Source organism: Empidonax traillii, unplaced genomic scaffold (genome assembly GCF_003031625.1).
Source record: "Empidonax traillii isolate 1590-97213 ecotype Southwest subspecies unplaced genomic scaffold, ASM303162v1 scaffold688:size580741, whole genome shotgun sequence".
NCBI classification, from domain to species: domain Eukaryota; kingdom Metazoa; phylum Chordata; class Aves; order Passeriformes; family Tyrannidae; genus Empidonax; species Empidonax traillii.
In genome coordinates this window covers 500,554-568,087 of record NW_020955881.1, presented here as the reverse complement: position 1 = coordinate 568,087, position 67,534 = coordinate 500,554, and the positions used below count along the sequence as shown (strand labels likewise).

The 67,534-nt window shown below is 43.4% G+C and overlaps 3 protein-coding genes across 3 annotated transcripts in view; 2 read left to right on the top strand and 1 right to left on the bottom strand.

The window, feature by feature from the left end:
* The first annotated feature begins 13,821 nt into the window (after positions 1-13,821).
* Positions 13,822-14,832, top strand: LOC114065683 (olfactory receptor 10AC1). Its single transcript, XM_027899755.1, has one exon. It carries the CDS (start codon positions 13,822-13,824, stop codon positions 14,830-14,832), a length of 1,011 nt encoding a protein of 336 aa, XP_027755556.1.
* A 9,799-nt stretch (positions 14,833-24,631) lies between these two features.
* On the top strand, positions 24,632-58,720 carry EPHA1 (EPH receptor A1). The gene is made up of 18 exons (XM_027899767.1): positions 24,632-24,786; positions 27,825-27,892; positions 39,448-39,723; positions 41,377-41,767; positions 46,607-46,762; positions 47,637-47,969; positions 49,189-49,313; positions 49,416-49,575; positions 52,082-52,178; positions 52,918-52,973; positions 53,250-53,372; positions 53,472-53,657; positions 54,106-54,167; positions 54,563-54,772; positions 55,358-55,507; positions 56,175-56,368; positions 56,668-56,823; positions 57,685-58,720. The coding sequence occupies exons 1-18, from the start codon at positions 24,720-24,722 to the stop codon at positions 57,761-57,763; spliced, it is 2,889 nt and encodes a 962-aa protein (XP_027755568.1). The 5' UTR covers positions 24,632-24,719; the 3' UTR covers positions 57,764-58,720.
* Positions 58,721-62,285: 3,565 nt separating this feature from the next.
* The window catches only part of ZYX (zyxin), a 13,645-nt gene continuing 8,396 nt past the window's right edge, over positions 62,286-67,534 (bottom strand). Inside the window, 8 exon segments of the mRNA XM_027899787.1 lie at positions 62,286-63,494; positions 63,902-64,022; positions 64,246-64,424; positions 64,582-64,751; positions 64,836-64,977; positions 65,295-65,801; positions 66,099-66,191; positions 67,171-67,370. Coding sequence (XP_027755588.1) covers positions 63,384-63,494; positions 63,902-64,022; positions 64,246-64,424; positions 64,582-64,751; positions 64,836-64,977; positions 65,295-65,801; positions 66,099-66,191; positions 67,171-67,370 — 1,523 coding nt within the window. The 3' untranslated portion in view covers positions 62,286-63,383.

Genomic DNA, 67,534 nt, shown 5'->3' with positions numbered 1-67,534 from the left:
GTGCTGCACAGAGTCCTACTGAAAAAGTTTTTCTTCATGCCCGGCCCAACCTTCCAAAACCACAGCTTGTGTCAGGACAAATATGAAGATGGATGAAGACTTGCACAAACACCAGAAGGGTATGATTGTTAAGTGACATACACTGAGACTGTGGTTAGCACAGTTGGTGGAAGCCCCTGCATTAACACTGACTTTGTGTGAGGGTTGTCCACCCCACAGTACTGCATTTCTTTAATTCAGGACTTCCCTACACTACTAAAGGTAGGTAAATGTAGCTTTTTCTCTCCTCCAAGGAAAGGTGCTGAGTATGATATGAGGAGTGTAGAAAAAATATCTCCCTCAGCAGCTCAGGGAGACAGGAGTCCCCTGAGTTTTTTCATGTTCCAACTGATGTAACTATGTTCTAAACATAAGGGGATGGGATCAGGAAAGCCAAGGCACAGATGGAAATGAATTTGGCTAGAATAATAAGAATGGCTTTTATAAGTACATTGACCAGAAAATGAAGATTAATAAAAATGTCATATCCCACCCCCCCTAATCAATAAGACAGGAGAAATGCTGAGAAACTGTTATGGCTGAGGTTCTGTACTGGTTTAAAAGTAAACTGGCAGGAGAAATGAATCCAACTCAAGAGAGATTACAAGTCAGAGCTACAATTTACTAAAAGTATTACGATAAATGCAATGATACAGAGAAAACTAGCTTTCACCCCCAAAAATAGATGTGCAACCCAGCATCCTGGGACAAGAACAGAACAGTGTTCATTAGCCCTTGTGGTGAGCACCACGTGGCACCCCAGGGTGCAAAGTAAAAGGAAAGGAAACCTGTTAGTGCAGATGATGGTCACAGTTCTGTTGAAGTTCTGGTCCTCCTCTGGATCTAAAGAGTGGTGCAGAAGTCCCCAAACCCCAAGATTATATATGCTTAGGTTCAGGTGGGAATGCCCAGTACCTCCCCCAGGGCAGGGAGTTTCAAAATGAGTGATTTAACTCTGTGAGTTATGGGATAATTTTGGAATCTTGGATGGTCTAGGTCACGGCAGCTGCCTATTTTGCCAGTCCATTGTGGCCCATTAGCAGAGATGACCCCTCAGGCTGGGTGTGAAGGTGCTAATGCCTCCCTGGAGGGGAGTTAGCACAGCTGAGTCATTGGTGTGAAGACAAAGAAACACTCCCCTGCCTCTCAGGGTTTTTTTAACACCCAGCTTGTAGCCTGAGGTGTCAGGTGTGCCCTGGGCAGCTGCTGCAAATGATCCATTTATTAACAATCCATCAGGAATGACAAAGAGGGTGTAGAATACACAATTTTTGTTACACCCACATAGTGATAAACTGGTCCCAGCCCCTGTAACTAGAATATTATCGACCCCTTATCCTATACCATCTATGTCATGCCTAAATTAATACATTTTTTAACTATACACATAGTTACAGAAAGAAACATTACAGACAGTTCTCACTCAAAAGTAGTCCTCTTGTGGTGCACAACGTGTTTCCCCATCTTTCTGTATTACCCACTAAGTGAAACCAGGTCCTTGAGCAAAAACAATCCCTCGGATGGGTTTGCCTTTGCTTGAGGTGGGACTAATCCAAACAGTCTTTCCTAACATACCTCTTATACCACCACGGGGACTTCATCTACAGTATGCAAGGGTTCTGACTGGGCTGGACCAGCTCGACTGATGGACCCTCAGGTGTTGACCAACCAGGTGGCCTTTGCTTAATGCAGATAATGTTTGACATTGCCCCCTCCCCAGTACCTTCAAGGTGGTTTTCAGCAGTCACGATATACAAAGGTCCCTACCATCCCAAACCATTCAGTGATTCTATGTTAAGAACTCCCCTGGACAAGCCCTTAAGGAACCCCACCTAACTGAAGTCAGCCCTGTTGTCAGCAGGAGATTGGGCTAAAAGCTTTCAGTGGTCCCTTCCCACCTTATGCTTTTCTGTAAATCTGACTTCTAGTTTATCTTTGTGAAAGGAATTTTTCCAGATCTGTTTTATTGGTTTTGACATGGCAAAAATAGAATAACATCCTACAACAACTGCAAGAAGAATAGAACTGAAATAATATCTACTGTTCTGTAGGATTTCAAATCACAAGATGCCTTTCCAAGGTAGCCCGTGGTAGTTCCTGCAAACAGCTGATCAGCAACAAAGAACCAAAGGGTGAAAATATATCACAGAACAAGGACAAAAAGTAAAAGAAAATAACAACAAAGTTACACAAGCTGCTTTTTTTTTTTTTTTTTTCTGGGGAGAAAAAACAGTTCCAGAGTTTCTTTCTAGTCAAGTCACTTTTCAAGTTCAGTGTGTAAGTATAGCTAAGGGATGACCAGGGTTCAGCCCCAGTAACTCCTCCTGCTCGGCTGTTGGTTGCTGGAGCCCAGCCAGGGCAGGTTTTCATGGCTGCTGCTTCTCCCCAGGTTGCAGGTTCAGCCAGGGCTGAGGTTGGGTGTGTAACCCAGAGGCATGCACGCACATGTCCATGGAAGGGACATGGACATGGCCAACTGCACAGGCTGCCACAGACAAGGTGCTGCCTTCAACAGCTCCACATATAGCACTTCCAGGACTCACATAAAACAAGTATAGGCAGCCAAGTCCTCCATTTAAACGCAATGTAATTACAACACTGCAGAGTTGCGACATCAAGAACAGCCTACATTTTTTTTTGCAGTCGTGGATGAGGCACTTACCAGTTCTATTGTCATTCTGAGTTTGGCTTTAAGTTTTACTGGAGAGAAAAAGCTTGTGTTTACAGTTTTAAATAACATACTGTTTTGAAGCTGCTCCTGAACTGAAGTGAATCTTAAAAAATTCAGCCTAACAGAGGAGATTGTTTCTGGGTAGAGATGTTAATACCTGCCTAATGTTGCCAGCACATCACACATCACAGACACAGTGGACTAAAGGGAAATATTTTTCCTTTTGTCTTATTATCCGAATTTCTAGACTTTTGCTTTTTCTTCCTCAGTGTAGTGGAAAATGGTGTTAGTCCATTTATCTGCCTGGATGTCAGCACACTGTTCTGACTATCGACCTCCCTCTGCAACAGAGTTGTCAAAAGTCATACTTTTCCACAGGTTTTCTCCTCTAAAGGAATATCCCATGAGACAAGTAGCAGTGCCCAGGCTTGGTCTGCTCCCAGTTTTATCACTCTACTTTTGACTAGGACCTATAATTTTGGGACATTAAAAAACCTCTGTTACCAGTGACTTCACTGTTCTCAGTGGGTCCTTGTGCCCTTTTTTACTTTCCATACCATCCACAACTAATTGACCTGCGGAGCTCTATTTTGTATCTTGCATTCTACCCACCATTCAGACGTTTTCATTGCTCCACAGTCCTCAACATCTGTACACGAAATGGGTACTATTAAGTCTAATATGAACTCCTGAAATGAAAAATTCATAGGAAACTTGTTGTCTAGGAAAACAACTGTGCTTTTGGGAATAGTCATGGAGCTTCCAAAATGAGACTTGTGATTTCTCAAATCCACAGTAGTGATTTGAGAAAATATGGGTATTGTTTCTCGACTCTGAGTAGAAGTTAAAGCCTTGGTTTGGAGCATCTTGGAAAAAAAAAATAATTCTTACATACAATTACATGCATTACTTAATTCCAATAAAGTTTATCTTCTGATTTTAGTGTCCAGCAGTAGTGTTGAGAAACACATATCAAGACCCCTATCTCAGTGACCTAATTTATGCAATACTAACACTGTTCCAAATTTTGGGCAACAAAAGGCTGTTCTATTCATCAAAGCCTAAAACAAATATAATCAGTTTCTAAGAACATGTAGATATTGCAGAGTTTCATTAATATTTCCAGCTGACACTTAAAACATTTCTTTGACTTCATATCCTTCAAAGGTACGTGTGGCCTATCCTTACCATAACTATCAAGTGCATAGCTTCTGATATTCTGAAGACCTCTGTGAACTTACAGTAATGAACGAGAGAGATATGATGATTGATGGGGTCATATGGGGTAAAAAAAGCAAGCACAAACGAAAAATCATAAACAAAGCTTTGCTATCAGCGTCTCCCAGCAGTATAAGACATTTGTCATACATAGACTCAGTTGCAGATGGGTCCTCCATCCGTCTGTATGGTAACCAAAATGGAAGTGGGGACATACTGGAGGCTGAACTCTGTTTCACTGCACAGCCACCTACAGTCAGCTCAGCTCAAGCCATTAGCAATGCAGTAGTCATCAGGCTCTGCCTGCCGAGCACTTGCCTCATACCACAGAAGACAGTAGATTTCACACTTTTTATTTCTGTACCAGTTCAAATGCAGTTGCTTAGCACAGAAAGACTGCTGGCTAATGAACACAGCAGTTCAAAGGAAGGTATTCTGTTTACATGGTGCTTATTGCAGAGGTCTTCACTGTCTCTCTGCTCCTTCAACTCTTTCATGACTTCGGGCAAAAGAAGAGTAAAGAAGGCTACTTTGTCTTTATGCTGTTCTAACAGGCTCTTTTCCAACATTGCCTTGATGCACTGATCTCGTTTTTCCTCCTTCCTGTCCTACTCTTCTTTGCCACTCACCTTCCAGTCCCAAACAACAGAAGTTTATTACAGCTCCATTAAATCAACAGTAATGGTCAATAGCCATAAATCATACCTTGGGGGGTTCTACTTGGGCATTAGGACAAACTTTCACCAACAGGCAGCACAGCACTGGAACTGGAATCCAGAATGGTGAAGAAGTCTCCAGCCCTGGAGGTTTTCAAGATGCAGTTAGACAAGACCATCATTATGGGAGGCAGATACTCCAGCTCTGAGCAGGAGGCTGGATCTTCCAAAAAGGTTTCTTATGTTTCTGTGATTCAGTGAAGAGCTTTTGTAGCACTGGAAAAGGTTTTGGTATCACATCCACTTGATGCAGTCATTACATTTCCCATTTATACTCATCTGAAAGAACAGCTGAGTACTTAGCCTGGTTTGTTGCTCAGGCTATCATAAGATCTGCAGTCTATGTTCTGCATTGAGGGAAAATTAGGTTTTGCTAATAAAGGAAAGTTGCTAAAACTGAATATGGAGGAAGCTCTTCTCAGTGTTTGAATATAAAGGAAAGGGCATAAATATGCACATCAGCTAGCATGTGCTCTAACAAGCAATTTATTTCTGAATACAAGCCTTTGTACCACAAAAATACAGCTTGGAAAACATTAGGGGCACCAGAGGTATCAGGCTTTTGATCACTCATCCAGGGCCTGGAGCTGCTGTATCGGTCAACAAACATGTAAATATGAGTGTGGTCTCTGGTTAAATATGCGTGTGCCACAGTTCCCCTGCCCAGGACAGGGTTAAGGACTCTGACAGCTGAAGGGTGTTTGTCAGCACTATAATACAAGGAGCCACACAAGGTAAGGAATAGAATAGAATAGAATAGAATAGAATAGAATAGAATAGAATAGAATAGAATAGAATAGAATAGAATAGAATAGAATGACCTGAGTTGGAAAGGACCCATAAGGATCATTGAGTGTAACTCCTAGGACTTCCAGAGACCTCAGCCAAGCATGAGTTCTCTGTTAATGCCACATCTTCACTGAGACTCCCAGAAGGTGATAAGGGCCTAATGTTTTTGGCCTGTGTTTACAGTGATGGTTCAATGTAACCTCACCTGCTAATTATTTGTTCTAGGGGAGCCCCAATAATAAAATGGGAATGGGCAGTGAAGCAGACTGGTATAGCTTGCCAGCTCACTAGAAGAATAATAGGGCTACTGTCCTCTTCTTGCCCCTGCTCCTCCATGCTGGTCATGATTTTGTCGTGCCTTGCAGTTCAGATAAGGGTTTTGGTCACCCATGGAGTACAATGAAGAAATATATGACATATCTATAGACAGGGATCCCTGCAGGCTGATAGGTCTTTCCCCTATCTCTAACAGGTCCTCGTGCAGAAACGCTATTAAGAGCCGTTTCTCTTACATCCACTCGTCTTGAAACTATTTCCTGTAAATCTGTGTTCATGGATACCCAGACCAGTAAGATTATACTGCATCTCACCCTGTATTCTTCTGTGGCGCTGCAATGCTTGGCTTTGTACGAAGAATAGTTTGCCAAATTTTCACTGAGTTGTTTTAGTTTTTACTCTTACGGTAGGTAGGTATAAAGAGATGATGTGAACACAAGAAACAAAATAACAGAAGTATGCAATGTACATAATTATGTGACACAACAAGTAGGAATGATGTTAGAGAATGCTGAAGGCAACAGCTGGATGGCTTTTCAATCGAGCACCTGCTCCCTTGCTATCCAGACCAACAAGCTGCTATATATGGTTTCTAAAACATAGTGTTTTTCCACCATTAATGACAAACTTCTCTTTTCTTTCACCTCCAATTAACTTGCTTGAAAAAAAGCTTGAAACAACCTCAAGAGTTCAATGCTAGAATGGATTCTGAAGCTCACCTGCTGTCTCTGACCACACATATATTGACTGTCTACCACAGTTCTTCTGTCTAAATGAGCTCCAGTTCATCTGGATTTTGTTCATTCACTCTGTGATGGTGGTTTCCAGAGTTTATTTTCTGCTATAAGTGTCCTTGGAAAAGTGTATTGATCTAATATTTACTTACTATTCTGAAAATAAAATTTGGGCTCCTAATTGACACAGATGCAAAATGTTAATCTAGATGGCCAAATATGAGATGGGATAAGAAGGATGAAATGAGTGGCAGCCTGGATACCTTGGGGATGAAATGTGTGCAGCATCAGCTTGGGATTGTGTCTCCTATGGAGAACTTCATAACAGAATGAGCTTTTCTACCTTTTCTCCCAGGAGCTGCAGTTGCATCAGAACAAATTAAGCAAAAACAAAGGATGTCCCCAGGTGGAGTGTCTCAGTCACCACCACCCTAAGGAAGAGCTCAGGAGGGACATCTACCATTGCACAGGGAACAACAAATACATGATTTTCAGAAGACACCACCATGATTCTCAGCAAGACCCCAGAGTGATCCCTGCCTCGAGAGGGTCTGAACACTGTTGAGTTCCTTCAAGGACTATGAGAGTTGTAGCTACTCTGTTCCTTTCCAGATGAGCCTCTATGGTTGCAGGTAGTTAAAACCCAAACTTTTAATTAGATCCACAGAGACATCCACAAAGTTGCCCAAATAAATCTGACACTAACTTCAGATAAAAGAAGAAAACTTAGATCTGTTCTCAGAATGTCAACCTTTCTTATTACCCTCATCTTCTTGTTGTAACTACTGGGGTTCAAGTTAATATTTTCCAGGGCCTGTGGCCTAATTTTCAGTTTGTCTGTCTTTTTCCTTTTCCCTTGCTGTTCTCAGGTTAAATATTTTCATCCTTTCTTTCATTAATTCCCCCTGTAGATTTGTCCTTTCTCTCTCTAGTTCTAAACCAGTTTTCTTCCAGTAACTTTATTTTTTTCCAGATAGGAAAAGCTTTCATGTTTATGGTACTTTTAAGGGATTTTTTTTTTTTTTTTTAGCAGAAATGCAAGACAATGCCTTTGGCTTGGTTAGACTATGAGTAAGTACAAGGAGGTGAAAGAAAACGCCCCACCTTTAATAAATCATGAGGAGTAGTCAGCTGCCAGGCTGCCTACCTTTTTTTTGCAAAACTCTGTTTTGGTTGGTTTCTGGTTCAGCATCTTTCCCAGACTGGGTTCCCAGACAGTGTTTATCAAGCCAAACAACAGAAACTCAACAAGAGAAGGGTGATGCTTTTTCTCACCAAGGCAAATTGATGCCAGCCATCCTACTGTTACCACCTCAGCCAGTTTCAGTTCCTGGTTTCCAGAAAGCTCTGAACATTTTAGGAATAAGGAAACACTGCTCCTCCTAAAGGCTGTGCACAGTTGTTTCAGTGTCTTGCCTCTGTGGGAGGCAGCATTCTTGCCTTCTGTTGACTACAGAATGGGGATCCCATACCTGTTAAAAAGTCTCTGTCAAGATGCTGTAATTTTCAGCCCTTGGCCCTCCTATATTCTGATCATAATCAACCTTACTGGGGTCACAAATGCACTTTCTCAAGTGATACTAACATTTATTTTTACATTGCCACTCTTACCATTTTCATTAGAGCAAATCTTACATTTCATCAACCACCAAAACCAATTCAAGCAATCTGCCTTAAAACTGCCTTAAGTTCTTTAATCAGATAACTCACCATCATGTTTCTGAATCACGAAGTAGCCTCTGCTACTGAATATACCTGCAGCAGAACATCAGTGCATCTGCTGAAGCCAAAACCTTTGCTTTCTTTTCTTTACCATGCAATGGCATGATGCCCCCAGAGGATCAATATCAGCATGCTTTTGCACGCAAAGAAGATCTGCAATCTTTCTTATCCTCTTTATTCTCTTTTACCACTGGCTAGTTAATTCATGTTGCTTGAACATTATTTTCAGCCTGCTGTAAAGTTTTGTGTCTCTCTGTCATGCCAGAGCTGCAGGGCTGTCTGGGCTGAGCTCGCTGTTTCCCCAGCTATCACTGGGACTGGCCATCCCCCTCTTCCAGGTTTCCTGGTACCTATCTCCGTTGTCTCCATTTTGTCCAGATTGCTCCAAATTACACTGAACTTCCTAGTTTCTGTTGCCCTCTTTGGAGCAGGCTGCAGATTCATGGGTGTGAATAGGCAAGCCCAGCACTGGTCCTTTTTCTGAAGACCAGGGGGAACATCCTCTGAAGTATGTTGCAATTGCTGATAGAAGCTGATATGATGTGATTCATTAACTGTACCCGGATTCCAAGAAACTCTTTATACAAATTCGGGCTAAGGCAGGCCAGTCCCAAAGCCTTGCAGGCACGTACTGAAAAAAAATCACACAGAGTGCGGGGGAGGAGAGCGGGGCTGAACTCTGCAGCAAGGAAGAACGTACATCTCCATAGCATGCTGCAGACTCAAGACATGCAAACACTAATGCCAACGTGCAGCTTTTAATAATCTATTATGAATTTGGCTGTAAGCTGATGCAATGAAAATGCTGGGAACCTGAAAGGTGTGGGCTAGAGGAGGAAGTATGGAGTCGCTTTGACATGCATATTCTCATCCTCTCCTGCTTGTTGTTTGTCTTGTTGCTGTGTGTTCTGGCACTGAGATGCATACCTCGCTCCAGCTAATGCTCCCCTGTTTGGTGAGCCATGTTTTGGAGGTAACGTGTGGGAGTGTGTTGAAATGTTGCAGGGAGGTGTAAGTTGCATGTTAATAAACGACAGCTTATCTACACACTCGCAAACTGAAACAGTAATTTGCCTTACTTATTTCAGTGTAAGGCTGGGCACTATGGTAAAAAAAAAAAAAATTAGTGCATATAACTGCTGACTGTGTGGTATTGGTTCCTAGGTACCTGCTGACTCACCTCAGTTCACCTCCAGTCCAGCAGGAGAAAAGGACGGTCTGAAGATGAGAAAGTTGGAACAGACTTGTCAAAATAGTTCCTTGTAATTATTTTTGCATTGTTACTGAGGCAGCAGATTTTCTGCTGCAGTCTGGGTTAGAGAAATAGGGTTTGGGCTAGTTTAGGTTAGTTTGGGTTAGGATAAATATAAGGTAGGAAATGGACCTAAGCCCCTGAATGTTATTTTACAACACAAACTATGAGTGAGTTAATCAGCTGATGTTCTGAAATTCTCACAGAGTTTACTAGGGGGAGCAATCTTACTCTGCAAAGCATTTGACTAAAACAGATTTCATTGTAAAGATTTGCTTCCATTTATAATCTCCCCAATTTGCTAGGCATAATTAGAAAATAGCCAGCTCCTCAATTTTACTCCTATTACATGTACAGAGACAACATGCCAGAGAGAGGCTTCAGGGTTTTTGTTTTGTTCAGTATTATACAACAGTATCTAGAAATACCAGATAGATTCTGAATTTGGCTTTGTAAATGCTCTAAGGACATTCTGTGCCCTGAATTGTTTTCAGAATCTTAAACAAAAAGAAAAGGGAAAAATTGAAATAAAAAGCATTGAAATGTTAGGAAATTGTTGAGAGACTAAAGAGGACAGACTCCGATGTCATAGCTTTAATTCCAAGAAGTTATGTGACAGGTTTAAAAACAAGTACAAATACCTAAAAACACCTTTGTCATTTATGTTCTATCTAATTTCAGAATTGTGACATTACAGACTCCCAGATAGCAACCTCAGAGATGACCAAACTCCATGAGTATTTCAGTTCATGACAGCAAAGTTCTTTAAAGTTCCTTGGATATACACAGTTCTGCTCCTGTCTATACTGGATGTCTGACCAAGGCTGTACAGAATCATAGACTCAAAGAAATATTTAGACAGGAGGGGAAGAGCTAGCTTCAGAGCTAGCTCAGGATGTTCACAGTCTTGTCCAGACAACTTGTGAACATCTCCAAGGAGGAAGATCTCCCAGCCTCTCAGGACACCTGGTCCAGTGCTGAACCACCACTGTGAGAAGCAGCAGTTTTTTCTTTATGGTTAATCAGAATTTTCTTTGATTCAAACATCGTGACTGTTTTTGCTGTGCCTCTCCAAGAGGACTCTGGCTCTGATATCTCTGTAGCCTCTCAGTATGTAGCTAAAATCATCCCCCTTTGGCCTTGTCTTTGCCAGGCTGAACAAATCTAACTCCCTCAGCCTCCCCTTGGACATCATGTGCTCCTCTTGAGCTTGTTGTCATCTCTCGTATGGGGGACTACAACAGTGGGCACAGTGTTCCAGGTGTGGCTACATGTGTGACAGGTAAGGGGGAATAATCACTTTCCATCCCCTGCTGGACATATTCGTGCTATTGCAGCCCAGCATGTGGCTGGTCTTTGTTGCCTCTTCCTGGCTCCTGTTCATCTTGCTGTCCACTGGAAGATCAGGTTCTTTTCTGCACAGCTGCTCCCAACGCAATTGGTCCCCAAACTGGATTGATGCATGAAGCAGTTTTGTCCCAAAATGTCTATACCGTATAGATAAAGTATTTTAGAAGAATATTTTGAAAGGACTTCTTCTAAACTTGTGAAAAATCTTAAGCTATCATCTTCACATGTTTCTGCCAATCTGGGTTAACAGAAAGCAGATCCATTGTAGCGATCAAAAATCTTGACTTTGCCTCTCTTTTCTACTCACATAAACCTACAGATCTCTTTAATGATTTTAGTATAAGTGGCCAGGAATGAATGTAACACTGGCAATAAAAATAAATTGAGCTTAAATAATCTCAGTTCTACTAACTGCTGATCAGTGATTTCATCTGACTAAATAAGAAACAATGGGTCATCTGAACTGGTGAAAACTCCTCACACAGATGGGTTTAAAGTTTTTATATCTGCTTTGCTTTGCCTTTAAGTGTGAGTTTAGTTTAAACTTACTTAAAGACCCACAGATTTATTTTTATTTAAGAAGAGCAGTAATGCATTCTATTAATTCAAATGTTGCCATTCCAGGTACAAACTAGCCCAGTAAATGATCAGGTACTTTCAATTGTTTCAGTGAAAGGAACAAGAGAGGAGAGTGCTAGTGCTACATGTCTGCCTTCCTCTGAGGGTGCAATTATATCCTATTGTTTGATTTACAGAAAAAACTGTAAACACCCTTTTCTTGGGAGGAGTGGAACTTCCCGTCATTTGTGCAGGGAGAGCAGAGGCATCAGGGAAGAGGACAGGCTTCTGTGTCATATGGTATATAAGGAGCTGGGTCCTGCAGAGAGAATTAATATGAGATGCTGAAAGAAAGAATTGGCCCTAGGGACACTCACAGCCAGAGGGACCCCAGACTGGGCAAGAAACAGAATCTGAGCCCAGACTGAACAGCGCACATCATCAAGGGGAAGAAGTCTCTATTTCCTTACCTTCTAACCCAGAAACGGTATGTTGTCACTGAAACGATCAGCTCCAAACCAAAGGGAGGGAACCCTCTCTTTCTTCCCCACATTTTAGCTTTGTTGTGTTTCGTAGAATCCTCTTAAAGTCTCAGTACTCCGAGCAAGGGGAGCCCCAGTGACTGAATCCACAGTCATGGATCAACCTGTTACTCCTGTTTTCTGTGAAGACCTACTACTTACATAGAGTGTCAAGAAAGCTTTATGGTCAGATTGTTTAGAATAGCTGTTGGGGAGGTCTTGCAGCAGCAAAAGGTGGATGTAGGAGTTAGCTGTGGCTTTACAACAACTGCGAACTATTTCTAGCAGTAATCTTTGTTGAGTTACCTGCTTTTGCAGGATTGCTGTTCCCTCTATGTTCTCTAAAGAGCTCCTTCTTGGTCTTCACTGACTGTCCATTTTTTTTGTCTTGGAATTTATGGTAGTTTCTTCCTAACCTGTCAATTTTTCTGATTTATGCTCTGAAGCAGAGAAATTTAATTCCTAGTTTTGCACCTGAGGTAATATAATTGTGGATGTTTTCATTATTCATCCAAGTCCCTAGATGTTTTGAATCCTGCTGAGATACTGAATCACAAGGAAACCTTAGGGCAAAAGTCAAAACAAAAGTCTGTAGGTTTAGTATATTCACCTCCTCAATTTTATTGATTATTTCTTTCTGGAGTTTTTCTGAGATGGCTTTTTCCAGGAAAACCTCTGTCTCCACTAATAACTTTTCCATCAACATCCCATTCCTTCTGTTTGTCTTTGATGATATTTGATGTAACTTTCCAGTTTCTTTCACACTAAAATATTGCTGTTTTTTAATATAAGCAGAAATCTTCAAGGAATCACTGCTTTTATTCTTGTTTTATAACAAAGTGTAGAAAGAGTGGGAATTATTCCTCATAGTAAATATGGTATTCCATGATGAACACATGAGCAGTGAATACTGTTCAGCTGTGACCAGTATTTGCAATTTATTATTATGTGGATCTCTACATCCTTATCTTTCCTAGGTTTTTCAACTTAAACAGCTTCACATCACTCCATATTCTTATAAAAATTTCTGTTCTTCCTGTGAAAAGCAAAATCTCATTCTCTCTAAGTCCAAGATAGTAGTTTTGCATTTTCTTTAAAAAAACCAGCTATAGCATATGTTGTCATGGAAATCTTTGGTTGTTTACTTTAACTCTGATTCCATAGGGCGGAGCCAGGCACAAAGATGTAAGCAGCCTAAATGTCAGCTCTAATTTTGCAATCCTCATGTCTAATCACTGAAACTTTGCTTCTGTTTGAACTTTATGGCAGATCCACTATAGCGGAGGAAAGAGCCAGTCAGCAAACATCTCAAATTCCCCTTAATGGGACTCAGGTGGTAGCACAGAAGCTCCAGCTCTCTGTCTGGTTGCCCTTGTACATCTCTGGCACAGATGTAGAGGGCTGCATTAGTAGTGTGAACAGAGAACAAAGGGGTCTGCCTGGGAGTGGAAGCACCAGAAGTAACAGAAGCAGAATGTCTCCAAGATGTACTTGTTGATGGTCATCAAGATGCAAACACACCTGTCTGCAGTTTCTTAGGACACTCAGATCAGGAGAGACAGGACAGAGAGACTAATCAGGGTTACCTCCTTAAGGGCTCCTAATGCATGTTCAAAACCTGCATATGGTTACAAACCTAAGAAACAAACAAACCTACAAACCTGAGAACAACTCAGAATAAGTGACAAAGACACAACAGTTGAAATTCTTTGTCACCAAAGTTATGGCAAAGAATCCTAGGGAGATCATTCAGGCACAAGAACCTTGGAGGTTGTGAGAATATGGGTTGAGAGCGTGCTGAATGACATTGAGTGAGATCAATTTGGGTTTTTTTTAAATGAAATCACTTTCCTCCCTACCCAGTCAGCTTTACTACACTGGTTCTTCTAATACTGCAACAGTATTTCCTATATGGAATCAATTGCCAAGCATCAGGTCAAATTCAACTGTCTCCCTTTTGCTTCTCTCCCTGTAGATGCCATGTGAAGGCTGCGTGGAGAGGGACAATATCAGCACTGGTGCAACCATGGAGTTCCTCCTGCTCGGCTTCTCTGAGCTGCTCTGTCTGCGGGTCCTCCTCTTCCTTATTTTTCTCGTTGTTCATTTGGTCACGTTGGCAGGGAATATGATGGTCTTCATGGCAGTGATTATGGAGCCTTCACGTCCCCCCGTGCTTTTCTTCCTCTGCCAGCTCTCTGCCATCGAGCTCTGCTACACCCTAGCCATTGTCCCCAAGGCACTTCTCAGCCTGATAGTGGTGGACGGCAGCACCATTTCTTTCATAGGCTGTGCTGCACAGATGCACCTTTTTGTGGCACTCGGAGGGGCCGAATGCTTCCTCCTGGTAGCCATGTCCTACGACCGCTACGTTGCCATCTGCCGGCCCCTTCACTACACGGCTGTGATGAGCGAAGGGTTCTGCCTCAGGCTGGCTGTGGGGTGCTGCCTGGGAGCCTTTGCTGTTGCCCTGGGGTTGACAGTGGCTGTTTTCCGCTTACCTTTCTGCCAGTCTCGTCATATCAACCACTTCTTCTGTGATGTCCCTGCTGTGCTGCACCTGGCCTGTACACAGAGCTACACCCCCGAGCTGCCCTTGCTGGCTGCCTGCGTGCTCCTCCTGTTGCTCCCCTTCCTCCTAATCCTGACCTCGTATGTCTGCATTGCTGTGGCTTTGTTACATGTCACCTCCTCTGTGGGAAGGGGCAAGGCTTTTTCCACCTGTGTTTCACACTTGGCCATCACCTTACTACACTACGGATGTGCCACTTTCATTTACATTCGTCCTAAGTCCTTTTACTCACCAGCCCGAGACAAGGTGGTGTCTCTGGTCTATACCAACATTACTCCACTATTGTATCTCCTCATTTATAGCCTGAGGAACAAGGAAATCAGAGGTATCCTCAGGAAAATGTTGAGAAGGAAGAAAATAGCTCAGCTAAACTGTGATACTATCAGAGTTGAGATATGTGTGTGTGGTAAATTTTAGTGCTTGTTGAAAAATAGCCCCATAACCATGTTAGGACCAGATCACCATACACTTCACTATGCCAAATATTCTGGCAGAATTCTACATGCATCACTATATTTATGAGAAATAGAAATCTCTGCTAAAAGAAAAAAAAAAAAGAAAGGTCTTCAACATAACACTTGATCTAAAGGAAAATGCTTCAGTGGCTTGTGAGGATGAAGTACTTTGACCAGTTCTTACTTCTGTGATCACATACATACATACTCACACACATATTCACGGTCATCCCAGCACAACCAAAAGATCAACAAAAATATTTAAAGCAAATAAATCAATATTAAAGTATTCATTATTTTTCTATCAAAATGATAGTGGAAACTGGGAAGTCAATAAAAATTTTAGACTGGTAAATTTACCAGAATCAATCTAAAGAGGATTATTGGGAGGTTAGAAGAAGAAAGTCCATGGCTAAAAGGAAGGGGAAAAGAGCAATGGTTTTCTCCAAATTTAGCAGAAGGTTGCACTCTGGCATCCCATCACAAATGGAAAGATTGTTAGTGCAAACTCCTCTAACCTTGAATTATTCTAGATATTGAAAATTCAAGTGCCATCAGTTTGACAAGAGCATGACTTTCCTATGTCCGTTTTGCAGGAAGCAAGCTTTTCTTTTGCAGGGAGATACTTTACATTTGGATTGTTTCTATGGCAACATAAAGACTAAGATATTGGTCTTATCATGTGACTTTTAGCAGGAAAGACTGCATCATGTAAATAAGGATGCCTGGGGAGTGTTGAAATCTATCATTTTAAGAGTAATAATACTGCTGCTACAGTTACTGCAATTTCTTTAGCAACCCAGTGAGAACTACAGGACGTGCTGGACTGCAGCAGGCATGAGTCTGAAAGGTGCAAAGCAGTGTTATTTTATGAATTTCCTACATGTAGGAGAAACAGGATGATTCAGACAAATTAAGGAAGATTAATTCTGGACAGGAACAGAGGGGAAAGAAGCAAGTTCATTCTTTTATTTAATACTTCCCTCCCCCATAGCTCTTTAAAGCTCAAACAGACCCTATGATTCAGAACCCACCTCTTACATGGCAAATTGTTGAGAAAAAAATTAAAATGCTTCCCTCTGTTTCTCTGTCTAATCTGAAGGAATTTCAGCACCCCATCTGCCCTCAGCTGTCTCTCTCAGCAGATAGAGAGAGCAAAGTAGTATTTGCTTTCTCTGGGCTACAGTTGTTAAAAATTATGGTAAGTGGATTTGACTAATGTAAAAAATTGGCTCTGTAACTAAGGAAGCAAACTTGGAGTCATCTGACAAAAGAGAAACATGGAATTTAAACCTGGCATTAAAAGCTGTCTTCAAGTTGACAGCCGAGCCTGCCTAAAACATTAACACAAAATGTTGGCTCTCACGTCAATGAATTCCTAATTACTGCTGTAAGCAAATGTTTAGCTGCATTATTTAAAATGATCAAAGTTGTAGCGAAAATTTTAATCACCTGCCAGGTCTTCCAAGAATGAGAAGGGGAGGGTCTCAATACTGGCACATTACTTACTAATAGAGAAGTACTTCAGAAGGACTTTGAATCAAATACTATTAAATAACTGTAATGAGCACAGGACAAATCTGAAGAAATCAATTCTAAATCCTGTCAAGTCAAATCAAGCTTTGAAGTTAATCCTGCTGCAAGCAGTCAGCTGGATTTGAGACCTCCAGAGGTCCTTCTTGAGATTAGTAGGATTTTACAGCAGAGGTTTCTAACTTGCCTTCTAGGAGGTATTGATATGCTCAAATGTCTGGCAACAAAACTGAGGGACAGAAAGACTGAGGTTTATAATACTATGATCAAAACCTTGGCAGAGGCCCTCATATGCTTCTGGTAGCTGTAGGCATGGGATAGCAGAGAGATAACTGTTATCTGCTGCTAGCTGTGGGAAGATAGCAAGATAGCAGGGCTCTGTCCTGAACTAGGAATCTTCCTCATTAACCACTGCTGATCAGAAGCACCTCAGCAGATCTCTCCTCACTATAAGGATACAGTTGATGCCTTTGGAAGGAATGACATGACTGAAACAGCAGCCAGGCTAGACTTACAGCTCTTTCACTCTGAGATGCATGTGGGAAGCACAACAAGCAGTGGAGGCTTTCTGCAAAGACACCCTTTCCACCCTATGTCCTTGCAGCTGAATGGAGCGAAGAGATATCCCAGAGCCCAAGACTATCCCCACCAGTATTCCCACACCCCTTAGTCCAAGACTATCCCCATCAGTATCCCCACACCCATTCACAGCACCCTTTCCCCCTCCCCTGTGGCCAGCTGTGTTGAGCATTGTACAGGTCTGTAGAGAAGACTCAGGGATAGGAGTGGGAAGAGGGGTAGCTTATGAGCAGCAGCACTGTATAAGAGATGTCAGAACCACTTTCTTTTTAAAATGTTATCTTTCAATTGACAGCAGCTGCCTGAGGTTCCTTTTCCACCCCACCCACATTTACAAGTGGTTGCTTCAGTCCTGTTGACTCAGTATGCTGTGTGCTGAGAGCTGCGGAATGCTCAAGTGAAGTAAGACAGCAGTATCCCTGTTGTAGAGAATGAGCACAGAATAATAAAAGAAAAAAAAAAAAAGAAAGAAAAAGATAATTTCTAAATCCTTTTCAGTGCAGGGAACAGCAGAATCCATTCAGGCAGCACAGAGTTTAACAAGTGCATTCCACCTCCAGCTGAAGATGGATATGGCAAAGATCTTTCCATGGGCATTATAAGACTCCCCAAAGAATGAGGACAGTTGTGTACTTCCATTTCATGAACAGTCTTGTCCTTTCTTGGAAAAGGAATGCTTATATTCCCAAATTTGGAGAGACCTGAGATCTGACAAACACAGGTGTCATGAAGTTTTCCAGTGAAACCAACTAAGACATCCCTAAGAATCACTTTGTGATTTACACAGCCATAAAAACAGAATATTCATCCATGCAATTAATTTTGTAAAGGTGGCCCTGAGCTAGCACTGTATGAGAAGACAGATCTTATCAGTGATTGAGCACCAGAGCTCAACCTTTAAGTCCTCTAAGATCATATCAGTGCTGTCCACATTCTCAAAAATGAAGAGAGTTTGGAGGGTGATTGAACAGACTTTGAACAGCATTCAGGGTACTTAAGGCCCAGCACCTTGAATGGTACACACCATTCAAAGAGACACTTCAAGGTGGGGTATCCTGGATACTACTACCCATACTGGTGATACTGGTAGGATACCAGTGAAATCTCCCTTTCAGTGTAGAGAGAAACCAGCGAAAAATTCTTGGTTTTTTTTCTGCACACTGTCATATTGTGCTGGCAATCCAGGTAAGACATTGCCTAGATATGCTCCTATAAGTAATCAATCTCCTAAAAGAATTAAATGCACTTGCATTAAAAATATTTCCTTATTTTCCTAGGAATCTAAACACAAAAAAAGGAATTTGTTTCTATGATGGGTAAGGGAAGTTCAAAAATTGCTGAAAATCCAATCTTAAGTGTTTGTAAGAAGTTTCAGTGTATTCACCTCCCCTTGACAGTTATAACAATCTATCCATTTTGGCTTACATGGAAAGTGAGTCTACCAGCCTCCCTTCTGTAGATAATTCTATATTTACCCAAATAGCTTTTTTTGTATTTTGATCTGAAGCACAAGGAAAGCGTCAAGGTGAAATTAATACAGCTATTTTCAGTGGATAGGGAAAATGGAATGAATGTGGGGATAGTAGTAACCCTGGAAAGTGCATGTTAATATCATGAGGGTGAAAAGCAGTTACAGATGTTGATTTGCTTTATTGACAAAATAAAATGAATCAGCATGTTTTCCATGTCTGTCACTGAACATGCCAAAGGCAATAGCAATATTTACTGTGTTTTACTATCTACATACTTTAGTATGATAAAAACTAGTATGCTACAGGAGTTTCTTTTGCAGATATTTAGAGACAGAAGACTTAAAAAAGAAGAGATGAGTCCTTACTGCAATTGCTTTGTATTATTATATGAAACTACATGCCTAGCACATAACACCTGATGGGTTCCTATAGGATATAAAAGAATACAGTCCACACCCCATAAACAGTCTAATGGGAAAGAAATACGCTTAAATCACCTTCCATTTCTCTCCAGAATAAAAAAATTCTAGACTTTACAAGCTTTTTGTTTACCAACTGGGTTGTTGTACAGGCTCTAAGTTTCCTTTAACTTCCTTTCAGGAAGTAACCCGGAATGTAAGACAAGAAATAATCAGGAGACCAAAGTGGAGCTGAAGAACGAGGTGAAGCTCCATGCCAGCTGGTTGGTTTCAGAGTCAGTTTCACTTTGCCCTGCAAGCACCTCCACATCAAAAAGCTGACTGAAGGTGTTATTAATAATTTCAGCATTGTATCCCTAACCTAAAGCTCTTGACTCTAAAAATTCTGCTGTGCTCAGTTGTCTTCCAGGCAAGCCCAGGAAAAAGTGAGAATGGGAAGGTCAGTATCCACCCAGTGTGTACCCTTGGCTTCACCTGCTTAAGCGCAAGGATATGAGACAGTCTGGTTTTACAAATTGGTATGTAAAGATATAAGACCGTCTGGTTCTACAAATTGGAATGTAAAGTTGAGGGAAGACCAGATGGCTCAGCAGTATATGGCCTCTAGCCTAGTCACTGCTGAAAATCAGGTCTCCTAGAGTCTGTGTCGTGTTTCATTGTGGTTTTGGTATACAGTTGCTCTCAGCATTCATTTAAGTTTTCATGTTTTGATTTAATTAAGAGTTCAGGTTTCAAAAATCAAGTGGGAGGCTGAACTAAGAGTAGAGTTGGCAGTGAGTTGGGAAGATGTTAACATGTTCAGTGCCCTCTTCCCACCTACAATGCAACAAGTCTCTATTTCAAATATTTTCTCTTGATACCCACTTTGAAACCCCTCAGGAAGAACACAGTTGCTAAGACAGTAACCAGTGGTAACTGCTTAATTTCTACACAGGATAGCAACACTACACCACCAAGATTAAGCTACAATATCAAGGAATAAAGATAGGTTTATTGTGTTGAGATTGTGGAGGCAACTGTAATTTGTCAAGAAGAAGAGCATAAAAATAATTGCAGACTTGAAACAGACATAAAAGCTTTAAAATATCTATTATAAACACCCAGAAAATAAAAGATTGATTAATTCACACATACAGCTGCAAGTGTGGAACAAAGAAATTTCAAATCACACTATCAAAGTGACTAGTGATATGGCTGATTACTGCATGTTATTAATGCTGATAATTTTTTTCCAGAGTTGGAGAGGTATTTTCACACTTTACATAATTAATCCAAGAATGAGGAAGAACAGCTAGAAAATATGAACAAATTACAAATTACAGAGAAGTATTTGCCATGAAGAGATTGCTATTGCTATATTTTGAGCTGTGATTCAACTACTAAAAGAATTATAATCCTATTTTTCTACAACCTAGTTGAAGAAGTCATGAGCATCTTTAATGGAAATTGAATTTATCTGGGTCAAATTTTATGTTTATCATATATGTACCATTGTGTTAGTAATGCTCAAGAAGAAATTGAATCATCTTGTGAAAACTTGATGTCACCAAGATAAATTAATATTTTCAAATGTGTTCAGGAAGAATGTGCTCTTGAAGAGGAGTTTTAAGTGTAGAACTGCACTTTTTTGGTTTATAAGTATATAATGTGTTATAATAGTATATAATAGTATAATAGAAAGTAACTAATTCCTGCACGTAGTCCTGATGAGTGAGATAGGTTGCACTCTCCTGGAGGCAGCTGGGACCTCTGAGGCTCCCCAGCCACGGGACCACGAGGGGGAGCAGAGCTGGGATATGAAGGCGAGAGAATTATCTCAGGCAATTTCTGCAGAAAAGAGAGTTCCTCCCCTTCATTTGCAGGATGGTGTAATAATTTCATTTACTCCTGTTTTGCAAGCCAAATAAGAGCAAGGCAGACCATGTGCAGGATAAGCTTATCCAGAGACAAAAGCCAGAAAGCCTGCAGTTCAGTCAGCAGTGGAAATACATTTCTCTGTTTAATTAGGTGTCCAGTAAGGGCATCAGTAGGTAGAGAAACACATATAAATATGTTGCTGGTGAACAAGTAAGTGCAGTTCTATGCAGGGAAACTGGACTTCTAGTCCATACATCAGTATGACCTCTCTGTTAGGTGGAGAATACATATGGGAAGCTGCCATTGTTTTTTGACTGGAGCCCAAGTAAGGAACTATCTACATTCCTGGTGAAAGAAGATGTGACTGCTCATCTACCACTGATAAACTGAATCAGAAAAAGATTAAGGTGGGAAGGGATAACTGGAGGTCTTTAGCCCATATATCTACTCACAGCAGAGTTAACACCAAAACTGTGTCAGGTTGCTCAGGGTCTTTCAGGCAAAGCTTGTACATCTCCAAGGGTGTTTAAAACTTAAACATTGTGTGGTCCTGATGAGTGAGATGGGCTGTGCTCTCCTGAAGGCAGCTGGGACCTCTGCATATGTGAGGATGAATGAGGGAGTGTCCCCTGCTTCTTCTGGGTATGAAACCCCAAATCTGTGCCTTGTCTCTATCAGCTTCATTCATTCTCTTCCCTTGTTATTCCTCTTAAGGGAGAAAGATAACCAGCTTGACTACTTGTGCAGTCAAGTCTTCAGGTATCTAAGCTAGGGGTGGCTGCTTTGTGATCAAGAGGAGTCAGCTGTTCTCCTTCAAAGGAGTTTAAAATATCTATTTAAAATAAAATCTGAGTTTCCGAATGAAAAAAGTCCACGTACAAAACTAATTTAACAGCTTAAACCACTAGAAGATAGGAGTCTATTTTCTGCAGAAAAAGTCTGAAGTCAGCTGTTTGAAGTATTCTATGATAATTGCTGGTGGAATAAAGCCAGAAAACTTTTCAAGATATAACTGAAAACACTAGAATATTAAACTATGGTCATGGAGGTGAGAATAAGAGAGAGAGAATGAATTCTCTACAGGGAATAAAACATTGAAACAGAGCATACTTTATGTTCTACAGAACTGTCATAGATTTGTCTTAGAATTGCAGACATAGTGGATAAAAGGAGAGAACCAGAGACCACTTAACAAGTTCCTCCTTTAGACTGAAGTGGGGCTTGTTGCAAAACGTGTTTGAAGCACCTAACATCTGTGTTACTAAGACCCCTTACTGAAAGCCGTTCAGGATGCACAGATTCAAGTTATCAGTACCAAAAGGATGCTTTAATAGTTTGGAAAGTAATATCAAGTGAGGAACTCCAGAGATTTCTAGGTTCACTTTCATTCATCATCTATAAGGACATTTAACAGCACAAAGGTCAAACTCATAGCTCTTTCTAAAATGTAAGGGGCAGTAAACACAGTAATCAATTTGTAAGAAACATACGAAAGAGCTCTGTCTGAACTGCAGTTTAAAAGAAGCACGTCCCAACTCAGCCTTGGGAGTGCCCTTTGACTTTCCCAACAATACATCAAAACAAGAGCTGGTGCATAGCCTTCCTCCTCACTTCCCTCACCACAAGCCCACATATCTGTAGGAGGAAAGCCCAGGTGTGTTGTATTGTGATGTTTTCCAGCTAGATATCGAATCTCAGTGGTACTTGAAACAGGATACTGAGAAATGGAAGAAAAAATATGCACTACAATTCAGAAATTCTCAGAGGTACAAGAAACAAAAGATGAGATTCAATCCAAAGACATGCTGAGAGTAAGTTTAAAAGATGCAGTTATCTTCTTACCACCAAAAGACATGCCAGGGATAGGAAGCTCACTGGGAAGCCATGACAGTGAGAGTTTCTGAAGATGTAAATCAGAGTCATAGAATATGACATAGAAATTGTAAACATCTAATTAAGTTCTTTCAGTTTTGTTTGTCTGTTTGTTGTTAGGTTGGTTTTTGTTTGTTCTTGTTTGTTTGTGTTGTGTTTTGTTTGTTTGTGTTCTTTACAAGACACTCAGGGAATTAGCTTTGCCCAACAGTTTGCAAAGAAAAAATCCAGCTTTGTAAGGCAGAAGCAGAAGAACACTCTCTACAAAATACTCATCAGAGTTGTATGAAAATTCACACGTAGTCCTTCACTCTAATGGGTACAGCCTCTGTGTATACTCCCTCTTTTTCCCTTTGGATCTGCATTTTGGTGCAGAGGACACATGGCAAAGCAATCTAGCTGAGCTTTTACAGATATCAGCAAAGTTCTAAGCCTTTGCTGTTTCTACTTCTTTATGCTCCCCTTTTTTTATACATTTTCTTCAGATTTTGATCGTATTGTAACATTAGACTATATTCTGTTTCAGTATCCTTGTACACATTCTGACTGTGACAAGGAGGGGGGAAGGAAAATAAATGGTTTCTTTATGACATCTTCTCCAACAAGCCCTAGTTCCTGCCTATTCCTTAGATCAAATACCCTGAGTATCTGCACACCAATGAAATGAAATAGAACATCCCCAGGTTCATCTTTTACTTCATGTGCTATGTAAAATTTAAAGGTTAGCATTTAACCATTTGTTCTCAAATTTTTCTTGCCTTTGTTCAAACTTCTTGGGATAGATTTGGTTTCCTAAGATGTATGGTTAGAGAATCACAGAACTCACAGAAAGATTTAGATGCAAGGGACCTCAGAAAGTCCACAGTCTCAAACCCTGCTCACAGCAGGGCTGACTCCAGAGGTGGATATGTTACTCATGGCTGTGTCTGGGCGAATATGGAACATCTCCAAGGGTGGAGATCCCCCGGCTTCTCTAAGCAACCTGACAAGGTCCTTTCTTTAGCCTTCCTTGAGGAGGAGGAGGAAGAGAGTAGGAGGAATGCAGTCTTACAGCAAGCGTAAGTGTAATAATACCATCTGTATCTTACGGGGAGGGGTGTAATAGATGTGCATGGGTGGGAATAACATCCTTGATGAATGGCAGAACAGACAGAACAAAGGCAAGTTTCATGTTTATGTCCCTCAGGAAGAAAACTTAAAGTCCCATGAAGTCTTCCTTCAGAGAGAGATAAGCCTTCTAGCTTGATTCCTCTCCCCCTTTTTTTTTTTTTTTTTTTTTTTTTACTGAAAAGCAGGTACCTTCTGTCAGTGCTGAGGAGCTTAGTAAAAGAAAAACAGTAATTCTGCCAGAAAAAGTGGTATGATTGTCTCTCTGTAACATGCTTGGGGAACGAGATGGGCTGTTGCCCCAGTGTACAGATGGATTTCCTGAACCTATTCAGTGAGGATTGCTCAGTGATTTTAGCCCCATTATCATAGATCGTAGAATCAGAGAATGGTTTGGATTGGAAGGGACCTTAAAGATCATCTCTTTCCAACTCCCCTACCGTGAGGGTTGGAATTAGACCTTCCACTAGGCCAGATTGCTCGGGGCCCCATCCAACCTGGCCTTGAACATTTCCAGGGATGGGGTAGTCACAACCTTTCTGGACAACCTGTTCCAGTGCCTCACCGCCCTCACAGTAAAGAATTTCTTCCTAAAATTTCAGTTCAAAGCCACTGCCGGGGCCGGAGGGAGCGGGAAGGATGGCGAGGGCTGCCCAGGAGGTGGCAATCTGGAGCCTCTTACGGGAGTGGAGCAAAGGTGGAGGGAGGCTCCCAGGAAAAGAGGTGGCTGCCTTTAAGGTGGGTTTATTTGCCTGCCAGATGGGAAGTCTGTGACCGGCCCCTTTAGAACAGGTAAAGGCAGTAAGGCTTCTCCACCCACTCGCCTTGATCTTTCATCACCACCGTGGGCCAGGCGGGCGGTTGTGCAACGTGCGCGCTGCGCTCGGGAGGCTGCGGGAGAGGCCCATGCGCTGCCCGCAGCAGCCCGGGCGCGGAGGGCTGAGCCGGCGGGGGCTGCGAGCCGGGCCCCCTCTCCGGCCGGCGTGGAGCTGAGCGCCTGGAGCGCCGGGATGGAGCCGTCCCTCTGGCTCCTTCTCTTCTGGGCTCTCCTTCCTCCCGAGGTGCCTGGGAAAGAAGGTAAGCGTGGGACCCGGCGCCGGTCCCTCCGCCTGGAGGGCTGGGCTGGGGCGGGCAGGCGGAGGGGGACCTCGCTGAAGGGTAGAGAATGGGACCTGGCCCAAACGCCTGGGGCTCCAGGGACACCACAGAGGGACTGGGATATCAGGGAAGGGCAGATTGGTGGTGGTGGGGACCAAGGCCTGGAGCAAACCCCAACCAAATCTCGGTAGCTCAGTGAACGAGCCCAGGTATGCTCTCCCCCTCCTTCTCCACCTCTTCCCAGTTGAAGCACAAATGCCTCGGCATATCCAGTGAACCAAGAGAATTCTGCCCTTGTTTCCCTCAAACACGGGCCTTACAGATAACAAGTTTAAACACAAACTCACGAAGTTTCTTCTCCCCCTCTGCCAACACCCCCGCATACTCCTTAGGAAGCCCTCTTGGGAGTTAACCCTTGTGAGCAAGCGGACAGTCATTTTATTGGAGAACCTTTTACCTACCCCAGTGTTGGAAGCTGGAGCTGGAGTTTACAGTTTCGTCTTCCACCTCTTAAGAATTCCTTGCTTCCCTTCTCTGTTCCACTTGCTCCCTTTTATTAGATGTAGTGATCTTTTTTCCTTCTGTCTTGATAGTAGTTACGCTACTGGGTTATGAAACCTGGGAGAATGGTAACTCTTAGCAGAGAGGTGAGGATAAGTACATCTCTGGTCTGTTCCCTACCTCCTCCTGCAGTTAATTCCTGCTGGGGACTTCTGTGTTGCACAGTGAGAGGTGCTGGGGCTTTTCCATCCCAAGGACAGTCCTTTGCTTCTCCAAGCTCTCGATCGAGAGGACTTAGTCACAGCTGGCAGTTCAGCCATGGGCTCATCTCAGACTCTGCGAGTGCTGAGTGCTCTTCTAAAGCATTCATGACAAGCACGTTTCTATTAAGGATCCAGCTATATGGATGCAGCTAGCAGGCACTGTGGGGAGGCCAGCCTAGGTGAGAAGTAATACCGGGTAGCACCACACAGGCTTTGGTTTCCAGAAGTTTGTGACCAGCAGTTGGCAGTAACACTCATGGACCTGTCTGCCAGCTTCTCCCCTATCTCAGCCATCTCATTTGGGCTGTGTCTGTGATCTCCTCTTTCTTAACTTGTCGATCTGGGAAACAGCTCATTTTCCCAGCATCCTCTCTTATCTGAAGTCTTTCTTCTTTTGGGGGACACCTCCACCCATGTGGCTGGACAGTCATATGAGATTCATAGCAGCGAGGCTGTGGACCAAAGTGCTAGTAATCTCTGCGTAGTCGTATTCCCTGTGCTTTTTTGGTCTTGCTGACTCAATCTTCCTTTCCTTGGAGAATCCCTGGGATTCACTTTGAGAGGTACTTCTTGGTAATGGACTTTGTCCTTCCAGTGGGCACTCAGGAACTGAAGGAGCTGCCCTTGCTGACAGTGCCAAGCATGGCATAAGGGCTCTGCAATGTTCTTGTCCTGGCTACTTCCAAGTTCCTTTCCCCTCACTCTGATGGAACTTGCCATGCAGCCCCTCTCACTTCCACACTGATGCTTCAGTCCTGTAAAGCATGGGATAGATATTATCTTGGTGACTGTTCTGGCAGGACTGGCTACCTCACCCTTGGAGGTTTTGGAGCTAACCACAGAAGAATACTATCTCAAATAGAGAGATTGAGAGTAGAAGGGAAGTGAATGAGGAGCCTTGTCTGGACAGGGAGTCTGTGGCTTAGGAAGGTTTTGCCATATGACCACACTGTGAACATTGTGAACTTGCAAAACCTGGATTCCTGCTTTTCCCTTCTCCCAATCCTGAAAGGGTGTTTCAGAGGTGAGAACAGCAGCACAATCCCTCTTATCTCTGATTCTGGGCCCACAGCCTGCTTCCTCATTCCACAGGACTCTTGCTGATCTGCACTTTACACTCTCTTACTTATAGTTGGCAGGCAGTATTTGTAAAGCAGTCAGATGAGGGGGAGGAAACCTGGCTATTTAAATGCCATTTAAAGATTTCCCCCCTCCTACCTTTCACCCCCAAATTCTTTTCTGAGATGTTCAGAAATGACCCCTCTGAATACACCCACAGGAATCTAAAAGGGAATCCAAGGAATTTTTCCTGCTTCCTGTGTTCTTAAGCTGAGACTGCAATAGGTGTACGGAAACCAGTATTCTGTTCTGGCAGCACCGGCAGACCCAAAGGCAGGCACAAAGCTGCACATCCCACAGTATGACTTATTCCATCTCTCTTCTCCCTGTTTGCCTACAATGTGATACGTTTCTAACATCTCTTCAGATCAAGACTTGAGGGCAAACTCTGATCACATTTTCAAATTTCTTTGAGGGCTAAAAATGAACATAGCAATGATTTGCCACACGATTCCAGTAGCCAAAGCTTAACACAGCTGGGCAGGGCAATTCTGCAAGAAGTGGCCATAGTATGGCCAGATCTGTTACTCTCCTGATGTCCCTGCTAAAAGGCAAGGTGGTAAAGACTTAAACGGTTTGTAGGCCACCGTCAGATGGTGGACAGCCCGAGTCAGAAGTAGAGGGCTCATCAGTTTGCACAACTGATGCATCCTCATGGCTTTTGGATACTGTGACAATGGCCCTTCTACAACTTCGCACTCCCTCAGTACTTTCCCACTGTGTTTCAAGCACTGATTAGTAACTCTAGGTAACACTGATTGATCTTTTGTGTTGGTAATTTGTTTGATTGCCTTCCTCTTCATCCATTTAATCTGCTGCCTTCATATTCCAAGGAAAAGGTGTTCAGCTGCTAATGCTGTGTTCCCATTTGAATAGGCTTCAGCCTTCTCCTTCCCTTTTGGGGCAGCTTTAGGAAGTAATAAAATTTGTCAGGGTTGCATTTTTTGGATATGTGTGGGAGGGGGTCTTGTATATAGGTAAAAACTTTTAACTCATGACTAGCTGCATCGTCTCATATCCTTCCATCATTCCTCTAGCAATACTTTTCCTCTGTGACAAAACAAGGATGAAACCATTCCATAGGCCACTTAAGTTGGGTCACTGATTCTTTTTTCCTCTTCTTCTGGTTTTCAGTGGATCTACTTGACACAAGCACCGCACAGGGTGAACTGGGCTGGCTTCCAGACCCTCCAGAAGTAGGGGTGAGTACACACATTTGAGGAAGGGGAGCCACTGGGAGTACTAAATGATGCAAAAGTATAATCCATGTTGAACTTTCACCCTTTTTCTTGAAATCGAGCTTCTGCAGCTCCACTCTCTCCTGAAAATTTTATGCTTTGTAAATCTCTCTTCCTTGCTGCCACTTCACCTCTGAAATCTCAGCCACTAGCTGGCTTTTAAGGACTGATGTCTCATTGAGTTTCAGTAGCTTTTCTGATGCTTATTGACTTTCATTAGCTCTCAGTGATTAAACATATCCCTGAAATATATTGTTTCCATGAAGAAATAAAGCAATGGAGAGAAAAAAAGAAAAAAAAAACCCAACCATCACCCAGTATTTCATTCTGTCGTATTGCAAATAAATCTTATGTCTCTTTTTCTAAGCAAATAGGCATAGCAGAAGTGTTACTGTCCTAAAGTCCTTCAAGAAATTAGAAACACATTACACATCTTTTAATTCAGGAGTTGACTGAAGAAATAACTATGTTAAGTCACGGGCCAACAATCTGCTCTTATGGATGGGCTGCAAGAGTCTAGGACCTTACATCCAGCCCTAATGCTGTGTTTGGTCCATGCAGCTGATAATGAGAAAAGCATTTCCTTTTGTTTCATGACTGCAAAACTGAGTTGATGGAAGTGCTTAAAAATCTACTCCTGAAATCACAGCAAAATTGAACCCCAAAAGACAGCTGAACTCTCAGCTATTTTTGTACAAGTACAGCTATTTTGTATGCAGTACAGTTGAGCAGTCCCTTTAGTGTCACAACCAACTGTTGTCAAAGATGGTTACCTTTGCAGTAGCAGGACTGTGGTAGTGGTGGAAGGAAGGCACAAAGAAAATGTAATTTAGGGAGTAGTTAGAAGGACATGTTAATTCATAGTTCTAGTTCCTCATCCATGCTCTTGTCTTTCTAGCAAGTCCCAAGCTCTCCTGTGGAGAGAGAGTCTTCACCCTTGGTGCGTATAAAGTAGACCTGGATTCAGCCTGTTCCTAACTAATTTTCATAACTTCCCTGTGTAATGTGCTGTGGCTGCTTTAAATTCACCCCAGCCTCCTCCTCCTCCCAGTAGTCTTGCTGGGTGAAGTAGAGCCAGACAGTGAGGTTCTCCTGTACTGGCATAACTGCATTTGTTTCATTAGTAAAACTGTTTTGGTTATTATTATTATTATACTGCACTCAAAACAGGTGCCCTAGTGAGACATACATGTAGATCATGTTTTGCCCATTGTTCCCTTTGTTGTCCCATCAATTGCCTGTGTGGTAATTTTACCCCAATTCTAGGCTCCAAGCATGTTCACAATGAAGTCTGACTCTTGAAGAGACTAGAAAAAGTCACTGAAAAGTGTGTCCTAAAAAAATAAAAAAATCTGATAGGAAGAAAATAAAACCTTTGTTACAGAACATCTGATTTTTGCGTAGTAGGTTCACAGCAGTGCAAGGAGTTGGCATACCCATCTACTTGTGCTACATCTGCTTTTTAAAATATGTATATTCAAAATGTAATTGTAACTGAGAAAACATGGCCTGTGAGCGATCAAAACTAATAGATCAGGCTACTGGTGACTATAAAATAAGAGAATGAAGAATAGATTCATTGACTCCCAATGAGCAAGTCTTTTGCAGAGATTTGTCTAATTACATCATTTCCCATTAACTGTTAAAAGGAAGACTGACAAATTGCCACAAGCAAAAAGGGAAAAACGGATTTCTCTCTTGTAATCAGAACTTTGAACAACTGTTTCTGAAACAATTCTTCCAAAATGAAAAAGTAAATATGTTTCAAAAAGAACAGAAAATAATTCAGAATATTTTTTGACAAAAACGAGCTAAGAGTAATACTGAACAGTCTGACTAGCTTGATTAGTAACAGGTTGGAAACACCTGAGCTGCACTGCATACAAAGTTGAAGGGTGTATTTCATGTAACACTGGTACTTGTACCTCACCTCAGATGCCAGAGATCTCCCATCTGTGAGCTGGATTTGTGTCAATATACTTATCGCACAGAGGAGGAATTTGCTGTGAGGAATTTTCATGCTTTATATGGGCAAGGCCTCCGAGGCATAGCCCAGAGAGTTTGGATAAGTCTGCAGAGGCAGAATTGCACTATTGTTTTCTCCTCACTTTTAGGCAGTGACAGTGGGTGAAGTGGCTTGCCATGGGTGGTTGTTTCAGGGTCAGTCTTGGTCAGTGTCCAGCACAGACAATGCTTCTGTTAACACGTGAGCAGCCTAAGGACACCGAGCTGTACACCAGTCAGTTTAGACAGTACATCCAGTAGTTCAGAACTTGTGGATTACATTACCTGGCATCTTGCTGGTTAAGCTTAAAGGTAGTCTTTATGTGAAAGTCTCTGAACTTTAAGTGTTTGTAGAGTTGTGTTTGATAAAAGGTTTGTGCTAGCTTGTTTTATAGTAGCTGTTAGAAAGGGTTTCATTCATTTTAGGCTAGTACTGGAAACTTGGCTTTTAAAAAGGCAGACTACAATTCCTATAATTCCTTTTTTATCTACCTTACCACCCCCTCCACCATCATCTAACAAATTTCTTGTAATTATTTTTTGTCTTTGAAATTTTGCAAAAGCAATAGCAGTTGGGCACAGGGAAGTGTATTACAGCACTAGTGGTAGATTTCCACCTTCTAACATACCTTAGAGAGCTAATGATGACCCATTTGAAGGTGTCAGGAGTATGGAATTTACTTGCCCTGACATTTCTTTGAGACTCATCATGCTGCACAAACAGCCTAGCTACTTGAGCTGGTTTCAAAAATCACTGAAACTGTTCGAAAAGACTTCCCAAATCCTATCATGAACAAATTCAGTTATTAGGCATAGCAGCATTGCTTTGTGGCAGCTTGTAAAGTAACAGTATAAAAAGTTGTTTATTTCTAATTTTCTTTCAAGTATAATTGCATCAGCTTTGAACAGATTGTGATGAGGAATCATGTCATCCTCTTGCATTTTACCTTTAACAGGCAAGGCCCTGAGCCATGCAGCCTGGCTTTGAAGTTGGCTTTGTTCTGAGCAGGGGAATTGGAGGAGTGTCCCAATGGTCCTTTCCCACCTAAATCTTTGTGTTTGTGTGGTATTTTGAATTGTTTGCTCATTAGAATTCTGAGCTTGAATTTTTAGCCCAAGGTCACAAGGTCCTTCCAGTTTTACATGAACTCTGTAATAACTATTTCTATGGATTTTCTGTATCAGTTTATGTAGGTCTATGATACAATGTATTGAGCAATGCAATGTTTGTCTTTAATGCTATGATTATCTCACCCCCAACTTGTGTGCCTGTCTTGAAATTTTCCATTTATCCACAATTTCCACGTGAACAGTATTTGCATAATCCAGTCATACTTTCACGAGTTTATGTGACTACTAAAGTTCCAGGCCATTTGTACTGGAGGATGCTGCACACTGGGCTTCTCAATATGACTTTCTCTCTCTATGCTGTTGAATGGATTGTAAATTAAACACACTTTATTCCTTTTTAGCTGCTAGTTTTAGTTTTCTTGTAAGGTGTGCTTTCACCAGTTCTACAACTGTCTTTGCTTGTAAAAGGGTCCTGTTTCAAGAGACTTTGTTTTTAATTGTATGTACGTTATTTTAGGAATCGCATGAACTCTGCTGCAGCCAAATCCTGTCATATTTATTAAGTATTAAAGGTTTGGCAAGGCTCAGTTCTCCACTGGTAGCTGGTTTATGGAGCTTATTTTTCCCAATTTATATTCCTGCATGGATCATAGTATTGTCAAAACTTCCAGATTATTTTCTTAGTCTTCTTTCTAGGATGCTATTGTTCTCAATCTCCTATTCATGGTGAGGTGGAGGCCATAGTTTATTTCCTGCCTATTCCATTCTCTTGATTGCTTCCCAAAGTACTTCAAAGCTATCAGATTTTCTACCAGGTTTCCCAGCGTGCCTGGCACTTGATCTCCTTAACTTTTCCAAAGTCTACTTTCAAACAGGACAAACGATGTGCATTTAATCTCAGTGGCCTATCATATCCCAGAGGCTATTAATAAATAGCCTACAACCAGCTATGACTACTGTAGCTCCAAAAACACTTGAAAACTTTGGAAATAACTTCTTCAGTTCTGCACCCTGTGTTTCACATGATCATAGCAGCTGCCAAAGCTATGTGAACACAATTTGAGTAAGCCAAAACCCAGGTTTTTTTTCTTTTTTTGGGGGGAGATGCTGTTGTTGTTCTATTAAATCCCAGGCATGGTTCAAATTCTACAGTCCTAAATAGTTTTCTTTAGGTAATAGACTACATAAAGTACCTGTGACCTGTCAGCAACTTCTGTATCACTGACCACACAATAACATTTACATGCCTTCAGGTTCTAGCAGACTAAGAGGTCCCAGATGTTGATTATCAGCTGATGGCTGGTTTCTGTTTCCACCACTTCTGGTCAGACAGATAGGCCTGTCATGAAGGAAATAGTGCTGTGGGCCACACAGCCTTCAACCTGCAAGCAATTCCAGCATAGCACTCCTATCTTGTTAACCCTGGGCAGTTCACTTAGTCAGACTCCTTGATATCTTACTCAGATAGTCTTACCTGGAACAAGTCTCAGCCAGTCAGCTCTTTCTAGCATGGGAAGGTGGTGTGAAAAATAGCCATCAGAAACTGTGTTCTGTGCACCTCCTCCCACAACTGTTGGTGATGCATGTCCTTTAAGAGCTAACCCAGAGGGGTGTCATCACCTCTGAAACTGGAGTAGAGTAGCAGCATACACCTCAGGCTGCTCTCAGCTTAAGTATCAGGCACTGGGGATTAGCTCCTCCAAGTGAACAGGATCTGTATAGAAATAAGGGACAAATGCTTAAAGTCAACAACCACCTGGAAATGGGAACAGCTCTGGCTTCAGGGTTGTATCCTGAAATGACCTGCTCCTGTTGATGCATGTACTCAGTGGAGATACTTGTTGATGGTATTCTGTTAATCTAAAATTAGTCATTTTGTGTGGATTTGGAAGAGAAGGGATAAAAATATTATGCATATCCAGATATACTTTACTCAGAAGGGTGAGAAGGGGGAGTAAAAAACAGTGAGATGAGAACAAATAAAGTCTAAATTAATAGGTGTATGGTACCAACCAGGCAGCCTAGGATGGAGCCACTGCCACAGACCCAAGTAACAATCTCAGCCAGTGCATTCAGTGCTGTGATCCAAAGGGTAGAAAAGAGCACATTCTCAGCCAAAGTGAAGATGCTGTACAACCATGACATTCATCACCACAGCTGCTTGGGCACTATGGTGGTGACAGCACTGTTGCCTAGCAGCTTCAGAAGGTTGATTCACCCTTTTATAGCTGTTGAATGAGTGGACAAGGTTCAATGAACTTCCTCACGTCAACACAAAAGCAGCACAAGTCAGCTGGAACTTTGAGATTAATCTGCCCATAGCATGGTCCTTCAAGAAGACTAACAGGCTATTTAAAATAATAAGAATAAAAAACCAAGTAACTAACCAAAAAACCAAAACCAAAATAACTTTTATTATAATACCAACCAGAATACTGGTGAGTTTGCAGGCAGGCAGGTTAAAAAGAAAAGGCTTCATGCTTTTTATTGCCTTCTGAGTGCTTGCTGGATGAACCTATGCTTTGAAGTGTGATTCTTACTATCTCAGAGGCAAATCTGCAGAAAAATATGTGCATGATTTCTTGGAAGGTTATTTCCATTGTTTTTAAGGCCTAGTTCCTGGCTTCTCTACGCTGAGCTGACCTGAAGCTTGCCAGCTCCTCATGTGACTTCCACGCTGCCAATTCCTGCAGCTTCTTTTCTCCAGGCAGGTTTGATCATCTCAAGGAAAAGGCACAATTACCCAAATCTTGATCCATCTTTAAAAGGAACTTACACAAACAGAGCAAGTATTGGCCATTGCCATCAGACACATTTCCAGGTTCTCTGTAAATCTAGAAGTGTACTTGACACACTATAGAAAACCACAACTTACAATAAAAAGCCCTTCACCTTGAAAAAAATTTAAAAATCACTTCCATTTACAATGTATCCTATGCAATGTACAATGTAGTGCAAAAATAACATGAGAGATAACATTTTCTGTAGTGGTAATACAACTTTAGCCATAAATTCTGAACTCTTAAGATGCACCATCGGATTTTACAATCCTGTCCTTTCTGTAGTTACTGATAGTGAGTGCTAGGAAAATAGGTATATACAAAACAAATGTTCCAAAATACCTAGGTGAAATGCTGGGCTAGAGTATCATTATCCCTCATCTAGTAGCATCTCTTGTGACCAGAATTGTTTTCATGCAAGACCTTAATGTGGCCAGACAGTTAAGAGAATGAGCAGACAGCAGAACCTGGGTTTGATAAACAGGTTCTGTAATCAATGTGCTGGAGCTGTGCAGCTCACATTAGCACCTTATCTTCCCATAAGAACATGAGTACAAGTTAAATTAAAAGGACATGGGTGGGATGGAGACCTATGTGCTAGTGCCCTAAAGAAAGAGTAATTACATAAAGCAGTTGCTCCTCCCTGAAAATAATCAATGGATCATTGTGGGGAAAAAAATATATCATCCCACCCATAAAGATACTGTAGATAAGTAAACATCACTTCTATGTTCATTTGTGTCAAAGGCTCCATGATGATGTGATGAAATCAAAATTGCCTGACCATAGCCAAATGATCAAAGAAATAAAAGCAGCCTTGGCTGTTCTCAGATTTAAAGTTATAGACACTCATGAAGTGTCTAGATGTCACCACACTTCTTTCATCATCGTCATCTAAATTGTCTTCCACACCAGCAAATGAACTTCAAAGTATATTGAGAAACTTTCAGTGAAGGGTCACAGAAGTTTCATTCTGGAATACACCACTGTGGTGCTGCTATTCTTGGCTGGCTGGCCTAGCTTTACCTACTTACAGATTTTTGTCAGATGTATTTTGGCTATAGAGAAGCTCCTCATCATACCACGGCAGGTGCCAGCAAAGTGCCTCTACTGTCACAGGCTTCCCTCTGAGGCAGGACACTAAGGTTGTAGTACAGCTCCAATTGCCTTCAACTCTGAATCTGTTTCAGGAAGGTTTTTTGGTCACGGTAGCATGCAAATACTTCTATACAAAAGTCAAAGACACTCCACAGGCAAAAGTGCAGCCAGGGAAAGGGGCTGCACAGAACAGAAACTGTTCAGCAGCACATGTTCTGCTAGGAGGTTTCTGGCTTGGCACACCAGTGATGTATTGCTGCTGAAAAAGTTTGCTGTTTTGGGGCCATGCAATTATTCTTCAGGAGGAGATTTAATGGCCTCTAAATTCTCTGAACATTAGATGGTAAAGAGATACACTTGCTAAGCACAGGAACACTCTAGCTGGCTGTACTGACTTAGCCAGTCTTTTCATCTTAGTAGAACTTTATAACCCAAAGTTAAAGAAGTTATTGTATTTCAGCATATGAACACTCAACTTTTCCAGTAGGAACTCTGAACTTTTCCAGTGGAGACATACATCTTAGTTTAGTTACTTCAAACCTATTGGCAACGTGCTTGCCCTGTTGTTGCTTCTGTACGTCTCTTAAAAGCATTGCTGTGCCTTTCTCCAGGGGTCTGCAGGCCACAGATTGGAAGCCACTGTGCAAAGGTAATTTGAAAACAGATGAGATATAGGTCACAGCATGCAGGCTCTTATCTGAAAGGAGACCGGCAAGCTGGAGATGGAGACAGCATTCCTATTGCAAGTCACATGCTCTTTTGACTCCAGTCTGAGCCTAACAATTTGCAAAACTGTCACAGTCTGATGCTTCTGTCACTGGTAGCCTACCTCTTCATTAGCAGGGATGAATTTTGTATTCACCAACACAAAAAGCTTGTTGGCTTCCCCCCACACCCCTAAAAAAGACTAAAACCAAAAGAGACCACTTCACTGATAGTCGCTCTAAGAAGACAGATTGTCCTAGATAGGATTCTTGACACAGACCTAACTTAGAGAAGGCTCATTATATATAAGAAGCAGAGTAAGACTTCCGTAGGCTTCAGACCTTCAAACTGTATAATCAATTCAGAGGCTAAGGAGGCAGACATTAAAAGCCATATACCTTATCTTTGGATTTTTACTCACATGGCAGACCAAACCAATATTGTTTACTACATATATATGTTGGTGCCCTTCCAGATTATCATTCAAGTCATTCTGAACTGGATTCGTAAAGCCAGCTTGGCTCCACCACTACTTTCTTCATATGGTATCCAACCAATGGAAGGAAAGTTGCCTTCCTTTTTTCTAAACTTGCAGTGTTCTGAGGTTATTTAGATACTTCTTTGTTTTGAGGTTGACATTCAAATAACACTAATTGCTGTGCTGGAATTATATTTTGCTCTGTGTTATAACACCACACCAAGACTTTCAAGAACAAACTTTTGAAACTAAGTGCCTGTATGAGTATAAAGGTTCCTGAGAAGCAGAGAATGCTCTTTTTCTTCTCAAATCCGATGGCTACATCCTTAGACTTCTAATGAAGTCAAAGTACTAAGTTATGGCCCTCTCCTGAATGCATTGGCACTTGTTTTCTTAGCAACTTTTAAAGAATTCTATTTGATTTGAAAAGTTTGAAGACTAGTTTAAAGACAGTTTAGACTTTTTTTAAAAAAAAAAAAGCATTGAAAGGGATTTTTAAAGAATAAAATTTAAAGAATTTAAGAACTCCTTTACTTGCTTGGGGCAAGGAACTGGGGAATTGGACTTGATGCTCTCCAAGGATCCTTTCCAACCTAAGTCTTTCCATGATTCTGCATGTCATGAGAAGGTTTTCTCTAGCATCATAAAACCACAAGTTCACTCACTGCTAGAATGAAGAAGTCTGGCTGACAATGTTCCCAGCTCATACTAGGAGAATGTCACCCATCCTATGGCCAAACTGATGACTGGAATAAGGACACAGTGCCTGGAATGAAATGAGTACAAAGTTATATTATCAAAGGTGTTTGATTCAATGTCACTGGCAGAGAAACTGGAGAGCCAAGTAATTAATATTGATTGAGCCAGACTTTACCACATATGTTTATTAAGAACATTACATTAAAAATCAGAGGCATACATTTTGATTTTGCAGCAGATTCTTTGAATATGTGAGACAGTTGCCTAGCAACTTCTGGTCTCATCACCCTTTCATTAAGTGTTGTATGTAACAGTTTTCCTCAACTACTTTGAATTTAAAAGCTTCACTGAATAATAAAAAGAAGTCAGAAGCATATTTAACAATAGTTCTGTATTGTTAGCATAAATAATATCCTCATTTTACTTCCTTTACCCATCAGCAGTAGAGTCTAGAAAAACCATGTCTGACTCCCTTGTTATTTCTTTGCACCACACTGCATATGAAACCGTGCAATAGCCAGTGCCAAGCATCTCTGCCCTGAAGAGCTCAGTCTGGAAGGAGCTGGGCTAAGATGAGCTAAGAAATACAGGGGTTAGCAGTATGAGTTTTTCCAGAAGTAGAGTTTAAAGGACCTTTTTTTTTTTTTTTTTTTTTGCTAGAGTTGTCACTACTGAGAATGAAACTTTGGTCCTGTATTACTTAAGTTTTGAAAATGGTATATTAAGGACATGCATCGCAACAGCTCTTGGCTTTTGGTGAGACATGAGAAAAACACTTTCTGGTGACACTTGTCTGTGGTACTGCCTTAGGATAAACTGCTAATGGAAACTTGTCTAACTCTTGGCCTCCAAATGCAATTATGCTTTTCCCATCAGCTTGGTGGAGGCAGACACCCATTTAAAAATGCTTCTAAGAGTCAGTCCTAACACTGGCAGTTCCTTATGAAAACTACTTTTCTCTTATTCTCCTTTCTAACTTCATTTCTTCAGTATACTTCGGGATGTGTTGTAAATTCAGTTCCGTAGCATTTTCCAGAAGGTTTTCAATTAAATAGTGCAAGAGATGATTAGGTGATTGTCCCTTCCAGTTCATCAATTGTGATTGACCTATCAGCCTGTTTCTCTCTTTTGCCATCCTAAGTCCTTTGACCTCCAGTTAAGTGAAATGAGTGTAAATCCTGTGTGGTGCAGGCATATGCCAGCTGGATCAGATTAAGAGGGTGGGGTAACACTGGAGACTAATTATGTGGAGAAAAAAAGGAACAAGAAGGGACACATAGATACCATCCACAGAACTTCCTGGGAGGAGACTGTTAGAATGCACTTAGGTAAAATGCTGAAATCATCCAGATATGAGCTTGTGCTATCAGCAGGGCTTGCTGGCTGGGGGAAGGCATTCCCATACTTTGCAGAGTGGGGCTGTGTAGGAGGTATGCTCTAAGTCATGGCATCAAAACAGAGCCTCCTTTAGCACTCTGTGGGTCCATTTCTTGTGTTCCACTAGCAGAGTGACCTGGTCTGTGGCATCAGAAGCTAGGAGAGCAGCTGTTGTGCTGTGAGCACAGGAGGGGGTGGTGCTGGAGAAATGTGTGAATCTCATGCTCAGCCCATGAGACTTGACAAGCCTAGAGCAATACTGAGACTCAGGCCTTGTTTAAATTGCATCTTAACCTGGGGTGTGATTTAAAACCAAGATGCTTAAACTTGTGCCAGTACCTATGTGGGCACTTCTTTCAATTTAATTTGATTAAACATTTAAAGCATAATGAGAAAAGGTAGTCTTAGCAAGTGGGGGGAAAAGGATCTAAGTTATTTTCCCTGTGGACAAAACCTTGCTTTCCAAATTTTCATTTCTCATGTGTGACCTACTCAAAGAGACTGTTGTTTGTACTTTGTATCTGACCTGTGGTAAGGTAGCAAAACTAGAACCACATAAAATTTTTGCAAAAGTGTATGTTAAAATCAGAATCAAAGCTTATTGAATTCATGCAAATAGTATTAGTGAGGTCATATAACCAGCTGGGCTCATGTTCTCCTCTCAGCTATTTTTTGCTGGGGAAGATGCAGAACCTAAACGCAGCATGAAGTCAGGAGAATCAACTGAGTTTTAACAGTTAAATCAGGGTTTGCAAGATATCCCATTTAAAGAAGTGTGAACTCCAAATTAATGAGTGCTTGCTCTAGCACAGTCCTTCTGCAATTTGTTTTCCCATAATGTCAGGCCATCTTTTCTCTTACTCCCAAATGCTGTGTGTTATTTCTAGGGACATATAATAGTCCTGGTCTGGTAGGTCCTACTGTACACTTTGAATGTAAACTGTGGCAGAGAGAAGTGGCAAATATATGGGAGTAGTGCGTCTTTTTCTCAATCTCTAAGGTAAGGCAGTATATGAAAGAAATAAATTGGAACCAAGGTAGGATGAAGGGGATGTACAAGGGTCCGTGTAAATCAGATCCTAATTACAGTATCCTCTTCGCTCTCCATGTACAGAGTTTCGGCAGCCATGAGGCTGCAGACCAGATACAGCTTTTGCTGAGTGTAGGAAAACTTCTAGCTGAACAGGCTTTGAGCCCTGAACCCTATATGAGAATCGATTTTTTAGGCAAGATTTTGTCATATTTGAAGTGAAACTTGTTTCTCAGATATGTCTAACAATGTGTGTTTTCTTCTGCCCTGGGAGCAGTGGAGTGAAGTGCAGCAGATGATAAATGGTACCCCGATCTACATGTATCAAGACTGCAGCGTACTTTCCGAGGGTGACACTGATCACTGGCTTCGCACCAACTGGATTTATCGGGGTGAGGCAGCCTCCCGCATTTATGTGGAGCTAAAGTTTACTGTGAGGGACTGCAAGAGCTTCAAAGGTGAAGTGGTGACCTGCAAAGAGACCTTCAACCTCTATTACATGGAGTCTGAGCAAGATGTTGGGATCCAGTTCCGCCGCCCTCTGTTCACCAAGGTCTGTATCACTGGGGGTGAAGACTGAGTCATACCTTTTGGCTTAAGCTAGTTGTATCTTTTAGCTTAAACTAGGTGTGTCCTGCTGGCTGGGAGAGGCCAGGATAACCAGGATCTGGGGAAGGGCATGGATAGTAAGCACTGTCCTTAGAATAAACTTTGCCCCCAGTACTCTCTGTGATGCTTTGCCACAGGAGGCACCGGAGTTCTCAAATGAGATTGGACTTCCGTTCTGCATAACCACTTATTTAACCAGACACCACGTAGGTAAGGATTCTAAAGGGTTGTGATTGAGCTGGACGGTTACGTCAATCTTTAGAAATAGCAAAGCAGAGACCAATGGAATTTGACTTGCCTTAGGTAATAAACCAACATTAGACTAAGTGAAGAACAAGTCCAGTTCAGGTCTCTCTGGTCCTGATCATTTACTCTGATTGCTATGAGATATAGGTCTTCTTTTATAAACCTGAAAGTGATGGCTTGCTATAGTGAAATTCTCCCTGGCGTGAAAGTATTTAGGACTGCCATATTTTACCTGCTATTTTCCTTAACACAGGAACATTCTTGCCATGGAAATATTTGAATTGCAGAATAGGGAACCTCTGCTTCTTTTTGCAGAGGAAATTCTACAATCTAGTTTTGTCCTAAAAGAAGCCACAGACCTAAATTACTTGACTGCCCTTTTCTTTGCAGTTTAAATGGGATATGATAAAAACAAAGTGCAGTAAAGGCCACCACAGGCAGAGCAGGACTCTGGTAACTGATTCCCCTCCCTCCCCGGTGCTCCTACACCTCCCCTGCAGCCTACCATGTGAATTTGTGAGATACCTCCACAACTCCTAAACATGATCTTATGATCCCACTGCCAGATGCAGCTGCTCTACAGATCCTTTCATCTTCCATCCAACTTTAGGGAGTGGGTGGTGTCATGCAATGGGGATGGGCCTGCGGAGGAGAGGATCAGTTACCAGGCTCTCCCTCTGAGAAGAAAGGCCACCCCACCTGCAGTCCAGCTGTTCCATATCACAGGATGTCATGGAGACCTTTCCCATTTGCTCAAGCATGGAAAGCATCTCTCACTCACACTTATCCTTTGTTTGCTGAGGCAGTGGGAATGCAAAAATGTGGGAGCATTTTTCACCCAGGTATCTACAGTGCTGAAATATGTTGACTGCTGTCTGAGAAGCACCTTGCAGTAGATGATCTGAATGGCAACAAGAACAGCCTAAAAACAGGTGGCTGTAATTCACTGGTCAGTTTAAAAGCACAACTCTAAGTGGTGTTCTGATTTTACTGCATCCAATTTGCAAACAAAATTATCACAGAAGAGAGAGATTTGTTCCTTCAGGGGCAGTTCCTAAAGACCTCTGGAATCAGAGACTCGGAACGTAGGGTGCTCTAGAAGACCAGTGAATGACTACAAAACAGTTGAAGGAGATGATGGAAACTATGGAGACACGGAGACAGGAAAAGATGCTTTTTGTTAACACCTCTTCCAACTACGAGGAAAGCATGCAGTGCTCTGGCATTAGAAGCAGATGACCCTACAGCCCCTAAAAGGCCTTAGTGTAAAAGAAACTTGAGAGACATGGGTATCTCAGCTGCTGTGGCCTGCTCAGGTGTTAAAGCTGTTGTTTTTCTCTTTTTCTCTTAGCTCAACACTGTGGCAGCAGATCGAAGTTTCACAAGCAGAGACATTGAATCGGGGGCCATGCAGCTGAACACAGAAGTGTGCCCCATTGGGAAGCTCTCTCGCCGGGGCTTCTACTTGGCTTTCCAGAACTCTGGAGCTTGCGTAGCAATGGTGTCTGTCCGAGTGTATTACAAGACTTGCCCGGAGGCAGTGCGGGGCCTGGCTCGCTTTCCAGAAACACTAGCAGGATCAGAGGGGCTGACAGAAGTGCCTGGGGTCTGCGTGGAGTATGCAGCTGAAGAAGTGGGCTCTCCCCCCAGGATGCACTGCAGCACCGATGGGGAGTGGCTGGTACCAGTGGGCAGATGCCTTTGTGCTGTGGGGTTTGAGGAAGTCGATGGGAGCTGCGTAGGTGAGTATGCAGACACTAGCTGCAGGCCATGGGACAGATTCCAGAGAGCTAGAGATCAGAGTATCTGTAAGCACAGAGTGGGATCAGGGCAGTTAGTGTGGTCTGTTTCTCTCTTGCCCGCCCTCTGTGCCTGCCAGGAGTATCTAATACCTTTCCTCCCTCCTTAGTGTCTCTTTTTCAATTGTGATTTTTCTCCTTATGTGTCAGGTGTAAGACGTGCACACACCTCTCCACTCCCTCTTGGGCTTCATCCAGGAGCTTTCAGCTCTGCAGCTAGTTTCTGAGAGCTGTAACTATGTGATTGACACTGACTCACTCAACAACTGGTTCTCAGCCCTTAAACAGAAGCCTTGTTCTCCCAGGGCAGGTGGGTCAGACACCCAGAACAGGGTATTTGTCCCGTGACTAGGAAGCAGAGAGACAGAGGGGACAGGTTTCTCTCCTCTGTGTCTCCTTCTTCTTGGACTGGGATGACTTTTCTGGCATGGGAAACCATGTAAAGCATATTGCACAATATGTGGTGCCTGCTCTGCTGAGGAAGAGCAATTATAGAAAGCAGAAGAGTCACCAGGGTGCTGGAGTCCCACTAGCAAGGTTGTTGAAGCAGGCAGCACAGGGCTCTCCCTTGGCCACGGAGGGGACAAGATTCAGCTTCTTAAGGCAACTTTGTTTGTCATGGGAGAGGATATGTGTGTGTTTTGGGGGTATGTATTACTGCAGAAAGGGAGGTAAAAGCACAAGTCTGCTCTTGTTGTCAGAGCTCTATGGCACAAGGTTAAGGCATATAGAAAAAAAGGAATCCATGCACTGGACTCAGGTTCAGCAGGTGCTCCATGTCTCTGCTTTGCTCTGCTACAAGTAGCTGGTGCCTCTATGAATCCCCACTTCTTACTGCTCATTTCGTTTGGGGAGGTGGTGAAGGTTGAAGCAGAAATCCTTGCCATCCTCCAGCAATCCCCTCTCTGCACAGCCCAGCCAGTTTTTCCACTTAGGTGCTATAGAGCTCTCCCCGCCCTCATGAGAGCACTCCTCTGGGAAGGGGCAGGGAAGCTGTCATGTCTGGACAAGCCTTGACTGCTATCACAGCGCAGGTTCATTCTACATCTGTGCTTTCATCCCACTCCGCCCAAGTACAGCTGCAGCCAGAAGTATCTTTTGTAGGATTAGCAGACACTGGGGGGGTCTTCCAAGAGAGGAAGGGAAGAGAGGAGAACCTAGCAGGAACAGGGAGAGGTACTTCATGACCAGAGCAGTGTTGTCTCGGAGGATCAGAGGAGAAGGTGAATGTGGGTTGTCTGCTGAGGCATATCTTGGGGTTCTCTCCCTCAGCAGAAAAGACCAGGCATTATGCAATGGACTGGGAGCAATCCAGGTCAGGATAAAGACTGAGATCACAGCTTTTACTTTGTACTTAGAACGTGGAAGGACTTCAGACATGTAAAGTGCGACAGGATGGAAGACCTTCTGGCAGTGTCATCTGAGTTTTGCCTTAAGTAGGAACCAAAAACAAAAAACAAGGCTGAACCGTGTCCTCTAAACAGGGAAAAGAACCTGACCTCTGCTACAGGACAAAAGACAACAGAAAGCCAGAGGCTGAGGTTCTTAAGTAGATCACCCAAGCTCTTGGTAAATTCCCAGCCATACAAAACTCCTGGGTACAGAATGGCTCAGCCATCCCATGGTCCCAGAAAAACTATGCCTGCCCAGAGCATTATATCGCAGTCTCTCACAGTGTTTCAGACTTTGCTGTTGATAAACCCAGAGCTCGTGATTAACTTCCTCAAGTATGTAATTTACGGTGAATACGGAGGCTGGCTGTGCCCCGGCTTGTGTTCTGGCTCCTCGATGGGCTCTGCAGGGTGGCAGGTGAGCCGAGCTCCCTGTCAGCTCAGGGCTGGTGTCTGCAGGCTGCCCGGTGCTGGCTGGCACTCAGACTCCCGGGGAATAAGGAATGAAGAGAGCGCCCCAGCCATCCTTTCTGCCCTCTGGTGCCTGGTGAGCAGGCCCTTTTCCCAGGCTTGTTTTTCCCATCACGTCGCCCGGAGCGGGTGCCGAGGGACCGGGGAAACCGGGGGCCAGAGGGGCTGGGCGGTAGCCGAGACTGCCGGCTTCGCGCCTCTCTCCCCCGCCGGGCGCCCTCCCGGGACAGCCGGGGGCAGCCGCCCACCTAATTCTGCCCGGGGCCCTCAGGGAAGGGCGGTGGGAGCCGGCAGCCCGGGCAGGCCCGTCCCGCGGGCTGCGCCGCCCTCATGGCCGGCCTGCCGGGCGGTCCTAGGCAGGCTCCGCTCCGCCCCCGGGGCGGGGCCGGGCCGGGCTCCGCGGGGCGCTGGGCCGGGCCGCTGCCGCCCTCTGCCGGACACTGCCCGCACCGCCAGCGGGGCCCGGGTACGTGGGCCCGGTGCGACCCCCCGGTGTCACCTGCCAGTGTCACAGCACTGCCCGCCCCGCTTCGCTGGTCTGGGCACAGCCGCGGGTGACGTGACGCGGTCCGGCCGGGGTTTTCCCCTACGCCGGGAGTCCCCCGCGCAGCTCCTTCTCCCTGGCAGGGTGTTGTCTCCCTGCAAGGCAGCTCTCCCTGCTTGAAGGGGCTCGGCACCACCGCGGGGTACAGCAGGTGTGGGTTGGAGTGACACCGGAGCTCAGGGCTGGAGGAACAGGGGTTCTCCTGGGGTCGAAGTTAACTGTTCTGGAGCACAAGTCTTATGAGGAGCGGCTGAGGGAGCTGGGGTTGTTTAGCCTGGAGAAGAGGAGGCTGAGGGGTGACCTTGCCGCTCACTACAACTATCTGAAAGGAGGTTGTAGCCACGTGGGGGTCGGCCTCTTCTCGCAGACAACAAGTGACAGGACATTGTCTTAAGCTGCACCAAGGGAAGTTTAGGTTGGACGTTAGGCGTAAGTTGAACACAGGAAGAATTTCTTCACAGAAAGGATGATTAAACATTAGAACTGACTGCCCAGGGAAGTGGTGGAGTAACCATCCCAGAAGGTGTTTAAGGAAAGACTGGACGTAGCACTTAGTGCCATGGTCTATTTGACGTGGTGGTGTTCGGTCATAGATTGGACTCAATGATCTCAGAGTCCAACCTAATTTATTCTGTGATTCCTTGATTCTTGCAAAGGTCCTCCAAATTTCCATCATTTACTTGCAGATAATCTCAACCTGATAATAAGAGGGTGTGTATATTGTCTCATATTTATGGCAGGTAGTATTATACAGGCAACATCAGAACCTCTATGTTATGCAAGTCTGTGGCATTGTGTTTCCTTTGTTTTTCTCATTGCTGTCAAAGCTCTCCTGGCCCAAACTGATCCAATGTCAGGAATTTTGAAATCTTATGCTGAAGCAAAGGGGCAAGGGCTTCAAAGCTTTCATCTTCACTCCAGCATATAGAACTTTTCTCAGTTGTGAGCAGCCTGGAGATGAAGCTAACTTTTATTGCCTGTTTCTCAAGGAGTTGATTTGGTCTGGAATATAAATGGAATCTCTCTGGGCTGATGACCATCGATGCTTGAGCCTTTTAATTTTTTTCAATGGCTTCTGCTATCATTTGCTTTATAGTTGCATGATTGTGTCTCAGAATGGTAGGCTCTCCTGATTGGTTCTGTTATTTCCCAAAATGAGAAGGTGGTGGTTGCTCCTACTTCTTGTGATTATTTCTCCTTTCAGTGCTCTTTAGGCGTCACTGCTGCAGACTAATGATGAGTAGGCTTGTTTGGCCTAGGGTCCCTCAGATGTTCCTCTGTGTCACACAGTAGCAATAGCTAGATTGTTTTCTTGTCTTCTACATAAAAGATCATTTCCTATGCTATGCTCCACAACAGTAGGCCATTTGTGTCAGGCTCCTGAACAGATGGTTTTCTCTGTTGGGATCTCCTGAGGGATTATTCAGGACATTGTTGCTTTTATGGTACAATAGGAAAAGGGTCATTCTGTTAATGTTCAAGTTAAATGCAAGGCAGTAGATGTGACAGAAAATTAGTGTATGCATTCCTCAACCATCTGATTAGCAATGAGTCGGTAGTTTTCTTCAGTTTAAGAACATTTGATAGATTCATTTAGCACAGGCTGGTAAACCATTCAACCTCCCTCACTCATTTTCTTCTTGCTACACAGCTATAGAGGTGAAGCATTGACCTTGAGATAACTGGTAAACTGACCAGTGCTTCTGTAGATCAAGCTAACAGCAAAGACAGATTGTCAGGTGTTATACTTAAAGAACGTGGCTGATTATTTTTGTAGGACTGGAAACAGAAATCGCGTGACACCTATTCTCTTGCAGACTCTGTTGGCCCCACAGCCAGTTACACTCAATGCTGTTGGTTGAACTGATAGTTACCTTGCTATTCCCCAGGGCCCTGCTGAGTGCTGCTCTGGTAAAACATTTGAAATCAGGAAAGGTGCTTCCTCTAAAAATCCCAGTGGCTATCCCATATGAAGCCAGCAAGCAGAGAACTCTGAGGAGTACAAGAATTTGGAGCTACTATTCACAGCTCTTATTTATAGTGTGGAAATCTTGAAGTGCAGGATGCAAACCAGTCTGGGTTTATGTTTCAAAAAGATTGACCAGATTCCCTATTCATACAGCATCTGTGAGGGATGAGATCTCCTTTCTTCAATCTACAAGTCCTGTCATAACCTTGAGTTTGCATCTCTTCTCTATCTACTCTGAGATGATTGGTCTAGGTGATTGCCAACATAAATATTTCTGTAAATTAAGAACATGGAAGAAAAGCAAGCAGATAAAGGAGTGTTCAAGAAACTGAAAAAAAATGCCAGGTGTTTTCTTATTGATCAGGGTTTATTGATTATCTTACATTGACTTGTTTGTCCTTTCACAGCCTGCCAGCGAGGATTCTACCGTCATTCCCTGGAGACTAAACACTGCCTGAAGTGTCCCCCCAACAGCATGTCCAATGATTCGGGGGCTATATCTTGTTCCTGCAATGCAGGCTTCTACCGAGCACCTTCGGAGGGCCAGAACGTTGCTTGCACGCGTGAGTTGCAGATAGAAAGAAGGAAGAATATCTATACAGACTGGGGGATGAACCTATTGAGAGCAACACTACTGAGAGGAAATTAGGGGTACTGGTGGGTGAAAAACTGGACGTGACTTGCAGTCCAGAAAGCCAACTATATCCTGGGCTACATGAAAAGCAGTGTTGAGAGAGCTAATTCTCTCCCTCCACTCTGCTCTTGAGAGACCTCAGCTGGAGGGCTACGTACAGCTCTGGGGCCCCCAGTACAAGAGGGATAGGGGCTTGTTAGATCAGGTCCAGGGGAGGGCCATGAAAATAACTGGGAATGAAACACTTCTTTTATGAGGAAAGGCTAAGAGAGCTGGGTTTGTTCAGTCTGAGAAGAGAAGGCTACAGGGAGATCTTGTTGTGGCCTTTCAGCTCTTAAGTGGGGCATATGAGAAAGATGAAGAAAGACTTTTTAGCAAAGCCTGTAGTGACAGGACAAGATACAATGGTTTTAAACCGAAAAAGGGTACAACTGGATGGGACATATGGAAGAAATTTTTTACAGTGACAGTGGTGAGGCACTGGAGCAGGTTGCCCAGAGAAGTGGATGCCCCATTCCTGGAAGCATTCAAAGCCAGGCTTTATGGGCCTTTGAGCAACCTGGTCAAGTGGAAGGTGCCCCTACCTATGTCAGGGGATTGGAACTAGATGATCTTTAAGGTTCATTCCAACCCAAAGCATTCTATGATTCTGTGAACAGGGATACTGGAGGAAACAAAAGGTCAGGAAATGGGGCTGAAAGATCAGAGAGGGAGAGGCAGGGGGGAGGTAGAGGGCTCCATTTGATCTGCCACAGTACTTGGTGTGTAAACAGCTGGATCTAACACTTTCATGATTCTTGTAGGCCCCCCCTCAGCTCCCCGCAATGTCAGCTTCTCCCTTATTGGCACACAGCTGAGTCTGCGGTGGCAGCCACCCAGCGACCACGGTGGGCGGAAGGACCTGACCTACACAGTCTTCTGTCAGCGCTGCCATTTCCTGTCGTGTGAGCCTTGTGAGGCTGGTGTGGTGTTCTCCCCCAGTGCTTCTGGTCTCACAAAACCTGCTGTGGACGTGGACGGCCTAGAAGCTTACACCAACTACACATTTGCTGTGGAAGCCCATAATGGTGTCTCAGGAATGGGACCCGCTCCACAGAGAACTGCTCCAGCTGTCTGGGTCTCAGTTGGACATGCAGGTTAGCAGAAGCAGAGAGAAACTCTTCCTACTCATCACGAATAGGAAGAGGAATCTGTGAATATTTAAGCTTTTTCCATGTTCTCCTTCTGTCTACCACATGTGTTGGTTTGGTATGATAAGGATTCTAAAGTACCTCTGCCTCTGGCATGTGAATTCCATCAGTCATATTTCATGCAGGTCAAAGTAACAGTAATCGTTACCCACCAAGAGTTCTGAATCCACCAATTACTCAACAGAGTAGTCAAACAAGTGGTATAGTCCAGCCTGAGTACCTGTGTGACAGAAAGACCAAAGGCTGTGTTGTGAAATACTTCCCATGACTTGGATATTGCAAAAAAACTGAACACAACAAAACCCTTGCTTGTAACTGAAAAAAAAAATTTTGAAAGCATGGAGAGATGAAGATGCTAAAATCATTTCAGTTCTTGACACATTTCTGTAGTTTATCTTCAAGCTGGCTAGTTTGGCTATCCTGTGAACACTTTCCAGACTGCTGTGAAACGTGATTATAGAAAAGTGACATCACAGTGCTCAGCAGTACTTGGTGCATTCCCCAGGTTCTAAATTTAGTGGCAAAATATGACTTCTCTTCCTGACGCTGTGCGGGGGCAGCACAGCTCTGAGCTGGAAAAGTGGAGCTACTTTTGGCTTGCCTCATCACTTTCTGGTGATGATGAAGGGCAAGGAGAGAAGCAGGCTTAACTTTCCAGTCTTTCTAGACTCTTAAGAATTATCTTTTTATTCTTGAACAGCATGCATTTGAAGTCAGCTGAGAGATTTTGAACACTGAGTTTCACTGTACCCTTATGCAATGGAGCTGCATTCATAAATCATCACATAGGATAGTTGTCCTTCTGCTGCTGTAAGGGCACAAAATCCTAACATTTTTATTTCAAATTGAATGCTTTCAATGCAGTCCCGGATTAAATGTAATTTCTTGGAACCCTGAGTTTGTTTTGAGGGCTAAACAAAGTAAAGTTATGCTTCCACTCTTGGGGCAGAAGCATACTATTCACGGAAAGCAATTAATTACAACTGGAGACCTCATTTCCCTTTCACCACAGAAGAGAAGGATGAGGGAGTGGCAGTGGCAATGAGAGTCAGTTCCAGTTGCATGGTATGATCAGAGAAGGAAAGGGAGAGCTTCTGGTGGAGAGAGGACCTACTTTGCATTATATTTGTATTTCTTCCTTATGTTCTGTGTTCTCTCCCTGCAGCTCCGGTGACAGTATCCCAGTTTATCCTGACTCAAAGAGATGACAGTAGTCTTTCTGTTTCTTGGCTTGCCCCACGGCAACGCAGCCGGACCTCAGTGGAGTATGAGGTCATGTTCTTTGAGAAGGTAAGGCCTCCCTTATTTGTCCTTCCCCTTTTCACCCAAAAGGGTGGAAGTGTTCTCTTGTTCAGTGTGTATTCATTACTTGACCCCATTTGAATTCTGCAGGGAGAGGAGGCACGTTACACAGTGAAGCACCTTCTTGAGCCAAATGTCACTCTGAGAGACCTGCAGCCAGACACAGCCTACCTTCTTCGTGTGAGATCCATTACACCCCTCGGGCCTGGGCCCTATTCCCCAGAGCAGGAATTCCGCACTCTTCCGCCAGGTAGAGAACAAGCACTGGTATCTCGTTTGGGAGAATTCACTTCTCCATCGGATTGTATATTCACATAGTACACAAATCTCTTCTTGTGTTCTGCTGGCTGTAAGGCACAGACACCACAGTCCTGAATTCCTTGTAACTAAGGCCAAGCCTGTTGCTTTGTAAACAGGCTTTTGTAAACAAAGGGCATTTTTACTGTTTCCTTGCTGTCATATACAATTCCCTTGTACTTTCCCATTCAGACCTGATCAGTCTCAGGTTAGCATGTTGTACTGGCACAGTAGTTAACCATCTTCTTATCTAGTTCTCCTGAAAGACATTTTGATTCTGGCTGAGGTTTGTAAGTTTGAATGTTAGTCAAATGATTACCATATGCCTCCTTTTGTGTGCCTGTTACTAGTGAAAAGGAGAACTCAGAGGACCTCAACACTGTTTTTTTCCAGCTTCACTATATGTAGTCCAGTTCCTGAATGTAGCTCAGGCCCAAGAGTTGGTTTGTGCCACTGAAAAACAGTTCTCAGCCAAAGTACCATGTGTAGAATGACAAGCTACTGAGGCCACAAGAAGAACTTTCTCCTATATCAAAGAACACCTTATAGGCCTTACATCCAACCTCCTCTTTCCTGGTGTCACCCAGAGGCTTCCCCTTTGTCAAAAGTTTTCTATAATGGAGTTTGCTCTCTTAATTTCCCAGACTCACAGATCCTTCTGTTGACCCTATGGATGATTTTAGAAATACATGCATTGAAGGGATGCATTTGAAAGGCTAGCTTTGTTGTAATGAAATCAGGACATGGAAAAAAGAAAAGGCATACATTAATGTAAATAAATAGTTAAATTAACAATGTAAAAGCTAATAAGGAGCTGTGATACCATGACTGGAATATAAAGATTGGGCACTTTTTGGCACCAGGAGCTTTTGGTAAAATTTTCATCAAGTCACAGTGCTAAATGATGATAACATAAATTATCTTTAATCAGTATCATAATATCCTACAAAGGCTTTGTGGAAAATATGCAAATTAGCATGTATAACTGTTTGATTATAAAAGATTATTCTTTATATGATATAAAAGTGGATCTCTTCATCATGTCAAGACATAGGTATTTTGAATATGAAAGGGTTTAAAAAGAAGTGGCTGCAAGGTTTCATTTGGTGAGAGTACTTCTTTGGTAATACTAGAAGCATTGTTTAGCTGTAATGGTCTAGGGATATTAGTGGGATAGGATTTGCAAGGAGAGGCAATTTTTTAATTTAAGTCTGCATTTGAGAATTTAGATCCCTGAATTTCCTGCAGAAGTGCTATGTATCGAAAAGCTTGTCCATTTTAGTAATAAAAGACACTATTTCATCTTCCAAATCTGGAGGTTTTGTTTTTAACAAACCAAGAACATTAGCTCTGCCTCTTGATTTCTGCTTAACTAAGCTGGTTATTTTTAATAATTTTAGTGGGAAGAGTCAGCATCAAATTGATCAAAAATAAGACATGTCAATTAAGCAACAGATGCTGACCATTGGACAGATGTTAGGAAGCACTTCCACACACAGTTCTCTACATCATCTGTTCCTTGCTTTAAAATCTGCTCATTTATTGACAGAAATTATTTAGGGATTTTCTTTCTTCTGGATGTTTTCCTAAATCTCTTTAGAGAAAATATAAAAAAATGTAGATTCTCATTAGACATGGACATGAATACTTTTCAGTAATGTATATTTAAGTTTTTAAAATAGTTTTTTAAGTTATAGGAAATAAGGTTTAAAAACACCAACAGAGGTCATTTAGGATTTTCTCTGATTAATTAAAATATACTCTATGGAAATGGCTGGCTTTAGCTTGAGAACCTAAATGGAAGGAGACAACCTGTGTTAAGTGAGTGCTATCTGAATGCAATCCAATCACAAAATGAAACCGCCTGATGCTCATTTTTGAGAAAGCAGGAATATGATGTCACACTACAAGTTAGTGAGTCCATACTTGCTTGTTTCAGAAGTCGTAAGCAGACAGGGGCTTCTGTCAGAGTAATTAGGCAAAGGACCAGCCCCAGATATTGATGGGAGGGGAGGGTGTAATTAATTTCATAAATAAGAAGAAAGTCAAGTTAGACTGTTGGAAAAATCATGTCTTTGCTCTGCCATGGCCTAAATCGGCTATTGAGCGGGAAGAAGGGTCTGATCTGAAAGGATTCTTGGAAAGGAGTGGGAGCGAAAGAACTGCAGTTCTCCATTTTTGAAAGTATCGTGGAATTTATGTAGGAAATCAGACAAAGGGATGAATTACTCAACTAGAAGACCAAGATTGTAGCTAAGAGTCAAGCAAATCACCACCAGAAGGTGCTCCGTGCACATAAGTAACAGTATGGTAGGACTCAAATGTGGTAGCTCTGCTGCCTGGAACATTAATGGCTGCAACTTACTTAATGCCATTAACTGGTAGGAGCTGGTTGCTACATTCGAGACAAATAGAACTTGGTCTTTTAAATTATATAGCCTTTGTCTTTGTTCCTGCAGACACGGGAGCTCTGTCTGGTGGAGTCATAGTCTCTATTATCTTTGGAGTTCTGCTATTTTTTGGGCTGCTTCTGGGATTTTTCATCTTTCGGCGAAAGTAAGTATTGATTTTTGGTATTGAAAAAGTTATAGATGTAGAAACAGCTGAGCCATGGGAGCTTGAGAAAGGGAAGCCCTTATTTCTCATGGGATTTTGAGGTTAGAAAAAAAAAAGATCAGTGTGCTGCATCAAGATGGAAAGGGTCTCAGTAAGTAATTTTGAACAGCAGGATTGGAGGGATTGATGTCTGTAAGATATGGTTTACTGCTGGGAACAGAAGAAAATGTGGTGATTTCTCAGGTTATTTGCAATCCGGCACTATCATAGTGTTACCATGACAGATAAATAAAAACATTGTTGTGGTACAATCATTTCTATAGCTGCTGACCCATAAAGTTGTAATACATGTATCCAGCCTTTTCAAACCATTTTCTATATACCATTATTGTAGTGGTCCTCTATCCAGATACAAAATTCTACTTCCTTTCTCAGCGTCTATAAGGCTCCTATTGCTTGGTTTTAAGAAGATCAGGTATTGCACTGAAAGTGTACGGAAAACATAAAATTCATCTGTATCTCAGCGTAAAACTACCTGTATGGAAACACAGCTCGCTTTGTGAATGTAAATGAAGCATCACATTTTATTGGCAGCTGTACTTTTCCAAGTAGGGGCAGTGTCTGGTTCCACTTTGCTCTGTGCTACCCTGAACTCTGTTCAAGACACTGTAGAAGTTTTGCTTTTCTTTGTGCTATCTGCTGACCATTTTATTTTCATGACTGCTTCTTTCATGAACAGGAGGACTCGTCAGAGACGTGCACGGCCTGATTACAATACTTCAGGCTTTGATCGAGGTGAGCTTCAAAGGGTTAGTAAAACCAAGGGGAAGCCTGGAATGGTTTGGAAGGAATGACAAGAAACATTAGTTTCAAACCAGACACGAGCATGGCTTTTCTCTTGTGATTTCCCTCTTCCCACAACAGTTCTACTCTTTGCTGTGTCCTTGATAGATTTGTTTGTTGCCATTGTCAGAATCCCCTGAGTTCGCTTCTGCTTTTGTAGTTCTGCCTTACAAATGTTGTCCAAAGAGCTGACAGGTTCATTTGCTCTTTTGTTTTCCTTTACCATAGAGAAGGTCTGGTTGAAACCCTATGTAGATCTGCAACCATATGATGACCCCAGCAGAGGGGTGCTGGAGTTCACTAAGGAACTGGACATCTCTTGTGTCACTATGGAGAATGTGATTGGAGAGGGTGAGTTACTTTTTGCTCTCCCATCTTTCAGTTTCCCCACACTGTTTTGCTGCCTCTTCCTGAGTTCATCTGTGATCTTTCATCTCTGGTTGTCCTCAGGGGAGTTTGGGGAGGTCTATCGTGGGTCCCTACGGCTCCCGGGGAAAGAACGTGTTGTGGTTGCCATCAAAACTCTGAAGTCAACATATTCAGACTCCCAGTGGTGGAACTTTCTGCGTGAAGCAACAATTATGGGGCAATTCAATCACCCAAACATTGTGCGTCTGGAAGGAGTTGTCACCAAAAGTAAGTAAGAGTGTGTGGGAGAGGGTCCTGGAATAAGAGCAGAACCTGGCACATTTCTCATGCCTTTCTTAGATAGTTTGCTGTCAGAGAGGCTGTGCTGGGAGAAGACAGGCGTTGTCATGTTATCATATGGCAGAAAATGAGGAAGGGAGAAGTGGTATGGATTTCCAGCAGAGTCCTGAGGCAGCATTAGGAGAGATCTTCTTGGGTTGGTGAGTAGATGAGAAGTTGGGATAGTGTAAGGGATGCTGCAAGGTTATATGTGACACAAGGAATAGTACAAGATCACTGGGAGATGTCTAAGGAGAAGGGGCAGCCAACTATGCCAGTGGAGTGGGGGTGTTAGCTGGAGTTGGACATGGTTCTCTGTGTTGGGGCAATATAGAGAGCATTGAAAGGCAAGAGTAGGAGAATTTCAAAAAGGCTGACACTTCTTGTCTTCCTCAAGGGAGGCCAATGATGATCATCACTGAGTATATGGAGAATGGAGCGCTGGATACCTTCCTCCGGGTGAGAAACTCCAATCTGTAATAGGCTTGTGTACTGCCAGAATTTGCACTTGACCTGGATTTAGGGCTCTAAAATAAGACTAGAAATAAGATCCAGACATCCACCTCCTTTTGCTTACAGACACTTCCAGTCTTAGAAGCTGAAGCTTGATTCCATCCAGTTTGCTCAGTGACCAGAGTGCTATCTTTGGTAGTTGAAGTGCAGGTGCCTAATAATGACTCTGGAGACCACCACCAGTCCCTTAGGGAGAATCTGTTGAGGCCTTTGGGCTGCAGCATTGCCTTTTTGCTTGCTCACCAATGTCCACTTTTGTAAGTTGATAAGGTCAGTGACTAGAAGCCAAGCGAATTGATGTTATTTGACTGGGACCTTCTCTCACTTCTTCTTCCATGCAGGAGAATGAGGAAAAATTTAGCCCTGTGCAGCTTGTGAGTATGCTGCAGGGAATAGCCTCTGGCATGACCTACCTCTCAGAACACAATTATGTGCACCGGGATCTGGCTGCTCGCAACATTCTGGTAACACGAAGTCTTCAGTGCAAGGTGTCTGACTTTGGTCTCTCCCGAGTACTGGAGAATGATGCAGAGGGAACCTATGAAACCAAGGTAATGCAAAACCAAACTTTCAGTCTTGTATTGTAAATTAACTGTGGTGTCTGAGGAAAACCCATAGTAAAACTACAAGTCACAGTGTGGATGATTCAGAAGGTGGTATTTTTCTTTCTGGAGTCCGTGGTGACTTTGTCTGCTAAGCAATTCAGAGAGACTGTGGTTTTAAAATGAGAAGCAAAGTAAGAGGTCTGATCTCTTGAACTCAATTACTAAATCTAGCTTTGAGGAAAGCCTTGCTGTGATCAGGATTTTGGACTGGAAACATCTCTGTGTCTTTCAATGAAAGATCCAGTGATTCTAATGCATGATGTGCTTCAAAGTAGGGCTGTGCCTGGTGTCAGGCTCTTACTCCAACAGCAGTGATTTTATGTAGTGTTCAACTGAACAGAGGGCTTAAACTTGTTTACTTTCCAAGAATATTTCTGTCCTTTTGAGAAATTTCCCCAGGGTGGTTACATGTCACTTCAAGTGAAGTAGGCCTAGACTCTGAACTGCTTTGTAAGGTCTTTGCATGAAAGCACTGGAGAAATACAACTTAATGATACATGCTTGATATGCTCTGTCTCTGTTCTTTCACAGGGTGGTAAGATTCCCATCCGATGGACAGCTCCAGAGGCCATTGCTCATCGGATTTTCACCCCAGCCAGTGATGTCTGGAGCTTTGGAATTGTCATGTGGGAGGTGCTGTCATTTGGTGACAAGCCATATGGGCACATGACCAATCAAGAGGTAACAAGACACTGAGCTCAAGGGCTGATTTAAAAGAATAAACAAGGCATGTAGGCACAACATTTGTAGATCCCCCTCTGCCTGCAGTCTTGATATTCTTTAGGACACGTAACTATGTCTCCCTCCCTGCTGAAAGTCAATACAACCAATTCAAAGGTAAAAAATATTCAACAGCAATGAGCCAAATTTAAGAGTGGATAAATCAGCTATGGCTTTGTATCCAGAGACTTCTCTGTTTGTTTCATCATCTTCTTCCTCTGGCTCTCGAGTATTGTGTCTGGTCTCATGCTAGGCTCAGCACATCTGGGAGGTCAGCACATGCTGTTAAAATTATTCTTCAGAGTCTGTTTCCCTGTTTCTCACCATGCCTGTGCCAGGATCCTTTGGTCCTTAACTTCTCACGAACAAATGTCCGGAGTGGCAAAGGGGAGCTAAGCTAGTGAAGGATTGAAAGTATGTGCACATGCCACTTCACTTTTTAACATCCCTCAGGTGTCCTGATCTTGTGCTGTGCTGCCCAAACCCTGTGTCATACACATGTGATCTGTTTCAACCCATCCCTGACTGTGCAAAACCGTGATCGGCCTGCTCTCAGCCCCACGGAGATCTGTGGCTCCTCTTCTGCACTCTCTGCTCTTGGCCAGATTTCTCTCTGTCCTCTGTGCAGGTGATGAAAAGCTTAGAGGATGGGTACCGGCTCCCCCCACCTGTGGACTGCCCGTCTATCCTCTATGAACTCATGAAGAGCTGCTGGTCACATGATCGGATGAGGAGGCCTCATTTTCAGGAAATCCGGGCACAGCTGCAACATTTCATCTCAAGTCCCCAGCTCCTCCGGCCTGTTGCAGACTTTGATCCCAGGTAAGCAGGCTGTCACTGGAGGAAGAGAGGTTAATTGGGAGATTTTCACCTCCCTGTCCCCAGCAGGAGGAGAGGAAGTGCTAGCAATGTGGACTGGCAATAGGCACCTTGAGTGCTCTGTATGCAGAAGATAGTAAATAGTCATCTCTTTTTGCTGGTGACAGAGGGATAGCGTACAGAGAGTGGATTAGTTGGCCTAGCCCTGTCAGAAGGGTGCTTGCTTGCCCTTTGGCTGCTGTCTCATAGTGCTGGCCACTTAAGGTAGTTTCCTGGCTAATGAAGGTTTTATCTGTCTCTAGGGTAACACTCCGTCTCCCCAGCTGCAGTGGATCTGATGGAATCCCCTACCGCTCCATCCCTGAATGGCTGGAATCCATTCGTATGAAGCGCTACATCTCCAACTTTCGCACTGCTGGCCTGGACACCATGGAGTCCATTCTGGAGCTCACTGCTGAGTAAGCACAGGCCACCCACGAGGCACCTCAGGCTGTTCTACAAATAGCTGTGCCTGCCTCTGTGCTATCTAAACAGGCACTGAGATTTACTTGGAGGGCATCTCTCCATCCTTCTCTATGTAGTTAAATGGAAGTGGACTGGCTTCTTGCCCTAAATGGGAAGAATCAGCCCAGAATTGGGATCAAACTGTGAGACTAATTCCCTAATTGTCCTTGTCCATACTTGAGGCTCTTCAGGGGCCTGAGCTGCTCTGAACTAACATCAGACGCAAACAGCAAGGGGAAACAATAGATGGAAAACAGTTTTCTTACCTGACCATCTCCCCTCCCTTGCAGGACGTAATAAGATAATTTTCTTGCCGTGAGCCCCATATGGGCCAGTGATATCCCCCTGCCTACATCAGCTAGGCACTGTTCTGTCATGGAGCAAATCTTTCTGGCTCCTGAGAAGGACTCAGGTCAGATGCCTTACCAACACAGCTGTGTTCTGTCGTAGGGTCGGGGATGTACAGCCAGCTCCAGCCAGGGCAGTTATAGGAAACAAATGAGCAGGCACAGACATGCTAAAGGGTTGAGATGTAGCATATATCACAAGCTGATTTAATCACAAGTCCTAATTTACTGGGAGCACAGGCCTAGTCATGAGGTGGAAGAGGTCAGTTGACTGGGTAGGCAGAGGTACCAAGAAAGGGCAGGAACATCTAGAGGTTTCTTCCCTCTAGAGTAAAGACAGGTGTAGTAGGAGGCACTGAGGGAAAGGAAGGTCTCTGAACTAATGCTTGGTAACTGTTACCCACACCCTCCTCCCCAAGGAATAAGAACAGCAGTTCATTTTTTTCTTTTTTTTCCCATTTCCTCCAGGGATTTGAAACAGATGGGAGTGTCACTACCAGGCCACCAGAAGAGGATCCTGTGTAGCATCCAAGGATTTAAGGAGTGATCAGTTGTTGTGCTCTTAAGCTTGAAAAACGCCCATTCTTACCAGATATCACTTGGAATCATTCCTATGGCAATTGCTTCCAAATGAGTGACTGGGACAAGCAAAGCAAAACAACCAGAACTGAAAAGGCTCATGAGGCAACACCACCTGCTCTCATTTCTGTTCCCCCTTGCTTTAGTTCTACAGCAGCCATCAGTATGTTTCAGAGCACTGGTCTTAGAAACTGTTCTCAGCCCTGTCTTCTACAGTCTACTTTGTGCAGCACTGAGTAGTCCCTGTAGTTCGCATACTGGAGTTTCAGACCCTCAGTGTATCACATGGAATACGAAATGGGCTGGGAGTAGTGGATTATGTTTGAGGATTGGAAATGAGGGTTCAGACTTATAGCCTGGGACATTCAGGGAACAGGCACAAGGATACAGACAGCTAGAGACTGGGCTCATTCACTCCCTGGCATACATTCTTTCTCACTTCAGCAGCCTTCTGTCTTTCTTATTTTACAACAAGAAACAAACTATTCAGCCTTCCAAAAGGCTGCTGGTAAGGGATATATTTTTTAATTCAGCTGTTCTTGCCTTGAACACCAACCTGTGGTGTATTTCTTTCTTCAGAAGACCAACTGGGAGTAGCAGCACACCCTGCTGTAACTTGTGCCATCACATCACCTCAGCATGTTGCTGTTTTGCACGTGCACACTTCAGAGGGGAGATTTACATGTCTCCAAACAGCTTAATACTTTTTTGTATGCCATGATCAGAAACTCCCCCTTTAGGTATCCATTTTTCTCTGCCCCTTTTTAAAAGAGAGAATAGTCTTGTTTGGCTGGATAGTGTAACAGAAAAATGTGTAGGGGGTCTGTCTTATTCCTTCTCTGTGGAGGAAATGTTATTATTTATCAGATCTCGAGACACTTATAGTCTGTAAATAATATTTTGTAAATAAATCTGTGGCAGAGCAGGCTGTATTAAAATTCTTTGGCTTATTTCAAATATTTTTGGAACTTTAAGCATATATATTATTAGTTCCAGCAGGGTCCTTACATCCATGTTTAGCTGTTTCAGCTGATGGTCCTTATCCATTTAACTGCAGATTTGATGTGGAAGTACAGTTGCATTAGTATTAAAGGATACCTATGCACCTGGTCACTTCGGATTTTTTCTTTCAACCCAGATACAGACATACACATCTAATTTCCATGTTTTTACAGCTGTTATTATAACTAAATCATAAGATTAGCACCTACTGCTGTAGTTTGATGAAATACATGAGTAATGCTTCTTTCTCCTGCAGAATAGACTGTCCAGGGATAAAAGAAAGAAAAATTCTCACAGTTATTCCTGAGACTTTCTTCCACTTGGGAAGAGTAGGTACCTCAGGATTTATTTCTCATGTCCATAACTGTATCATGCTCCAAGTTCTTATCGCCATAAGTTAACACTCTTGCTCCTGGGAAAGGCTTGCTTAACCATAAATGGACAGAAAGGTTAAGAAGCAGAGAGCTAAAGAACTGCAACCTAAAGCAAGAAGGCTGGTTTCTGTTCAACATGAGAAGCAGCAGAATATACACAACGTACCACAGAATACACATACCACAGCTATTCAAGTCACTGCAACTAGAGCTGAGAAACTAAGCTCTTACTGTGAGTCATTAGTGTATCAGTAAGTTCAGCCTTAGTAATCGATGTCTTTCACACAGAATACAGATAATAAATAAAGTTGCTACCTGGCAGATACCCAGGTTAACAGATAAGCCCTGATAAGGCTGACACAAGATTACAAGCTTGTATCATGCACATGTAAATTTTGGCCTGCCATTGCAGGTGATAGAAAAGTGGGAGGTTGATATATCAGCTGTGCTATCTGGGACCTTATTCGAGGGACCTTAATAGAGGGGGGAAATGGTTAGAGAGGAGATTCAGGAAGCTGAACAAAGGGAAATACAGAGCCTTGCAACGGGGGAAGAACAGCCCCATGCACCAGTACAAGCAGGGGACTGACAGGCTTTGCAGGAAAGGACTTGCAGGTCACAGTAAACAGCAAGTTGTGCCTGAGCCCTTGTAACAAAGGAAGACAATGCAGTATCTGGACTGCATTAGCAAATGCATCACCAGTAACTGGAAGGAGGCAATTCTTCCTCTTCATTCAAGCATCAGTCAGAAACCTGGTGTGTTATATCCAATTCTGGGCTCCCCGTACAAAGAAGGACAAGGACTTACTGGAGCAAGTGCAGTGCAAGGTCACTATGATTTTGAAGAGATTAGATAATCTGACAGGCAAGGAGAGGCTGAGAGAGCTGGTACTCTTCAGAGTCATCATTGTGTTTAAATACCCGATGGGAGGGAGTGAAAAAGGAGCCAGACACACCTCAGTGGTATTCAGTGAAAGGAGCAGCAAAATGTAATAAATTCTATTTGAAGGTAAGAAAAAACTTAATGAGAGTAGTTAGCACTAGGACAGGTTACCCAGGGAGGTTGTGGAGTTCTCATCCAGAGAAGTATTAAAAAATAGAGGGCAACCAGCTCTAGTTGACCCTGCTCTAAGCCGGGAGGTCCCTTCCAACTTCAGCTCTTAGAACCTGCTGAATCAGCTGGCCTGACAGAGAAGAGGCTGTTCGGTTCCATGTCCTCAGGTTACAGCCAGTAGCAAGCCTGAGCATGTATTCCCAACAGGCACTCATGCACACAAAATACTCAAGTATATAATATGTACAGGTATATAAAAGCACACACACAGTGTACACGACTGGCCTGAGGCAGAGAGCACAGCAGTCATGCAAGCACAGCACAAACAGCCTGATCCTATTCCCTTCTCTGGCTGATCAGGATGAACCTGTTAGAGGGAAGTACATGCATATGTACTAGGAATCCCTCTAGTGTCCAAGACCAGCTATTCAGTAGCTGGCTCCATGACCTGGAGCTTGAGCTAGTCTCCTCTGTTGCTGACACCAGGACATGCAAATTCTCAAGGTCTGCAGCCCTGCTGCAGTGGTGGGCACTCAGACATGCCCGCACACACACCTACACACACACCCTGGAGCCCTCCAGTGGTTAGCCTCAAACATTGTCTCTACCCAGCAGGATTCCCTGGTCTCCCAGTCACCTCACACACAGATGCAAACTGTTCTCTTGTAGCTGGTCCAGTAGGTGACTTTCAGACCCAAGAGTAGCTGGCCTGGATCTCCTGGAAGCTCTAGCAGTTGACTCTCAGACACATCTTTACAGCCTGTAGCTACACTCACAGCCATGCCATGTCATGGCTCTCCAGTCTCTTACCCTACTCACCAGCTACTCTGACTTAATTTTGCTAGCTGTAGCACAAGGGCATGCACACCCACTCAGTATGCATGGACTATGGTATTTCCAGCTGCTGGTGCTTAGATCAACATTCATGGAATAGAGTCCATTCACAGGGAAAAAAAAAAAAAGTTATTGCAAAGGCAGGACAAACTGCACTGATGACACATAGGGCATGGCCAGACAAGCATACTCTGTACATGCAGCTACTTCCTTCTTTGCCCTTTTCCCCTCAGTTTTCCCATGGTGCTTCCTGTCCTTGATCACTCCCTTTTCCTGCCTTTGATCCCACCACCCCTACACATCCCGTAACAGTGTTGTACAGTCATAAAATGCTCTTTCCCTGCAGCCCATGCCCCTCAGAAGGACTAATCTCCCCTTAATCCCCAAGGTGATCCAGAGCATCCTTCCCATTGACTCCACTGGACAGGTTTCCTACCAAGCCACAAGGGCTATGGTCCTCAGATAGCTCTAGGTTAGAGCGATTCTGAATCTCATCACAGTTTCTCTCCTTCACACTCCTTGGTGGTTGTAAGCATGAGCTTTTATAAATAAATTTTACATATAATTTATATGTAATTTTATATAGTCTAGAAACAACCTCTCAAAACAATGTCTACAAACCACCAAGAACTCAGGTAAGGAAAAGGAAAAAAAAAATCAAAGGTACAATTTGTTTATTCTTTGTTCATCCTATAGAAAACCTCAAAGCATTTACTGGATCAAATTGCAAGAAGTCATCAAAGATTTCCCAAAAACTGGCAAGAGATCAAGAGTAGGTTTCATGTCTTTGAAGTGTAGAAACATTGGTGCTTACCACAAAGGAGTTTCTACCTGCAGTGACCATTACACTGCCATGCTTAAAACCATAAACATCAAGCACAAACACTTTCAGAATAGCAACAGTTAGGGCAAAGCAAGCAAATTGACCACTTCTACTACAGTCCACTTGCAACAGACTGGAATACTCATCTCCCAGTGACACATCAAGCAGACTACAACCTTGCTGTACTGAAATGCAGTCTTCCACTGCTTTAAATGAGAGCTACTCTTCAGGTACAGAAAAATTGGAAACTAAACACTCTGGAAAGGAGACCAAGACGAAGAGAGAAGAATACCACATTCAAAGCTCCTCATCTCTGGAGGCGAGGTGGAAGAGCAGCTATACATTCTCCACTGCCAAAGACAGCAATTTTCATGGGCAGTTGAACAAACACAGCAGACACAGCTTAATGGAAAAAACCACACATTTTATTGAATGCAAACAGTGGTTGGACAGTGTTGTTATTCAAAAGGTTTGTTCAGTTTGAGAGTTTCTAGTCCAGAAATGGGGCTCGGTGCAGTAACACTTAGAGCCAGACAGTATACTGCAATTACACCGCAGCTTTCACTGACAGCAGTGAAAAGAATCCCTACTGGAATGGGGAAACGTTCCTCAGTCTGCTGAATCCTCATCCATGCACTGAGACGTCTCCTCTCTGTGTGCTGCCCATCCTTATGACAGTCTTTACTTGTAAACATGCATTCTTTGGACTGCTTTGCTACTCTGGTGCCCAGCCTGGCTGTCCAGAAACCACACTGGGAAATGATTCATTTTGGGAAGGGAAAAGGATTTTTTTTAAAACAAAACAAAAAAATGTTTCCAAACTCAGGAACAGAGTAGTAATTCAAATATTGCCAGTTTAATCTGGCTAAGGAAAACAAAAAGGCAACAAGACAGTTAATCAGTAAAATCCATTAAAGACAGGAAAGTTATAGCAGGTTAGCTTTTTCCAGCAACAGTAACAGATCCTCAATATGTTCTGCCTCCACACACTAACCTAGGAGTGAGGGAGGGAGCAGGGGAAGACATCCTGATAACGTGCCACAAGACAGAAAATAAAACTGAAGACAGAAGTGGTGCTGAGATGTAGACTTCCACCTTCTAAACTTCCATCATCATTCTTGGCTCCATGGAACTGAAGAACGCTCAGCCCTTCCCAGCACCTGCCACCAGGTCATTCTTGCTACTTCCACCAGGCGGTGGTGGAGGTCTGGTCTTTCTCCTCCAGAGTCTTGAGGGAACAGCGACTGTACACTCACCCTGATAATAGACCCTGGCCTGGAATATACTGTGGCCAGGAAGCAGTGGCAGAAGTGGTCCTTTCTTGGTGGGTGTGCAGAGTGAAGTCTAGGAGCGGTGAATCCTACATGAGTAAAGAACTGTGCTGGCATAGTCTCCATTGCTGGCAATATTTGCCTTCTCAGGCGGAAGGGTAGGACAATGGCAGGGAGGGGAAGAGTAATGAGTGAGGAGGGGTCTCAAGGATATGCCCACTCCAAGCTCCTCAGCGCGCCATTTTTGCACGAACGGTGTGACACTTGATACACAGCACATGCCCATCCAGTGGAAAGCACCCATTCTCATCTGCTTCAATGGACAAGGGCTTCCCACAGTCCTGAACAGGGAAAGAAGAAGGAGAGAACTCAACAACAGCCCATGGCAAGGTAATTGCCTTCAAGGATGTAAGAAATGCCCCACTGTATCAGGAAAATGGCTCACAGCCCACTGCTCTTTCTCTGATGGTGCAAATGGCAGATGCTATTTTGAGGGGAAAGTGAACCACTACTGTGATGCCAGCATGTTCCCCTGGTATACACAACTGCTGTATTAGGGGTGTTGGAGAATACAGCCTTGTTCACGGACCCATGGTCTGAGAATGTCTAATTTCCTCCTGAACCTGCTTCAAAAATGCTCCAGATTAATTTAAAACAACTTTAGTATTTTGTCAGGATAGACAACAAAGGAACCCAGTTGCTGGTGACAGGCATAGGACGGATGGGAGGAGTGGGCCACCAGGCTTACCTCACACTTGTAACATTTCATGTGGAAATTCTTCTCCAAGGCCACCACACGCACAGTCTCATCCTTCCCAGGCTCTGGCATGATAGGCTCACTACAGACTGAGCAGCGTGGAGCATACTTCCTGCAACACACAAAAACATGGAGGAGACCATGACCACTGTGGTGACATTCAAGGCAAGTTTCTCACTGCTGTTCAAAAGCTGCAACGGAATAATAAATCATAAAGAAGTTTAGGTGGGAAGAGACCTTAACTGCTACAGGGTGCACTGCTGACTCATTTTCAACTTCATGTCCAACAGATGATATGGGCAACCCAACCCCACATGCATGTGCTCTCTCCATACCTGTGGTAGTCATCCACACAGTGAGGCTGGTTGGACTGATCCACAATAAAAGAGGTCCCCTCAAGAGGGGTATGGCACATCACGCAGGTAAAGCACTGGGGATGATATGAGTTACCAGTGGCCTTCAGCATCCGATCTGTGATGGTCTGTTTGCAGACACTGCACTTTTCCAAGGTCCCCTGAGCCCAAAGGAAACAAGTAAGACACATTAATCCAATCTCCCACCTGTGCAAGGCTACATCACAGACAGCCAAGACAGAAGACGGAAGGGAAAGCAACAGAAAGCAACCACAGCAAGCTCAACACCCTCCAGTGGCTTTTATTTCAGTGACTCACAGCATAGCAGTCCTCACAGAATGGCTTCTCATCCACATTGTAGAACTGCTGCCCCTGCAGCTGCTTCTCACATTTGAAGCAGGTGAAACATTCCACATGGAAGAGGTTGTCCAGTGCCCTCACAGCTGGCTGGGTTCGTGATAGGGGCTTCCGGCAGAAGCCGCAGAGCTCTGCCAATGGAAGAAGAAAGTGATTAGGAGACATAAAAACTCACCACAGGCTAAGTCCTACTGCTATCCACCAAAGGAACACACCAGAAGTAGCAGCCTCTGATGGGGGTGGATGCTCCATATCCTTCATTAGTTTCTGGGTCAACTTCTCTAGCTCTTCTACCTCCTTCATGGTCAGACAGGAATTCCCTCTAGGTGGATCTGCACTGGAACCTGTGGGTCTATGCTGTAGGAAGAAGAAACATTCAATTCCAAAGGACACACATGGAGTCCTTCCCACCCTGTCCCTAATAGATCTAACTTTTCTCATTTTTACTGGTCCTCTCTATCCCTCTTTAGGGAACAATCTCATATCCATTGTGCTTGCTCCTTTCCACCTTCACATGAAGTCCTATCCCCTCTTCACCACTATCTCTATAGTTACATCTCTCTTTCAGATGGGTAACAGCCTAGTTACAACTTAGTCTGTGGCAGAACATCTCCCATCCTCTGATTTCACTCCCAGTGTGCCTGTCCAAAGACATCCGTGGCTCTTTCCCTTACCATGTCCTTTGCAGCAGCAGGTTGCTCTGTTGGACGTGGCTTCAGCTGCACTTGGGGTCTTTCCCTCTGCTGGGCATAGGTGAAATTGGGAGGTTGTGGTCGAGAGGAGGGACCTGAGGGCGAAGGGGCTGTGAACTGAGTCTGAAGGGAGGTAGGATATCTTGTAGAGTTTGAGGGAGCCATGGGAACACTGGCATCTGATTTGGACACAGACTTAGGAGAGCCAGCAACAGAAGGTGGGGTGAATTTAGGGGTGGGCTGAGAAGGAGGTAGAGAGGGAGGTGGAGGGACTGGTGCTTGGGGTTCCTTGCGTTGCTGTGGGGCTGCCCATGGGGTTGGAGTGGGGTTCAAATCCACTCCAGGGGCCTTGAAAGATGAGCTTCCACTTGGCTTTGGTGTGAACTTGGAAGGAAAGGAATGAGGAGTATCTCTGGGTACAGATGGCATTTCCTCATGGGCTTTTGGGGCCAATGGTTTATCCAGAGAACCTATGGATCCTGGAGATATCTGTAACGGGAAGCAGCGGAAAGAGAACAGGCAGTTATCAGCAAGGTGGAAGAGAAAATATGCTGTCCATAGCAGTAAGTCCGCAGCTATCCCAGACCCAGAATGCTAGGAGTACCAACACTGTTACATATTTAGCAGTCCTAAAAAGTTGCAAAATCTGTGCTTTCTTGTCCTTCATGAATGCTTCCATGCTACGGTTTATCCAAACATTTTAATCTTCAGTAGCACCCTTCTCACTACCTCTGTTCAGCAAACCAGTCATCTCTTCTTCCACCTGCAACATTCTGGAGAGCTCACCCGGGATTTGAAGGGGTCATTCTTCTCCATGTCATCCAACATTACAGACAGTGAGTCAATCTCAAGATCAATGCTGCTCATCTTGCCACGTACCTATACCACCATCCATGAGGAAAAAGGGAGCAGAGCATGTTACAGGAACAGCCAGAGAAATGAGTGTATCCCCTTACAATAGCAGATTTTGATACTTTGGACTGTAGTACAGATCTGCTTCTTGCTTTGAGAGGGTAACAAGTTGGTGAGGATGAACAGGATACAGTCTCCAAGGTCTACAAAGAGTGGGAAAATGCACAGCCCAAAGAAGTCCTCAGACAGATTTAGGTGGGAAAAGACATCTGAAGGTCTATAGTCCAATACTCTGCACGGCTAACTCCCAAGGTACACCAAAGTTGCTCAGGGCCCTGTCCAGATGATTTCTGAACATTCCCAGGGATGCAGATTCCCCAGTCTTTCTGGGCATCTGTGCCAGCATTGAGCCACCCTTGGAGTGGAACAGGGTCTTCTTCTGTCCAAGAGGAATTTCCCTTGCTACAACTTCTGTCCATCGTCTCTTGTTGTGCCCCAGCAAGAAGAATCTTGTCCTCTCTCCAGCCCTCCTTTAGGTGTTGCAGACTGCAGTTAGATCCCTCCCTTGGTCGCGTCTTCTGCTCCAACCCCCAATGACTGCTCCGACCTTCTACCAGATTGCATCTCCTTCAGTATTCCACTGGGGTTATACCGAAGAGACCCAACAGATGCAGTCCTCCAAGATGCAGCCTCACTAGCACAGAAGGGAGGAATAATCACCATCCCTTTTCTCACAAGCGCAGCCCAGAGTGCAGTTGGCCTTTATTGCCACAAGGACGCATTGCTGGCTCACATTCAACTCACTGTCCACCGAGAACCCTAAATCCTTCATCTGCAGAGCTGCAGCCCAGCCACCTGACCCTAATCTATGCTGGTCCATGGGGTGGCAGCATTTTCATCTTTCCCAGATCTCATAGCTTCTTACTGCTGAGTTCATAGAGTAGCAAGAAAATGTCACAACTGACAGAGCATCACAGAAACCATACTTCCTTTGAACTTCACTCACCTGTGGGGCAGGTATTGTGCTCACAGGTCCTTCATCAAACATCGGTGGAGGAGGAGGAGGAGGAGAAGGAGGAGAAGGAAAAGCTTCTTCTGGGGCTGGTGGAAAAGGTTCTTCAAAGGGTGGTGGGGGTGGTGGAAACGCACAGTTTGAGGAGAAACTTGCGTCCTCTCCGGGTGGAGGAGGAGGTGGCAATGGCAAGTCTATGAGGAAGAATGTGAATAAAAGTTTGGATCATTTCTTACTCCTAGCCAGGAGGTTTCTTAAAGGTATTGCAACAAGTAGAGTCACAGAGTCATAGAACGGTTTGTATTGGAAGGGACCTTAAAGAATATCTATTTCCGAATGTGATGGTTTTAGTCTAGGC

Bases quoted from the DNA above. Each gene is read 5' to 3' on its own strand.
- LOC114065683 (XM_027899755.1), top strand. From the start codon at position 13,822: ATGCCATGTGAAGGCTGCGTGGAGAGGGACAATATCAGCACTGGTGCA.
- EPHA1 (XM_027899767.1), top strand. From the start codon at position 24,720: ATGGAGCCGTCCCTCTGGCTCCTTCTCTTCTGGGCTCTCCTTCCTCCC. The intron at 24,787-27,824 runs GTAAGCGTGGGA...TCTGGTTTTCAG, and splicing joins CGAGGTGCCTGGGAAAGAAG to TGGATCTACTTGACACAAGC. The intron at 46,763-47,636 runs GTGAGTTGCAGA...TGATTCTTGTAG, and splicing joins CCAGAACGTTGCTTGCACGC to GCCCCCCCTCAGCTCCCCGC.